This window comes from Sorex fumeus, unplaced genomic scaffold (assembly GCF_029834395.1).
Source record: "Sorex fumeus unplaced genomic scaffold, SorFum_2.1 ptg000137l, whole genome shotgun sequence".
NCBI lineage: Eukaryota > Metazoa > Chordata > Mammalia > Eulipotyphla > Soricidae > Sorex > Sorex fumeus.
Window position 1 is genome coordinate 691,579 of NW_026606194.1, and position 72,089 is coordinate 763,667.

Sequence of the window (72,089 nt, forward strand, 5' to 3'; positions counted from 1 at the left end):
TCCTCTACCCAGATCCTCCAAATTCCAGTAGGCTGGGTCACACCCACCACCTGGCGCCGTGTAATCCCATCAGCGGCCAAGACTCAGAGACTACAAAGTGCAGCTCCCGGACTAGACCAGTGCAGTCAGTCTCCTGCCCCTGCGCCTGGCTGTTCCTCTCTGGGGTCCTTTGGAGTGGAGCGGGTTGAGCTTTCCTCCACACCCCGACCAGGGCTCCGGCAGCCGAAGACCTCCAGGACCAGCCACCACCATGCTGAGACCACTCTCCGCACACATGAAGGTACTCTCAGAGGGACAAAGCCACGCGGGTTCCGGGGCCGAGATCTCCAAGCCTACTCGAATTGGAGTCGAGCATACTCCACCCAGATCCTCCCAATTCCAGTAGGCGTGGGTCACACCCACCACCTGTCCCCCTGGCGCCGTGTAATCCCATCAGCGGCCAAGACTCAGAGACTACAAAATGCAGCTCCCGGACGAGACCAGTCCTGTCAGTCTCCTGCCCCTGCGCCTGGCTGTTCCTCTCTGGGGTCCTTTGGAGGGGAGCGGGTTGAGCTTTCCTCCCCACCCCAACCAGGGCTCCGGCAGCCGAAGACCTCCAGGACCAGCCACCACCATGCTGAGACCACTCTCCGCACACATGAAAGTACTGGCAGAGGGACAAAGCCAAGCGGGTTCCGGGGCCGAGATCTCCAAGCCTACTCGAATTGGAGTCGAGAATCCTCCACCCAGATGCTCCAAATTCCAGTAGGCGGGGGTCACACCCACCACCTGGCCCCCAGGCGCCGTGTAATCCCATCAGCGGCCAAGACTCAGAGACTACAAAGTGCAGCTCCCGGACGAGACCAGTGCAGTCAGTCTCCTGGCCCTGTGCCTGGCTGTTCCTCTCTGGGGTCCTTTGGAGGGGAGCGGGTTGAGCTTTCCTCCCCACCCCGACCAGGGCTCCGGCAGCCGAAGACCTCCAGGACCAGCCACCACCATGCTGAGACCACTCTCCGCACAAATGAAGGTACTGGCAGAGGGACAAAGCCACGCGGGTTCCGGGGCCGAGATCTCCAAGCCTACTCGAATTGGAGTCGAGCATCCTCCACCCAGATCCTTCAAATTCCAGTAGGCGGGGGTCACACCCACCACCTGGCGCCCTGGCGCCGTGTAATCCCATCAGCGGCCATGACTCAGAGACTAAAAAGTGCAGCTCCCGGACGAGACCAGTGCAGTCAGTCTCCTGCCCCTGCGCCTGGCTGTTCCTCTCTGGGGTCCTTTGGAGGGGAGCGGGTTGAGCTTTCCTCCCCACCGCGCCCAGGGCTCCGGCAGCCGAAGACCTCCAGAACCAGCCACCACCATGCTGAGACCACTCTCCGCTCACATGAAGGTACTGACAGAGGGACAAATCCACGCGGGTTCCGGGGCCGAGATCTCCAAGCCTACTCGAATTGGAGTCGAGCATCCTCCACCCAGATGCTCCAAATTCCAGTAGGCGGGGGTCACACACACCACCTGGCCCCCAGGCGCCGTGTAATCCCATCAGCGTCCAAGACTCAGAGACTACAAAGTGCAGCTCCCGGACGAGACCAGTGCAGTCAGTCTCCTGCCACCGCGCCTGGCTGTTCCTCTCTGGGGTCCTTTGGAGGGGAGCGGGTTGAGCTTTCCTCCCCACCCCGCCCAGGGCTCCGGCAGCCGAAGACCTCCAGGACCAGCCACCACCATGCTGAGACCACTCTCCGCACACATGAAGGTACTGGCAGAGGGACAAAGCCACGCGGGTTCCGGGGCCGAGATCTCCAATCCTACTCGAATTGGAGTCGAGCATCCTCACCCAGATCCTCCAAATTCCAGTAGGCGGGGGTCACACCCAACACCTGGCCCCCTGGCGCCGTGTAATCCCATCAGCGGCCAAGACTCAGAGACTAAAAAGTGCAGCTCCCGGACGAGACCAGTGCAGTTAGTCTCCTGGCCCTGTGCCTGGCTGTTCCTCTCTGGGGTCCTTTGGAGGGGAGCGGGTTGAGCTTTCCTCCCCACCCAGACCAGGGCTCCGGCAGCCGAAGACCTCCAGGACCAGCCACCACCATGCTGAGACCACTCTCCGCACACATGAAGGTACTGGCAGAGGGACAAAGCCACGCGAGTTCCGGGGCCGAGATCTCCAAACCTACTCGAATTGGAGTCGAGCATCCTCCACCCAGATCCTTCAAATTCCAGTAGGCGGGGGTCACACCCACCACCTGGCGCCCTGGCGCCGTGTTATCCCATCAGCGGCCAAGACTCAGAGACTAAAAAGTGCAGCTCCCGGACGAGACCAGTGCAGTCAGTCTCCTGCCCCTGCGCCTGGCTGTTCCTCTCTGGGGTCCTTTGGAGGGGAGCGGGTTGAGCTTTCCTCCCCACCCCGCCCAGGGCTCCGGCAGCCGAAGACCTCCAGAACCAGCCACCACCATGCTGAGACCACTCTCCGCTCACATGAAGGTACTGGCAGAGGGACAAATCCACGCGGGTTCCGGGGCCGAGATCTCCAAGCCTACTCGAATTGGAGTCGAGCATCCTCCACCCAGATCCTCCAAATTCCAGTAGGCGGGGGTCACACCCACCACCTGGCCCCCAGGCGCCGTGTAATCCCATCAGCGTCCAAGACTCAGAGACTACAAAGTGCAGCTCCCGGACGAGACCAGTGCAGTCAGTCTCCTGCCACTGCGCCTGGCTGTTCCTCTCTGGGTTCCTTTGGAGGGGAGCGGGTTGAGCTTTCCTCCCCACCCCGACCAGGGCTCCGGCAGCCGAAGACCTCCAGGACCAGCCACCACCATGCTGAGACCACTCTCCGCACACATGAAGGTACTGGCAGAGGGACAAAGCCACGCGGGTTCCGGGGCCGAGATCTCCAATCCTACTCGAATTGGAGTCGAGCATCCTCACCCAGATCCTCCAAATTCCAGTAGGCGGGGGTCACACCCAACACCTGGCCCCCTGGCACCGTGTAATCCCATCAGCGGCCAAGACTCAGAGACTACAAAGTGCAGCTCCCGGACGAGACCAGTGCAGTCAGTCTCCTGCCCCTGCGCCTGGCTGTTCCTCTCTGGGGTCCTTTGGAGGGGAGCGGGTTGAGCTTTCCTCCATACCCCGACCAGGGATCCGGCAGCCGAAGACCTCTAGGACCAGCCACCACCATGCTGAGACCACTCTCCGCACACATGAAGGTACTCTCAGAGGGACAAAGCCACGCGGGTTCCGGTGCCGAGCTCTCCAAGCCTGCTCGAATTGGAGTCGAGCATCCTCCACCCAGATCCTCCAAATTCCCGTAGGTGGGGGTCACACCCACCACCTGGCCCCCTGGCGCAGTGTAATCCCATCAGCGGCCAAGACTCAGAGACCACAGAGTGCAGCTCCCGGACGAGACCAGTGCAGTCTGTCTCCTGCCACTGCGCCTGGCTGTTCCTCTCTGGGGTCCTTTGGAGGGGAGCGGGTTGAGCTTTCCTCCCCACCCCGCCCAGGGCTCCGGCAGCCGAAGACCTCCAGGACCAGCCACCACCATGCTGAGACCACTCTCCGCTCACATGAAGGTACTGGCAGAGGGACAAAGCCACGCGGGTTCCGGTGCCGAGATCTCCAAGCCTACTCGAATTGGAGTCGAGCATCCTCTACCCAGATCCTCCAAATTCCAGTAGGCGGGGTCACACCCACCACCTGGCGCCCTGGCGCCGTGTAATCCCATCAGCGGCCAAGACTCAGAGACTACAAAGTGCAGCTCCCGGAGTAGACCAGTGCAGTCAGTCTCCTGCCCCTGCGCCTGGCTGTTCCTCTCTGGGGTCCTTTGGAGGGGAGCGGGTTGAGCTTTCCTCCACACCCCGACCAGGGCTCCGGCAGCCGAAGACCTCCAGGACCAGCCACCACCATGCTGAGACCACTCTCCGCACACATGAAGGTACTCTCAGAGGGACAAAGCCACGCGGGTTCCGGGGCCGAGATCTCCAAGCCTACTCGAATTGGAGTCGAGCATACTCCACCCAGATCCTCCCAATTCCAGTAGGCGTGGGTCACACCCACCACCTGGCCCCCTGGCGCCGTGTAATCCCATCAGCGGCCAAGACTCAGAGACTACAAAATGCAGCTCCCGGACGAGACCAGTCCTGTCAGTCTCCTGCCCCTGCGCCTGGCTGTTCCTCTCTGGGGTCCTTTGGAGGGGAGTGGGTTGAGCTTTCCTCCCCACCCCAACCAGGGCTCCGGCAGCCGAAGACCTCCAGGACCAGCCACCACCATGCTGAGACCACTCTCCGCACACATGAAAGTACTGGTAGAGGGACAAAGCCAAGCGGGTTCCGGGGCCGAGATCTCCAAGCCTACTCGAATTGGAGTCGAGAATCCTCCACCCAGATGCTCCAAATTCCAGTAGGCGGGGGTCACACCCACCACCTGGCCCCCAGGCGCCGTGTAATCCCATCAGCGGCCAAGACTCAGAGACTACAAAGTGCAGCTCCCGGACGAGACCAGTGCAGTCAGTCTCCTGGCCCTGTGCCTGGCTGTTCCTCTCTGGGGTCCTTTGGAGGGGAGCGGGTTGAGCTTTCCTCCCCACCCCGACCAGGGCTCCGGCAGCCGAAGACCTCCAGTACCAGCCACCACCATGCTGAGACCACTCTCCGCACACATGAAGGTACTGGCAGAGGGACAAAGCCACGCGGGTTCCGGGGCCGAGATCTCCAAGCCTACTCGAATTGGAGTCGAGCATCCTCCACCCAGATCCTTCAAATTCCAGTAGGCGGGGGTCACACCCACCACCTGGCGCCCTGGCGCCGTGTAATCCCATCAGCGGCCAAGACTCAGAGACTAAAAAGTGCAGCTCCCGGACGAGACCAGTGCAGTCAGTCTCCTGCCCCTGCGCCTGGCTGTTCCTCTCTGGGGTCCTTTGGAGGGGAGCGGGTTGAGCTTTCCTCCCCACCCCGTCCAGGGCTCCGGCAGCCGAAGACCTCCAGGACCAGCCACCACCATGCTGAGACCACTCTCCGCTCACATGAAGGTACTGGCAGAGGGACAAAGCCACGCGGCTTCCGGGGCCGAGATCTCCAAGCCTACTCGAATTGGAGTCGAGCATCCTCCACCCAAATGCTCCAAATTCCAGTAGGCGGGGGTCACACCCACCACCTGGCCCCCAGGCGCCGTGTAATCCCATCAGCGTCCAAGACTCAGAGACTACAAAGTGCAGCTCCCGGACGAGACCAGTGCAGTCAGTCTCCTGCCACCGCGCCTGGCTGTTCCTCTCTGGGGTCCTTTGGAGGGGAGCGGGTTGAGCTTTCCTCCCCACCCCGACCAGGGCTCCGGCAGCCGAACACCTCCAGGACCAGCCACCACCATGCTGAGACCACTCTCCGCACACATGAAGGTACTGGCAGAGGGACAAAGCCACGCGGGTTCCGGGTCCGAGATCTTCAATCCTACTCGAATTGGAGTCGAGAATCCTCACCCAGATCCTCCAAATTCCAGTAGGCGGGGGTCACACCCAACACCTGGCCCCCTGGCGCCGTGTAATCCCATCAGCGGCCAAGACTCAGAGACTACAAAATGCAGCTCTCGGACGAGACCAGTGCAGTCAGTCTCCTTCCCCTGCGCCTGGCTGTTCCTCTCTGGGGTCCTTTGGAGGGGAGCGGGTTGAGCTTTCCTAGCCACCCGGACCAGGTCTCCGGCAGCCGAAGACCTCTAGGACCAGCCACCACCATGCTGAGACCACTCTCCGCACACATGAAGGTACTGGCAGAGGGACAAAGCCACGCGGGTTCCGGGGCCGAGATCTCCAAGCCTACTCGAATTGGAGTCGAGCATCCTCCACCCAGATCCTCCCAATTCCAGTAGGCGGGGGTCACACCCAACACCTGGCCCCCTGGCGCCGTGTAATCCCATCAGCGGCCAAGACTCAGAGACTGCAAAATGCAGCTCCCGGACGAGACCAGTGCAGTCAGTCTCCTACCCCTGCGCCTGGCTGTTCCTCTCTGGGGTCCTTTGGAGGGGAGCGGGTTGAGCTTTCCTCCCCACCCCGACCAGGGCTCCGGCAGCCGAAGACTTCCAGGACCAGCCACCACCATGCTGAGACCACTCTCCGCACACATGAAGGTACTGGCAGAGGGACAAAGCCACGCGGCTTCCGGGTCCGAGATCTCCAATCCTACTCGAATTGGAGTCGAGCATCCTCCACCCAGATCCTCCAAATTCCAGTAGGCGTGGGTCACACCCACCACCTGGCCCCCTGGCGCCGTGTAATCCCATCAGCGGCCAAGACTGAGAGACTACAAAGTGCAGCTCCCGGACGAGACCAGTGCAGTTAGTCTCCTGGCCCTGTGCCTGGCTGTTCCTCTCTGGGGTCCTTTGGAGGGAAGCGGGTTGAGCTTTCCTCCCCACCCGACCAGGGCTCCGGCAGCCGAAGACCTCCAGGACCAGCCACCACCATGCTGAGACCACTCTCCGCACACATGAAGGTACTGGCAGAGGGACAAAGCCACGCGAGTTCCGGGGCCGAGATCTCCAAGCCTACTCGAATTGGAGTCGAGCATCCTCCACCCAGATCCTTCAAATTCCAGTAGGCGGGGGTCACACCCACCACCTGGCGCCCTGGCGCCGTGTAATCCCATCAGCGGCCAAGACTCAGAGACCACAGAGTGCAGCTCCCGGACGAGACCAGTTCAGTCTGTCTCCTGCCACTGCGCCTGGCTGTTCCTCTCTGGGGTCCTTTGGAGGGGAGCGGGTTGAGCTTTCCTCCCCACCCCGCCCAGGGCTCCGGCAGCCGAAGACCTCCAGGACCAGCCACCACCATGCTGAGACCACTCTCCGCTCACATGAAGGTACTGGCAGAGGGACAAAGCCACGCGGGTTCCGGGGCCGAGATCTCCAAGCCTACTCGAATTGGAGTCGAGCATCCTCTACCCAGATCCTCCAAATTCCAGTAGGCGGGGTCACACCCACCACCTGGCGCCCTGGCGCCGTGTAATCCCATCAGCGGCCAAGACTCAGAGACTACAAAGTGCAGCTCCCGGACTAGACCAGTGCAGTCAGTCTCCTGCCCCTGCGCCTGGCTGTTCCTCTCTGGGGTCCTTTGGAGGGGAGCGGGTTGAGCTTTCCTCCACACCCCGACCAGGGCTCCGGCAGCCGAAGACCTCCAGGACCAGCCACCACCATGCTGAGACCACTCTCCGCACACATGAAGGTACTCTCAGAGGGACAAAGCCACGCGGGTTCCGGGGCCGAGATCTCCAAGCCTACTCGAATTGGAGTCGAGCATACTCCACCCAGATCCTCCCAATTCCAGTATGCGTGGGTCACACCCACCACCTGGCCCCCTGGCGCCGTGTAATCCCATCAGCGGCCAAGACTCAGAGACTACAAAATGCATCTCCCGGACGAGACCAGTCCTGTCAATCTCCTGCCCCTGCGCCTGGCTGTTCCTCTCTGGGGTCCTTTGGAGGGGAGCGGGTGGAGCTTTCCTCCCCACCCCAACCAGGGCTCCGGCAGCCGAAGATCTCCAGGACCAGCCACCACCATGCTGAGACCACTCTCCGCACACATGAAAGTACTGGCAGAGGGACAAAGCCAAGCGGGTTCCGGGGCCGAGATCTCCAAGCCTACTCGAATTGGAGTCGAGAATCCTCCACCCAGATGCTCCAAATTCCAGTAGGCGGGGGTCACACCCACCACCTGGCCCCCAGGCGCCGTGTAATCCCATCAGCGGCCAAGACTCAGAGACTACAAAGTGCAGCTCCCGGACGAGACCAGTGCAGTCAGTCTCCTGGCCCTGTGCCTGGCTGTTCCTCTCTGGGGTCCTTTGGAGGGGAGCGGGTTGAGCTTTCCTCCCCACCCCGACCAGGGCTCCGGCAGCCGAAGACCTCCAGTACCAGCCACCACCATGCTGAGACCACTCTCCGCACACATGAAGGTACTGGCAGAGGGACAAAGCCACGCGGGTTCCGGGGCCGAGATCTCCAAGCCTACTCGAATTGGAGTCGAGCATCCTCCACCCAGATCCTTCAAATTCCAGTAGGCGGGGGTCACACCCACCACCTGGCGCCCTGGCGCCGTGTAATCCCATCAGCGGCCAAGACTCAGAGACTAAAAAGTGCAGCTCCCGGACGAGACCAGTGCAGTCAGTCTCCTGCCCCTGCGCCTGGCTGTTCCTCTCTTGGGTCCTTTGGAGGGGAGCGGGTTGAGCTTTCCTCCCCACCCCGTCCAGGGCTCCGGCAGCCGAAGACCTCCAGGACCAGCCACCACCATGCTGAGACCACTCTCCGCTCACATGAAGGTACTGGCAGAGGGACAAATCCACGCGGGTTCCGGGGCCGAGATCTCCAAGCCTACTCGAATTGGAGTCGAGCATCCTCCACCCAGATGCTCCAAATTCCAGTAGGCGGGGGTCACACCCACCACCTGGCCCCCACGCGCCGTGTAATCCCATCAGCGTCCAAGACTCAGAGACTACAAAGTGCAGCTCCCGGACGAGACCAGTGCAGTCAGTCTCCTGCCACCGCGCCTGGCTGTTCCTCTCTGGGGTCCTTTGGAGGGGAGCGGGTTGAGCTTTCCTCCCCACCCCGACCAGGGCTCCGGCAGCCGAACACCTCCAGGACCAGCCACCACCATGCTGAGACCACTCTCCGCACACATGAAGGTACTGGCAGAGGGACAAAGCCACGCGGGTTCCGGGGCCGAGATCTCCAATCCTACTCGAATTGGAGTCGAGAATCCTCACCCAGATCCTCCAAATTCCAGTAGGCGTGGGTCACACCCACCACCTGGCCCCCTGGCGCCGTGTAATCCCATCAGCGGCCAAGACTCAGAGACTACAAAATGCAGCTCTCGGACGAGACCAGTGCAGTCAGTCTCCTTCCCCTGCGCCTGGCTGTTCCTCTCTGGGGTCCTTTGGAGGGGAGCGGGTTGAGCTTTCCTAGCCACCCGGACCAGGTCTCCGGCAGCCGAAGACCTCTAGGACCAGCCACCACCATGCTGAGACCACTCTCCGCACACATGAAGGTACTGGCAGAGGGACAAAGCCACGCGGGTTCCGGGGCCGAGATCTCCAAGCCTACTCGAATTGGAGTCGAGCATCCTCCACCCAGATCCTCCCAATTCCAGTAGGCGGGGGTCACACCCAACACCTGGCCCCCTGGCGCCGTGTAATCCCATCAGCGGCCAAGACTCAGAGACTGCAAAATGCAGCTCCCGGACGAGACCAGTGCAGTCAGTCTCCTACCCCTGCGCCTGGCTGTTCCTCTCTGGGGTCCTTTGGAGGGGAGCGGGTTGAGCTTTCCTCCCCACCCCGACCAGGGCTCCGGCAGCCGAAGACTTCCAGGACCAGCCACCACCATGCTGAGACCACTCTCCGCACACATGAAGGTACTGGCAGAGGGACAAAGCCACGCGGCTTCCGGGTCCGAGATCTCCAATCCTACTCGAATTGGAGTCGAGCATCCTCCACCCAGATCCTCCAAATTCCAGTAGGCGTGGGTCACACCCACCACCTGGCCCCCTGGCGCCGTGTAATCCCATCAGCGGCCAAGACTCAGAGACTACAAAATGCAGCTCTCGGACGAGACCAGTGCAGTCAGTCTCCTTCCCCTGCGCCTGGCTGTTCCTCTCTGGGGTCCTTTGGAGGGGAGCGGGTTGAGCTTTCCTAGCCACCCGGACCAGGTCTCCGGCAGCCGAAGACCTCTAGGACCAGCCACCACCATGCTGAGACCACTCTCCGCACACATGAAGGTACTGGCAGAGGGACAAAGCCACGCGGGTTCCGGGGCCGAGATCTCCAAGCCTACTCGAATTGGAGTCGAGCATCCTCCACCCAGATCCTCCCAATTCCAGTAGGCGGGGGTCACACCCAACACCTGGCCCCCTGGCGCCGTGTAATCCCATCAGCGGCCAAGACTCAGAGACTGCAAAATGCAGCTCCCGGACGAGACCAGTGCAGTCAGTCTCCTACCCCTGCGCCTGGCTGTTCCTCTCTGGGGTCCTTTGGAGGGGAGCGGGTTGAGCTTTCCTCCCCACCCCGACCAGGGCTCCGGCAGCCGAAGACTTCCAGGACCAGCCACCACCATGCTGAGACCACTCTCCGCACACATGAAGGTACTGGCAGAGGGACAAAGCCACGCGGCTTCCGGGTCCGAGATCTCCAATCCTACTCGAATTGGAGTCGAGCATCCTCCACCCAGATCCTCCAAATTCCAGTAGGCGTGGGTCACACCCACCACCTGGCCCCCTGGCGCCGTGTAATCCCATCAGCGGCCAAGACTCAGAGACTACAAAATGCAGCTCTCGGACGAGACCAGTGCAGTCAGTCTCCTTCCCCTGCGCCTGGCTGTTCCTCTCTGGGGTCCTTTGGAGGGGAGCGGGTTGAGCTTTCCTAGCCACCCGGACCAGGTCTCCGGCAGCCGAAGACCTCTAGGACCAGCCACCACCATGCTGAGACCACTCTCCGCACACATGAAGGTACTGGCAGAGGGACAAAGCCACGCGGGTTCCGGGGCCGAGATCTCCAAGCCTACTCGAATTGGAGTCGAGCATCCTCCACCCAGATCCTCCCAATTCCAGTAGGCGGGGGTCACACCCAACACCTGGCCCCCTGGCGCCGTGTAATCCCATCAGCGGCCAAGACTCAGAGACTGCAAAATGCAGCTCCCGGACGAGACCAGTGCAGTCAGTCTCCTACCCCTGCGCCTGGCTGTTCCTCTCTGGGGTCCTTTGGAGGGGAGCGGGTTGAGCTTTCCTCCCCACCCCGACCAGGGCTCCGGCAGCCGAAGACTTCCAGGACCAGCCACCACCATGCTGAGACCACTCTCCGCACACATGAAGGTACTGGCAGAGGGACAAAGCCACGCGGCTTCCGGGTCCGAGATCTCCAATCCTACTCGAATTGGAGTCGAGCATCCTCCACCCAGATCCTCCAAATTCCAGTAGGCGTGGGTCACACCCACCACCTGGCCCCCTGGCGCCGTGTAATCCCATCAGCGGCCAAGACTCAGAGACTACAAAATGCAGCTCCCGGAACCGCGCGGCCGCATTCGCGGCCGCGCGATATCTTATCTGAACATCTTTTTATGATATTTCATTATCTCATTCCTACTCTGGACAAACTTTCAGGCTATCGAATATAGTCTGCCCACAGGGCAGAGTCTGGCAAACTCCCCGTGGCGCACCAAATATGCCAAATACCAGTAACAATGATGGGTCTCATTCTCCTAAAAAGCCTTGAATATAATCTCAGGGCTAGGATGAAAGAGACGTTACTGGGGCCTGCTCGAGGCAATCGACGATTAACAGGATGATGAATGAATGAATGAATGAATGATTGGTTTGGGCTTCTATGACCGCTTCTGTCTCAACCGAATCAAAAGCCTTCTTTAAATCAATGAATGTTAGTCAGAGCAGCATCTTGAACTCCTGAGAAACCGCAATGAGCTTAGTAATCATGTGGATATGATAGACGGTACTGAATCCTTTTTGGAACCCGGCTTGTTCACATCGTTATTCTTCATCTATTGTTCTGCTAATCCTATTCAGGATGACTAGAGTGAACAATTTGCAGATGACAGACAATAGGCAGATTAGGCGATAGTTGCCAATGTCATGGATGTCTCCCTTCTTGTGTAGTAGTACAGTCTTGCTGGTTTTCCATTGGGATGGAACCTTGCATTCAGACAGGTAGCATGTGAAGAGCCAAGCCAGTGTATTGATGAGTACTGATGGTAAGTTCTTCAGGTGTTCAGGTCTGATCTTGTCTGGGCCAGGTGCTCTTTGTTTCTTTACCAACAAGACGGTGTGTTGAATTTTGTAAGGAAGAACACTGGGAACTATATGTCAATTGTGCAGAATGTGGTATGGGGGCAAGTGGACATGGCTATTAAAGAGATCTGAGTAGAAGTCATGAATAATCCTCTCCATTGCCCTTCTGGAAGATGTGATAGATCCATCAGGATGTCTGAGGGCAGTCATCTTGGTCTTGTAATTGGTGGACAGGCGGGCATTACAAATGCTTTTTCCCGGCTTCTGCCGCATCTACCAACCCTGCTGTTCTCCTGTCTTTGAGGTCATCCTTGATGGCTTCTCTGCATTGTTTTTGCCAGCTTGGACATTCGCTTGCGGTTGCCTGAGGTATGTGCCAAGCCACGTTGGTGAATAAGTTCAAGAGTGTTCAAAGAAAGGTGGTTTTTTTCGTGGTTATCTCTCTCGGCCCCAAGAGTCCCGGAAGCAGGAATCCCTGAGCATGCTGGTGTGAGCCTCTCCCCATCTAAGTAAATAGAACAAGATAACATAAAACTCATTGATCCTCTAGAGGAATCTGCTTCAGGTGAGATATTTTCAAAGGTCTGTCTCAGCTATGTGAGGATGCATCATTGTCTTCGCACGTGTATCCCACTAAACTATCCCACTAAGCTCCACACTAAGCTAGTACCAATCCCAGTCTCGGGCTCCTTTTATTTTTACTCTAAACTGGTGCTTCAATTTTCTGCAGAGGGAGTTATTTCCACTTACTTTGTCTGTTCTTTGAGTTGGAAAAAAATTACACAGCTATGTGACCTGCCGTCGGTCTATTTTGCTTGTTCATTTTGCTGAACCTTCAGGTCGTTGCCTGGAAAATCCATCCACGTGTCAGAATTGCAACCGAGTCAGGTAAATGTTAGAAACTAACCTGCAGGTCTAGAATTTTTTTGACGAGAAAACTATCAGGCACAGCACAGTAATTGGAATCCTTCTCTGCTTTTCTTCGGGTAGCAACAGCCCAGGTGGAATTCTTCTGGTCATGCACACCGTGACAAATTCTCGAGTGAGCAGTTATGCCTTCAGCCCCATGAGGATGCCAAGACAGGTGGGATGTCTTCTGTGGGTTACCAGTAGGTAGTGAGCGCCCACGCTGCAAACAAGCGCTCCCCCGGGACAAGCTACTCAGAGACTGTTCTGCTCAGTCCTTGGACACAAACCGCCCCAGGGGAGAAACCCCTGGACTGTGGGAGAGGAGCACTGTTTATAGTGAGTCCAGTTATGTACCAGTTATGTACTCCACAAGATATAAAGACTGGAATAGAACCCAGGTTACCCAAGTGAAAGAAAGCTCTCACACTCTTTGGCTCTCGATACAGCCGCACCATAATGCCCGAGTGCTTCCTGAGTGCATAGCCAGGAGAACCTCTGCGTGTTGCTGAATTTGTGGCCCCCAAACCATGAACAAATCAAATAAAACCAAAACAGCCTCAGTCCCTTATTGAAGGATTAACTCACCCCAACGTGGGTGTTCTGAGCTGTATCTTGCTGTATCCATGCTGCCTCTTCCTCGTAGAAGAGGGTTGGGTACCCTCAGAACATAGGGTGATGAGGTGTGAGTTGCCCATAGCAGGAAATATTTCTAAATGGTTTGGTCACAGACATAACAAAGTGACTTCAGATGTCTTTTAGCTCAGAGTGTCACAGTCACTGTCCTCCCATTGTTCATTGATTTGCTCAAGGAGAGCTGGGTAACATTGTGAGACTTATTACTGTGTTTGGCATATCAAATACATCACGGGTAGCTTGCCAGGCTTTGCCGTGTGGGCAAGATACTCTTGTTAGCTTTCCGAGATGGTGGAGGAATTGAACCCAGGTGGCCATGTCAGCCACATGCAAGGCAAATGCCCTACCCGCTGTGCTATCGCTCGAGCCTTGCAGCTTTGCCTTGCTCTGTCCACGTCAGGTTCAATCCTCTGCACCCCTCTTGGTCTAGAGGCAAAGATGGAGCATCCCACTCAACCCCCGAGGTGATTCAGCCATGTATCCCACAAGATCTGAAGGCGGTAATCGAATGCTGGTCACCCATGTGAGAGACTCGCAACCTCAAGGCTCTCTGACCACTGCCCCTTTGAAGCTCCGTGCTTCATCTTTAATTACCCCAAACTTAACACAGAAGCAAACCTAAGGGTGAAAATTCTTAGAGAAATGGGCCTGGAGAGGGACGGGATCACTCACAGCTCCATGTCATGGCTTTTCAGCATATCTTCTGCGGTCCAAGTTTTCCCACATTTAAGATTTTCAGCCCTTCTCTTTGCTTAAATGTTAAGTATGGGGTCATTAAGGATCCAGCATGCAGCTTGGGCAGCTGCAACGGGAGCAGAGAGGATCGGGCTTTTGCCTTGCATCCATAGGACCCGGGTATAGTCATAGATTTCCCCTATGGTTCTTCAGTCATGTCCATAGTGATTACTGAGTACAGAGGCAGGAGAAGACCCTGAGCATATCCGGGTGTGGCCACAACCATAAAGTAACAAACAAGAAAGAAAAGTAAAACACAGAGCTTCAGTTCCTTGATGGCGAATTCCATCACCCTGACTTGAGGGTGTCAGATCTGTATATTCTTCCATTCCCCACAACAGTGTAGAAGACAGAGTACCCTCATAATGTGGGGTGATGGGATGTCGGTTGCCCATAACAGGAAACATTCAAATGGCTCCGTCACAGGCATCACAAGGTGCATTCAGAACCTTTCTTGTACAGAGAGAAAAGAACAATTAATGTGAAAAAATAAACTTGCCTTGCTCATTAAATGTTCAGTTCAATCCTCTGCACCCCTCCAGGTTTAGAGAAAAAGCTAGGGCAACCCACTCGACCCCCAAGGCGATTCAGCTATCCACCCCACAAAGATCTGAAGGCTGGAATCAAACCCAGATTACTCAAGTGAAAGACAAGCAACCGCAGGCTTTCCTTCCTACTGATGCACTTGTGGAAGGGGCTTGCTTGATCCTTTATTACCCCATACTGAACACTGAAGCAAACCCAAGGGTGGAAAATTCTTAGAGAAACGAGCACATTTTGTTACTTTATGTTCCCCAGATGAAAGCAATCTTTCTATGTCTGTCCCTTTCTTTCAGACTAAGACCCAAGAATAGCCGAGACAAGTGACAGGAGGTTTACTCCGTCGCATGGATGTCAGCCGCACATGCTAGGGGAAAAGGCAGCTTAGATAGAGAAGGGAGCACCAAATAAAGGGTGCTGGGAGGATCCTCCCAGGATGAGAGATACATGCTGAAAGTTAAATAGAGACCGAACATGATTGCCACTCAATGCCTCATTTGCAAACCAAAACCCCCAAAAGGAGAGAGAGAACAAAAGGGAATGCCCTGCCACAGAGGCAGGGTGGGATGGGGGGGATGGGAATGGGAGGAACTAACTGGGGTCAGTGGTGGTGGAGGGATGGGTACTCAATAATTGTATAACTGAAACCCAAGCACAAAAATTTGTAAGTCTACAACTGTACCTCATGGTGATTCACTAATAAAAAAAATAAATAAATAAATAAAGAAACGATACCGGAGAGGGACAGAAACGCCCACAGCGCCATCTCATGGTGTATCGCCAGAACTGCTGCGGCGCACCTTTCCCACGCTTTAGATTTCCAGCCCATTTCTTTGCTTCAATGTTAGGAGTCACAGTGCAATATAGGATTAGGGGACTTCTTTCTCCAGATCCTCACATTGTGACTGAACACGCTAGCCACCACTTCTCCTTTATGTGAGCCCATTCCACTTGCAGAACACTTTTTTTCTTTTTTCTTTTTGGGTCACACCCAGCAGTGCTCAGGGGTTTCTCCTGGCTCTTCTGCACTCCTGGCCCTGCTTGGAGGACCATATAGAATCCAGATGATTGAACCTGGGTAAGCTGCGTAGAGGGCAAACACCCTATCCAGTGTGCTTTCGCTCCAGCCAACCAGCCTTACATATTTACCTTCATTTTCCTAGTTGTTCTCTACACAGCTGGTGTCTGGCCCTTTAAGGCTGCTTGCAGAAGTGGAAGTCAAGTCACAGCAGGGCATTTAGGTGTTTGCATACAAGAAGCTGGATCAGGCCTCCATTTGTTAAGCAGGTGAAGGGAGAAGAGGCTGTCCCGCGTGGAAGGTGTCTGTGAAGGCCGTTTTCGTGGCAGGACACTAGTGGCCTCTCGTGAGCGCCCCGCATCTCCTGGTCACCACACTGTGAGGGGCGGGGCCAAGCCAGCTCTAAGGACACTTTTAAGCTCCTTTTTTAACAGATATCCAGGTGGTTCCTGAGGCGCGCCAGGGTTTTGTGGGGGACGGAGCTTTGGTGAGTGCAGTGAGGGCGGTACCGGGGCGCAGGGGTCGCAGGTGTGAGTGCGTGGTTCTGGGGATCCCATGCAGCCACAGTCCCTTTCAGCTCCGCCCTGGGGCAGTGGCGGGTGGGTGCAGGGTGAGTCCAGGGGCTGCAGAACGTTGGACCGTCCTGACCCTCCCTGCACGGGACTGCGCTGGGCCCTGTCCTGGACGCTTTGGCCCTTACCTCACTGCTGTAGAACCTTCAGATTCTCTTAGAGGATGGAAGAGATAGCACAGCGTGTAGGGCATTTGCTTTGCATCTGGCCCACCAAGTTCAATCTCCAAGCTCCACAAGGACGGGTGCCTGAGCGCAGAGTCAGTAGTTTCTTATCTATATCACCTGTGGTGCCTCCAAAACTATAAAAGGACTGTTCATTTTAGAGGGGCAGGGGGCAGCTCCCCAATGGCTAATGTCACTGTAGCCCTCGGTCACTATTCATTAGTAGCCTTGATTTCCAGACCATCCTGTGGACGTGATTCTAGGGGTGGTTGCGGTTTGCAAATGAAACTTTACTTTGGGGTTATTTTAGTTGTATTGTGGGTGCTTCTGTGGAAGCTTGGAACTTCAGGAGCAGCACCCTGGAATTCTTATTTTTTTTTAAGTTCTTTAGGGGTCATGTGAGATTCCGAATATCAATCTGGGTCAGCATAGGAAGCGCCCCTCCCAGCTTACTGTCTCTGACTCCACATTGTTGTTTTTTTCTAAGGTAGAATTTCTGTATCCTAAAATCAACTTGAAAATTGCACCCCGACACTTCCTCTCTCCCTGATTAGGCAAAACTCGGCTATTACACTGAGTACTGAGAGTTGTGTTCAAATAATGTCTGGGCATGTGCTGTGTGCATTTGGTGGCCATGATTGGTCTCCCCACCCTGGCCTGTGAAGGGTGACAGAGGATCGAAGAAGGAAATAGGGACCAGGCTCTTGGTAATCTGCTGGATATTAACTTAACAGTGTTTTAGGCTTCATCTGTGAATTGCCCCTTTTGCTCCTCCCAGCAAAGCTTATAATGCCCTTGCTAACATCCCTAATTTAGTTCAAGTTTATCTTTAACCTTTTCTTTGTATTTTACCTCTCACTGTCTCAGTTCCCCAAGTCAGTCTTGATTACTTATAAGCCATAACTTTCTGGTAATTCTCAACTTTGTATCTGTATTGCTTTGTAGTTGAAGTGCTGTGTATTTGTACCTGCTTTTCTATTTCTCCTTTAGATTTTTTATGTTTTTACTATACAACAATGTGTTTGGTTAAACACAGAAAGACCATCAATGCTATACTCCTAAGATTTGGGAGTTGATTGACTCTGAAGTTATCTACTCCAGGGCATAATTGCTTGGTCATCATTACTTGACTCAGGCTTCAGTTACTGTAATTCCTAACACCCCAAAAGGGAGGTTCTGCTGTGGGACTTTGATGGGCCTGGGGCAAGTGGCAAAACTACCTGGGTTTCGAAATGGAACGTTCTAGAAAGCAGATATGCATCGTCTTGATGCAAACTGTAACAACATTAGACATAGGAGCCCCATGGGGAAGGACAAGCTGAACTGGCCTGAGGACTTAGTCTGGGATTTACAGTAAAACCTTGCTTGCTCTCAGAGCCCAGAGAATTAAGTGTTAAAATCCTTATTTGCTCTCAAAGCCCAGAGAACTAAGTGTTGGGATCTTTGTCTCTTATTGTGTTTATCCAAACAACTGCAAGTTTTGATAACTTAAACAACTAGATGAAAAGATAAAAGCAATGTAGATGTCCCTGGGAGACAGAGTATCTCTTTGAGTGAATCTCTCCCTGAGAATTTCCTCTGCCAAATGTTTATCTGCATAAATAAACTGTCACAACTATGTCCTTACCTCATGCCTCCTCAGACATTCTATAAGTATGGTAGCTGTTCTGCATTAAACAGGCCATTTTCATCATCAGGGTGTGGTTTTCAGTCTCCCTGTGTCTCTGTCTCAGTTGGGAAGGGACCCCCATTTTACTTTGTGGACTCACTGCACCCGCACATTTTACTTTGTGGACTCACAGTGATCAGTTGCTCTTTATTCCATTCTCCTGCACACCTATACCTATCTCCCACTGGTCTTTATCCCTCTCTTCACCCATCTCCCACAGGCTTTATTCCCCATCCCACAGAGTTAGGGGTACCAAATACTCAATGCTGTAATAACAATTTTTAATGTTATTTTAATGTCAAAACAGGCCCCTTTGGTAAAATCTGTTTTCTTTGTACCATGGGATGCTGTGCTACAAAAGTGCAGCCAGAAAGGAAATAATCGCTTAGTGTGTAACAAAGTTTTTGTGATGTCAATCTATAAAGGAAAGTCTATGCCAGGGTTCCACAATTTAAACTTGATGTGGATGTTAACATGTACTTTTTAGATTTTCTGGTGAAAGCCAGGAGGAATGTGAATTAAAAGGCAAAAATAAATACCCTTTCGCTCAGGACTGTCAAGGCTCACCCCTGCCTTATTCTTTGTTGTGACTCTGTCTAGACATTTTTTTTTTTTGCTTTTTGGTTCACAACCACTGATGCTCAGGGGTTACTCCTGCCTCCACAATCAGTAATTACTCCTGGCAGTGCCTGTGGACCATATGGGATGGCAGGGATTTAAACTGGGCTGGCTCCATGCAAGGAAAAAGCCCTCCCCCTGGACTATCGCTCCGGCCCCTGTGACTTGGTTTTGAGGCCATGGGTTTGGGGGATTATGGAATAGAAACAGTCACACCTTCGTTCTTCAGGGCCTCCTGATTCATGTTCTTTGGAGCCACACCCAGCTGAGTCCTAGTCCTCGCTCTCAGCTCAGTCATCCATACCTGGGGTACTCAGGATCATTATGGGTTACCGTGATTGGAGTCTCGGTGGGCTGTGTGTGACCCGCTCCTTCCCCCATGCCATCTCTGCCTCCCATGTGTTCAGGTACTGGTTAGTGTTGTGTAAGTACAAAGGATAAATGTTTCAGAAAGTGTTATCTTAGTTAAATGGCCCTGGCAAGGTTCTTTAATGGAGTGCCGTGAAGACAGTTCATTTTTCTATTTTAAACTTTGTGTTTCCCATCTTTTTGGGTCATATCCTTAAATACTCAGAGATTACTCCTAGTGGTACTCCAGGAACCCTATTAAACCTGGTACAAGGCAAATGTCCTATCTGTTGTACCTACTCTTTGGCCCCTATTGGAAACAGTTTAAATGAACATTTCTGTGTTTAGAAAGACAGGAAAGGATAGAATGGGCCCCTTGAGTCAAATGTCTGACAAATGCCGGGAATATGGTTCAGCTCTCCACATTCCAGCAGTCTGTTCCATTTACCTATGATTACTTACAACGTTGGTCACGTTCCTGGATCCCACCCGAAGTTCAATAATATTACAGAAAAAATAAGTGTTATATTTAGAATTAGCTAAGTCCCCTCAATGTAGTAGTCACCAGAATGATAAAAAGGATTCAGATCTGCTTAAAGGACAAAAACGGCTCCACGGTGACCAAAATGGCTTGCTGCCCATTAGCCTCCATTTTTAGGGTCGGAATATATGATTTTTGTGCAGCCTGCCAGTGCTCAGGACCTACTCCTGGCTTTCCACTTTGATGGTGCTCAGGGGACCATTTGGAATTCTGAGGGTTGAACCCAAATTGACCACATGCAAGGCAAGCACCCAAGCCACTGTACTAACCTCTTGCCCCATGGTCTGGATTTAAAATTGTGCTTCTGATTCTTTCCTTGTAGGTAAGAGTGCCCTGGTTCGGTGTTTTCAAGGGGTAGTGCGTTGACCATACAGTGCTCTCTGATGTTCTTACCAGCCTCTGCTCCTCTTCCAGTGTCTGTCCAGCTCTCTGGGCTGCTGCTAGGCCAGTCCCTCTCTGCATCTCCAGGGCTGGCTTGCAGTCACTGTTTTCAACCCATCTTGATTACTTCCCAAAGAAACTCAGCACCCGGTGAATTGTACCAACCTTCCTGTTTTACCTTGAATCAACCCAGCTGCGTTTTTCCTGATGGACTTTGTGTGAGAGCATTGGGTCATTGTTTGACTGACCAGTACAGGATCAGGGGTCTTCTTATCCCCACCCCCCACTGTGTGACCCACCACTCTCCACAGCCACCTCTCTACACCTTTATCCAGTCCATCTCCTTTGAAGCACAGATTCATCTGGGTGGGCAAAAAGGGTCTCTGCATCTGGACCAGGGCCCTTTAAGGCTCAGGTTCCGGCAGCAGTGGAAGTGGCGTCCCAGGCCAGGGACTTTCAGATGTTTTTTCTCTTCCCATTGTGGTTGCCTGATCAGGCCACCATTGGTTTGGTGGTAGAGGAGGAAATGGCGGCACTTCATGGAAGGGGATTATGAAGACCTATTTTTTGTCAGGACGCGAGTGGCGGTCCGTAAGCACCCAGTGCCTCCCATTCTCCTCCCTGTAAGCACCGGGGCCGCTCCAGCTTGGGGGGCCCTTTTGTGCTTGTTTTTCTCTCATTTCTGATATCAGCCATTTCCTGAGGCATGAGGGATGCTTTAGGGGAACCCAGAGGCTTTACGGGGTGCAGGGGTTGCAGTGTGTGTAGGTGATCATGGGGTCCCCTTTGGCCATCATCACCTCCAGCTCCATGAATGGTCAGCATCAGGTACGCGTGGGGCTCAGTGCAGGGGCTGAGCTCGGGACCTACGGGACCTCCAGAGGGCAGGGCTTGGCTGTCCCGACCCTCCCAGCATGGGACTTTGCTCTGCCCTGTTCCAGAACATTTGGACCTGCCATCACTCACTTGTGTAGAACCTTCAGATTCATTTCAAACAGCAGGGCCCCAGTCCCCCCCGCCCCCGTTGTTGTCTGTTCTTTGACTGGCTTTTACTAAGGCATGCGGGTCCCGGGGCTGAGTGCCCACCCCACTGTAATATCCCTCTTGTCCATACACTGGATTTGAAAGTGTGTTTCTGAAATTGCCTCCTGTGGTTTTTCTTGTAGGCAAGAGTCTACTGGTCAGGCATTTTCAAGACGTAGCATGTTGGCTGGACAATACTCTCTTATGGTCTTACCAGGCTTTTCCCCTTTCCAGTGTCTGTCCAGCTCTCTGGGCTGGTACTGGGCCAGTTCCTCTCTGCATCTCCAGGGCTGGCTTTAGAGTCACTGCTTTCACCCCATCTTGATTACTAACTCATGAAACTCAATGTCAGGTGCCTTGTACCAACCTGCCTGTTTGACCTTGAATCAACCCACAATTTTTTTCCTGATGGACTGTTTGTGAGAGCATTATTTCAATGGTTGACTGACCAGTACAGGATCAGGGCTCTTGTCCTTACCTCAGCCCACCACTCCAGCAGCTGCCTCTCCACTACTTTACCCAGTCCAGCCCCTTAAAGCACCAATTTACCTAGATGGAAACAGAGGGTCTCTCTGCATCTGGACCATGGCCCTTTATAGATCCTGTCGGGTGCGGAAGTGATGTCACAGAGCTAGTACTTTCAGGATCCTTTCTATTCTAGTTGTGGTTGCCTGGCTCAGGCCGCCACAGGTCTTGTGGGTAGAGGAGGATTTGGCGGCTCTTTATACAGGGGGACTGTGGAGGCCGATTTTGTGGCAGGATACTAGCGGCCTCCCAGTCGCCTGCACTGTGAGTGGCAGAGGTGGGCCAGCTTGGGGGCGCTTTCACCTTTGTTTTTCACCCTCTCCTGATATCCAGGTGGTTCCTTAGGAATGGCAAAGGCTTTAGGGGGACCCAGAGGTTTTGGGCAGTGAAGTGGAGCCTGTGCCAGGTGCAGGGTTCGCACGTGTGAGCAAGTGATTGTGGGAGGGTTCCCTTAGCCAGTATCGCCTCCAGCTCCAGGAAGGCTCAGAGGTGGGTGGGTGCTTGGCTGAGGGACATGCACAGGGCGGGGCCTAGCCCTCTCAAACCTGCCAGCACCGGGCTGAGCTTGGCTGTTTCCAGAGCCTTTGGCCCTGGCATCACTAGTGTAGAACCTTCAGATTCACTTCAAAGGGCAGGGCCCCAGCCCCCTTGCAGCAGGAAATCCAATTCTCCTCAGTGCTTTGATTGGCAGTTGTGATGGGAAAAGGCCACCCAGTGGCTCATTCCCTGTGGGTGGGTGAGGTTTGCAAGTGGAAATTTTTCTTTTCTTTTTTCTTACTTTTTATTTATTTATTTATTTATTTATTTATTTTTGGGTCACACCCGGCGATGCACAGGGGTTACTCCTGGCTCTGCACTCAAGAATCACTCATGGCGATGCTCAGGGGACCAGGTGGGATGCTGGGAATCAAATCTGGGTCGGCCGCATGCAAGGCCAATGCTGTGCCGGCTCTGCTCCAGCCCCTTCATTATTTTTTTGGTTTGGCTTGTGTACCATATCTGGAGATGCTCAGGGTTTACTTTTGGCTCTGCAGTTGGGAATTCCTGTTGATGGTACTCGGGAATCATATGGGATGCCAGGAATTGATTTGGGTTGCCAATGTGCAAGGCAAATTCCCTTACCCGCTTTTCTGTCTCTTGTCCCAACTTTTTGTCTTTTATCTAGGTCAAGAATTTCTGCTTCCTAAGGGTCAGTTGCAAAGCACTATGAGCACTGTTTCATGTGACACTGTCCCAACATATAAACGTAAACAACAACAAAAAAAATCCTCATTGATCCTGACATTGATTCAATTAGGTTAGATGATTTCAATGGCCCCTGCATTCTCAGCTTTGTGGGGACGCAGCCTTGCCTTCATATATGCATCCCGAGCTCTGTACTGAGCTACAACCGAACCCAAACTCGGGTGTATTTTTACGTGCTTGAAACTGATGCTTCCTTTTTCTGTATAGAAATTATTTCCACTTAATATGTTCTTCAGGTGAATGAGAAGAAGACCTGGGCCCTACGCAAACAAGATGAGAACGCTATTCAGGTCTCCCAAAGAAGAATAGAAAGAGCTATGCTTGGAATATCACGTTTCACTCAAATGAGAGAACGAATCTGGAGTTCTAACATCCGTCGACGATCAAGGATCAGGGACGCTGCCTCATTTGCCAAGGTGTCAAAAATCAGATGGGCTGGACACGTAATGAGATTTAAAGACGACCGTTGGACTAAAGCTGTTACTGATTGGATTCCACGGCATGTCAAAAGACCGCGTGGCCGCCCACCTACCAGATGGTCAGACTTCTTCGTCAAGATCATGAACGATCGGTTTGAGGCCCTTCATGTTCCCGGAGCGAACAGATGCCATTGGGCTACACTAGCACGTGACAGGGACAAATGGAGACGTTACTGGTGCCCGCTTGAGCAAATCGACGACTAACGGGAAGTTAAGTGATTAAGTGATTTAATATGTTCTTCATTGAGTTGAAAAAAATGGGCAGACGTTATTGACAACACTTCTGTCAGTTTTGCATGTCCTTCTTCCAAAACTATTTGGTCATTCCAAGAAAATCCATATATGTGTCGATAACTGTATTTGCATGGTGGAAACGTTGGTCATTAAACCTGCAGGGTTCGACATTTTTTTTGACATGGAGACTCTCATGAAATCAAGACGTAATTGGAATCCTCTTCTGCTGTTCTATAGGGAAGCAACCAGCCTCAGTGGAAAGTCTCTGACCCTTGGCACTGTGACAGTCTTGAGTGAGCAGTGGTGCCTGTATCACCGTGGGGATTCTGAGACAGGACAGAAGTCTTCAGATGGGAAAAGTTCCAAGACTGTTAGCAGCACGGACACAATTTGAGTCAGCCGCCAGGCAAGTGTGATCATCTGAATATCCACACAGGAGAGAAACTGTAGACATGTAAAGAATGTGGGAAGGCTTAGATCGATCCTCATACCTGATTATAAATAGGAGAATTCATGCAGGAGAGAAACACTATTCATCCAAGGAATATGGGAAGACCTCAAGACTTAGTATGCATAGGAAAATTCATTTAGAGAAACCTTATTCATGTAAGGATAAGGAACATATGAAGACCTTTATTTCCTTCTCAGGGGTTTCTATACATAGGAAAATTCATGCATGAGAGAAACCTTACTCATGGATGGACTGTGGGAAGACATTTACTTTGTACTCAGAACTTACTAAGCACAGGAAAACGCACACTGCAGAGAAGCGTTATATATGTAAGGACTGTTGGAAGGCATTCACTTACCTCTCACTCCTTATTACACATACGAACATTCATACTGGAAAGAAACCTTATGTATGTAAGGCAAGCAGGAAGGCCTGCATTATGTCCTCAAGCCTTAGTGATCACAGAAAAATTTTTATGGCAGACAGCTTAAGTATGGAATGGCTGTGGGAAGGCCTTCATTCAAAGTTGATGTCTTACTAAACAGAAAATTTCATACCACAGAGAAACCCCATACATGTTTAAAAGGCCTTTGCTCTGAATCCAAGCCTTCGTATGCATAGGAAAATTCATAGTGGAGAGAAGTCTTACATATGTCAGGAATGTGCAAAGGCCTTCACTCAACCCTCAACTCTTACCGTCCATAGGAAAATACATACTGGAGGGAAAACTCATGTTTCTCAATGTAGGAAGGCCTTTGTGTGCCTCTCTAGCCTTTGTAGTCATTGTAAAATGCACATGGGATGAGTTGACCCTGAAGAACTATCCCCAAGTTCAGAACACTCCCCCTAGGGAAGACAAGTTTTGTTTAGACCAAGAGGGTTAGGGGGGGCTACAAAAGTGCAGCCAAGAAGCTAAGAATCCAGTATGACAAGCTTCCTGTGACATCATCCTATAAGGGGAAGGTACTTGGTGATTATCACCAGAGCTATAGTTATGCCAGTGTCCCCGCGTTTGCACTTCACATGTATGTTAACTTGTAAATAACAGTCTTGGTGATAGAAGCCAGGAGGAAAGTGACTAAATAAGTACCAAATATAAATAGAAAAAACCTCTTGGAGCTACAAAGCTATTAAAAATTAAAGAGACAATCTTACCAACCCTACAACCAGATATAACAACGTTCATATGAATTTGTTGTCTCCACCTATTGATATTAATATTGCAAATTTGTTATCTCAAATTTTATTTTATATTTTTTGACCTTTTGGGTCACATCTTGCGATGCACATAGTTTACTTCTGGCTATGCACCGAGGAATTATTCCTAGCGGTGCTTGGGGGACCATATGGGATGTTGGGAATCGAACCTTCTTTGGCCGCATTCAGGGCAATTGCCCTACCCGCTGAACTGTAATTCCAACCCTGTCTAATCAATTTTAATATAGAATTGTATCAACAATTGGTGTTTTCTTTATCTTTAGTCACTTAAAAAATAAAAATAAATAACTACCCCTCACTCTGGACCATTCTTTGCTTTGATCCTGGCATGGCCCAAAAATCCTGTTTTCTCGGGGTTTTTGCAGAGACCAATTGCAGTGCTGCAGGGAATCGTCTTCAATCAAAAATCAGCCAAATCTTCATTCTTCAGGCCTTTCTGTGTTATATTGTAGGGCGCTGTGCTCAAGCCCTACAGCTGGCTCTCAGCTCAGAGCTCCATACCTGGGAGAATTCTCATATGTTTTGGAGCACTGAGGTTAGAATACAGGTTGGTGTATCTGATAAGCACCTTTTCCACTGTTGCATCATTGCATATCTTGTATTCTGGGATTTTTGTTTTTTGAAGACTCAACTCAGTATTGAGAATGTGTATTTCCAAAAACTACCATCCAAAGAAAAAGTTCCCGAAAATCTTCTTTCATAGGGTGGATGGGAGACAGTTTAAATACATTTATTGTGCATAGAAGAACTTGTGCCAGTTTTTTGAAACGGTGGAAGCAGTCCCTGGAGTGAAATATTTTACAAATGGTGGGGCCATGGGAGAGACCTCAAGCTTTCCCCCATCTGAGCAAGCAAATCCATTCAGCTGTTTTTACTGACAGTACAGGGTGGTCACATTCCTGGATCACACTCCTTTCTCATTTCAGTACTATTAGAGATAAGGAAACCAGAAACATTTACTTTTGGAAGCACTAAAATCCCAACAATATAGTGGCCAGTCGAATGCTAAAAGCTGCTTAGATAGCAAGGCTATAAAATGATCAGTAAGATTTGCTAACGCTGAACTCTGTGTATACCTCCATTCTGGGATTGGTCCATATGCTGGGTTTTATTTTTTTAGATAATATTTTTTATTTGGGGGTCACACCTGGCACTTCTTAGGGGTCACTCTTTCACTCTTAGTCAACATTTGGGATGCCAGGGATGGAGATCAAGTTGACCAAGTCCAGTGCAATGTCTGTTCCCACCTGATCCATACTTTGCATTTGAAAATGTGTGGGCCTGGGACCTACCCGAGCCCAGAAGTGACTTTGGTCCCTGGAATAGAGTGCCCAGGTCCATGTCCCATCCACTCTGCAGGAGGGCAATTGAAGGTTTGTCCACCCTGAGTCCCTGTGGCTGGCCCCACGGCAGAGCCAATAATGGCGCTATGGTCACTGGGGCCTGCAGGGGCTGCGGCTACGCGGGAGCTCCTAGCCTCAGAGGTAGTCTCTGGCCTTAGCGACCTTCCTGTGTGGTTCCCAGGGTAGATTCCCGGGGCTCGGGCAGCGCTGTGGTTTCCTCCCCTGTAGGCCTCAACCACTCCTGTCCTGACAGCAGCTGGATCACAAACCATTTCTCTCTCCCTGAGAGACAGGAACATCTGGCAGTGTCTCCCCGTGAATGATTCTGTGAGTCAGTGTCCAAACATCCGGCTGGTCACTACCTTTCTGGCTACAATGCAGGGACTTTTGGTCAGGTGGGGGCCAGGGCTGGTTGTGCGCCTCTCTGGTGCCCGCGACTCAGGTCCTTGCACGGAGCCTCCTCTTGGTCCACAGGAAAAACAGGCAGGAGATTGTGAGATGGCCTCTGCCGCACCATCTTCAGGCAGGAGAGTAACAAGATGACACAGTGCAGTGACATGTAGCACAGGCTCCCCAGGCTGATAGTCTCTGATTGTTTCAGAAAGGAGGCGGGGGATCCAGCTCCTAGCCTGATTGATCAGCTCTCTGTTTGAGGTCACTGTTTTATTTTGTTGATTTGAATGGGCCATATTAATGGTGCTCAAGGATCATTCCTTTCAGGACTTGGGGACCGGCTGTATAGGGTGCCAGTGCTCCAATGCTGATTAGACTTATTTGTTTGTTTATTTATTTGTTTGAAAATTGTTGAAGGGGAGGGGCCATACCCAGTGATTCTTAGGTAATTTCTGGTTCTGTACGAAGGATTTCCATCTGCCAGTTCTTGAGGAACTATATGGGATGGTGGTATTACCAGCCCTAACCGCTGTCCACAGACCCACTGTCCTGTTTATTCCCTCCTGCTGCTTTGTTTTCTTTCATGTTTATTTTTGTGCTACAGTGGAGGTACATAGGCCTTCCTCTTGGCTCTGTGCTCCAGATTCACCCCTGACAGGCATCAGGGGAACCCGGTTGTGCTACTTATGTATGTACCCTGATGGCTACAAATGTCTCAGGCCCCAGGACATATGTTTCTCCTATTTTGTCCTTCCTCCTCTGAGAGCCTCGCCTGCTCAGTCACACAGTCTCATGTTCAGACAATGCTGTGTGTGCAGTTCTGGGCATGTGCCTGTCCCAGGGATTTGGAGCAGGAACCTTAGGATCGAATTACTTTTACCATCTTTGAGATGAATTCAGGGAATCGCTTATATATGTAAGGACTTTGGGAATGCGTTCACTTACTCCTCCTTATTACACATAGTAATATTCATAATGGAAAGAATACATGAATCAGCAATGTGGAAAGGCCTACATTATGCCCTCAATCCTTAGAATCACAGGAAATTTGGTCTTGAGGACAGATTATATATATATATATATATATATATATAGAGAGAGAGAGAGAGAGAGAGAGACAGACAGACAGACAGACAGAGAGAAAGAGAGAGAGAGAGAGAGAGAGAGACTGTGGGAAGGCTTTCACTCAAACTTGGTGTTTTACTAAACACAGAAAAAAAATAACACTGGAAAGAAACCACATAAGTGTCTGATATGTGAGAAGGTGTTTAGTCTATCCTGTAGCCTTACTATTCATTTTAAGTCATAGTGGAGAGGTCTTAAGTAAGAAAAATGCAAGATCTTCACTCAACCTATAACCCTGACTAGGCATATGAAAACATATACTGGAGAGAAATCTTATGTTTGTCAATGTGGGAAGGCCTTTGCATACCTCTCAAGCCTTTTAGACATCATAAAATGCAGACTGGATGAGTCGATCCCTAATAACTAACCCCACATTCAGAGGAGTGCCCCTAGGGAAGACAAGTTTTGTTTGGACCAGGAGTGTTAGGGAGTTGCAGGAGTGCAGCCAAGAAGGAAGTAATCCTGGTAGCAGGTGACAAGCTTCCAGTGACATCAGTAATATAAGGGAAAGGTACTTGCTGATTATCACCCGGGCTTCGGCTTTAGCAGTGTCCCAGCATTTGGACTCACATGTATGTTAACTTGTAAGTAATTGGTTTCGGTGATGAAAGTCAAGAGGAAGTTGACTAAGTAAAAATTAAAAATCAATATGTAAAAACCTCTTGAAGCAACAAAAAGCTTCAAAGATTCTTAGAGTCTTAAAAGTCCTGCAATCAAATATAACAATGTTCACATAAATTGATTTTCTACATCTCTTGATATTGCAAGTTTGTTTTCTCATCAATTTTAATCCTAAAATTTTATTAGCAGTTGGGGATTTTTCTCTTTAGTAAATTAAATACATATATAACCACCCCTTACTCTGTACTGCCAAGGTTCACCATTGTCTCAGTCTTTGCTCTGATTTTGGCTTGGCCCAGAAGCCCTGTTTTGGAGGAGTTTATGCCAGAGATCAATCATAATATTGCCGAGAATCATTGTATATCAAAAATGAGGCAAATCTTGATTCTTCCAGCCTTCCTGTCTTATGCCTGAGGGAGCTGTGGTCATCCCTGCAGCATAGTATGGGGTGGGATGGCCAAGCGTGTGCAAGTTACAGGTGAGCCCCGACTTGCTGGAGTATCTCCCGAGTTGTGAGATACTGAAAGTTGTGAGTTTCTTATGCGTCCAACTTTATTTTTTTGCTTTGTTTGTTTCATTTTGGGGTCCAGCTGGTGATGCACATGGTGACTCCATGTTCTGCACTCAGGAATCACTGCTGGTTTGATGCTCGACATCCAATATGGTCCCCATGCATGGCCAGGTGTATTTCCTCAGCCATGAATAAATCCTATATATTGCTGCGTGTGATTCAGAACAAACCAAATAAATTTACTTCTCTTTCCACACTTAACCTGTTTTGCTTTTGCTCTTGGTATTGTTTCGAGGACACACTTGGAATTTTTATTTTCTTTCATTTGTAACTTTTAAATTCCATTCATTTACTTTTTGGCTATTGGGCCACACTCAGTGGTGTTCAGGGTTACTCCTGGCTCACTTAATCACTTAACTTCCTGTTAGTTGTCGATTTGCTCGAGTGGGCGCCAGTAACGTCTCCATTTGTCCCTGTCGCGAGCTAGTGTAGCCCAATGGCATCTGTTCGCTCTGGGAACATGAAGATCCTCAAACCGATCGTTCATGATCTTCACGAAGAAGTCTGACCATCTGGTAGGTGGGTGGTCACGTGGTCTTTTGACATGCCGTGGAACCCAGTCAGTAACAGCTCTAGTCCAGCGGTCGTCTTTAAATCTCATTACGTGACCAGCCCATCTGATTTTTGACACCTTGGCAAATGAGACAGCGTCCCTGATTCTTGATCGTCGACGGATGTCGGAACTCCGGATTTTTTCTCTCATTTGAGTGAAATGTGATATTCCAAGCATAGCTCTTTCTATTCTTCTTTGGTAGACCTGAATAGCGTTCTCATCCTGTTTGCGTAGGGCCCAGGTCTCTGAGGCATATGTTAATGCAGGAAGAACAGTGGAATCAAAGAGATGTGCCCGGAGCCGGAGGTTCTTCGTCCTCTTAGCTATTTCTTCGACGTTCTTGAAGGCCTTCCAAGCCACTCTCTTCCTCCTGCGCAGCTCGGGTGCCAGATCATTTGTCATGTTGACTTCTCGACCTAGGTACACATAGCTGTTGCATTCGGAGATGGTCATTCCGTTGGGAGCGAATGGGGCATCAGGAACGAGGCTGTTTCTCATAAACATTGTCTTTGTAAGATTAAGCTGTAGTCCTACCTTTCCACACTCACGGTCAAAGTCGGCCAGCATTTGTGCTGCTTGGCTGATGTTTGGTGTTATTAAAACAATGTCATCAGCAAAGCAGAGGTGGTGTAATTGCCGACCATCTATCTTCACTCCCATTCCTTCCCATTCCAGTCATCGCATGATGTTCTCGAGGGTGGCACTGAAGAGTTTTGGTGAAATGGTATCACCCTGCCGAACCCCTCTCTTGACATCAATGATCACTTCTTTGTAGAATGGTTAGATCCTGGTAGTGAATCCGCAATACAGCTCACGGAGGATCTTGATGTATTGGGCTTGAATGCCCTGATTGGCTAGGGCTTCAATGACTGCTTCCATCTCTACAGAATCAAAGGCCTTCTTTAAATCAATGAACGTTAAACAGAGCGGCATCTTGAACTCCCGAGAAACCTCAATGAGTTTGGTTATTGTGTGGATATGGTCGATGGTGCTGAATCCTTTGCGGAACCCGGCTTGCTCGCATGGTTGTCCTTCATCTAGTGTTCTGTCAATCCTATTTAGGATGACTCAAGTGAACAACTTGTAGATGACAGCCAATAGGCAGATCGGGCGATAGTTGCCAATGTCATGGATGGCTCCCTTCTTGAACAGTAGTACAGTCCTGCTGGTTTTCCATTGGGATGAAACCTTGCATTCAGACAGGTAGCGAGTGAAGACCCGAGCCAGTGTATTGATGAGTACTGATGGCAGGTTCTTCAGGTGTTCAGGTCTGACCTTGTCTGGGCCGGGTGCTGTTTGTTTCTTTACCGACGAAATGGCGTGTCGGATTTCGGAAGGGAGAACATTGGGAACGACATATCCATCCTGTGGAATTTGGTATGTTGGCAAGTGGACATGGCTATCGAAGAGATTTGAGTAGAAGTCATGGATAATCTTCTCCATTACCGTTCTGGAGGATGTGATGGATCCATCAGGATGTCGGAGGGCAGTCATCTTGGTCTTGTAGTTGGCGAAGGACAGGCGGGCGTAACGAATACTTTTCCCAGCTTCTGCCGCATCTACCAGTACTTCTGCTCTTCTCTCTTTGAGGTCTTCCTTGATCGCATCTCTGCACTGCTTTGGGAGCTCAGATGTTAGCTTGCGGTTGCCTGAGGCATGTGCCAAACCACGCTGGCAAATTAGCTCAAGAGTTTTTGAAGACAGGCGTTTTTTTGTGGCTATCTCTCTTGGCGTTCCTCGCACATTCGTGGAGGTGCTGAACCAGTCGATCGTATTCCTCGTCAATGTTGTCAACAATGGCATCTTCCCATGTTGCCGCAATAGTGCCAAAGAGTTCCCAGTTGGTGGTCTTTCTGGTAGTTCTCTTTTTGAACTTTGCAGCCCTTTCTCCCTGCTCTGTGAAGTAGAATTTTGCATGAAGGAGACGGTAGTCTGATCCCGTTAGAAATTTTGGGACAACAGCGATATCAGTCAGGCAAAACCGTCTATTGAATATGATGTGGTCTATTTCGTTGTGGAATCGTCCACTGGGAGACTCCCATGTCCAATGTTTAGATTCTGCCTTCTGGACACTACCTCCACTACCCAGCTGTCGCTACACTCCAGGATGCTTTCCAGACCCGCGTGGCAGCTCCGGCCAAGACTCACGCATGACTGAAGACCCACAGAACAAGATAAGCGGAACTCTCTGAGACCTTGGACTCCAGCTCAGCAGACCCAGGGACAGATTTTCTCCGCTTGCTCCCACGAACCACAGGTGACAAAGGGATTCTAAATCAGGAGCCCCACCCTACCCTGCCCTGTCTGCTTCCATCAACCACCCAGGGATCAAATTGCGCACAGAAGACCCACCCTTCCCCGATAAATACCCCACTGGCAGACTTCCACTATCGACACTACCTCCACTACACAGCCGTCGCCACACTCCAGGACGCTTTCCAGACCCGCGTGGCAGCTCCGGCCGAGACTCACGCACGACTGAAGACCCACAGAACAAGATAAGCGGAACTCTCTGAGACCTTGGACTCCAGCTCGGCGGACCCAGGGACAGAGTTTCTCTGCTTGCTCCCACCAACCGCAGGTGACAAAGGGATTCTAATCAGGAGCCCCACCCTACCCTGCCCTGTCTGCTTCCATCAACCACCCAGGGATCAAATTGCGCACAGAAGACCCACCCTTCCCCGATAAATACCCCACTGGCAGACTTCCACTATCGACACTACCTCCACTATCCAGCCGTCGCCACACTCCAGGATGCTTTCTGGCGGCCGCACGACACATCATAAGACACTAAATACCCATCTTCCGGAATTGTCTTACCATATTTGATAGGGTTCAAATATGGTAACACCTACAAGGGCGATTAGAGGTCGCCCCAAAAGCCTCTATCTCTCTCGGAAAGACTGGCAAGCTTCCGAGAGTATTCCGCCCGTACGGAAGAGCCTGGCAAGCTATCCGTTGTGTATTCGATATGCCAAAACCAGTAACTACAACTGGTCTCATTCACCTGACCCTGAAGGCTTCACCGACATGGCAGCACTGAGAAGGATGAGAAAGGAGAGGACGAAAAAATCTCAAGGCCGAACTAGGTTGCCACAACGAAGGAAGACAAAAATGATCGTCTGTAGTTTCAATGCACGTATGCTAGCATCAGATGCATCCATCGAGGACCTGATGGTACAAGCGCGGATGATCAAGTATGACATCATTGGTCTGACTGAGACAAGAAGGCACGAATCTCACCATGCCGTTTTCGACACTGGAGAAGAATTGTTCCTCGGAACATGCGATAAAAGAGGTGTCGGAGGCATCGGTGTCCTTGTCAACACAAACTTGGCCAAGAGCATTGATTCATTCGAATGCCTAACAACCCGAATCGGACGTTTACATTTGAATAGATGTGGCTCACTGCCTGCAGTTTCTATCTTCGTTGTCTACGCACCAACATCTCATTATGATGAAAGAGAAATCGAGAAGTTCTACATGGAGCTGGGAAAGTTCTATAAAGAAGATTACACCTTCTACAAGATCATTGTGGGTGATTTTAATGCCACGATAGGACCGAGAAGATCAGCTGAAGAACTTCACATCGGGACCCATGGCCTAGAATGGAACAAACAGGGTGAGAGACTGTCTGAGTTCATCATGTCGACCAAGACCATCCATGGTAACTCACTCCTGGCTCATCCCTCATATTTACTCGTGGCAGTGCTCAGAGACCATATAGGATGCTGAGATTCGAACTCTGGTGGTGTGAATGCAAGCCCTGTCCGCTATGCTGTCATTACAGCCCCTACCATCATTCATTTCTTACAGTCTCACCCCATCATCCCAGAATCCCATCAGTGCTTGGGGTCACTTCAAGTCATCTTGGGGGATCAGGTGGTGCCTAGCATCAAATCACAAGTTCCTGCATGGAAAACATGTATCCGAATCCTGTGCATTGTCACCCTGCCTTCATTGGACTCTTTTAGGTTTTTAAATTTTTTTTGGGGGGGGCAAACCAGCCGGACTCAGGGTTTGTTCCTGGTCTCTGCACTCAGTGATCATGCTCAGCTGGTGGTGGATAGTATGGGGTTGTCGGGGATCAAACCTGGTCTGACCATTGGCAAGACCATTGCCCCACCTGTTTTAATACCTGCTACCCTCCGTCTTCCCCTTTGTTTTTAGCTTACTATAAATTTGGGGGGATTTCCATCCTTGTCCTTGCTTGAATGCTTGGGTTTACTCTTGACTCTGCACTAAGTGAGAGTGAACTCAGGGCCTCCAGTTGCTGGTATCCTGGACACAGGTCCCAGCAGTCATTGTTCTCGTGGATAAAGGACAAACTAGGGTCTCTTCTTGGAAAGCTGACTTCGAAGGCCAATTTTGTGGCAGGAGACGAGGCCTCCTGTGAGTACCCCATACTTCCCTGTCTCTGCAGTATAAGTGGGATAGCTGTACCAGCTTGGGGGGCGCTTTCATACTGTTTTTTCACTTGATCCCTGATATCCAGGTGGTTCCTGAGGAGCAGTGGAGGCTTTTGGGGGGCACAGCTTTGCGGGGTATTATGGGGGCTGTACCAGGGTTCAGGGTGTATGGGTGTGAGTGCATGATCTTAGGGGGGCCCTGCAGCCACGATCGCCTCCATGTCAGCACTAGGCAGAGGCGGGTGGGAGCGGGGCTGAGAATGGGGACTGTAGGTATTGGGGTGAGAGACCTTTATCAAAGAACTTAAAGTCTTTGTTTTTCACGTTGCAGACTCAGGTTCCCTCCTACTAGTACGACCTGGACTGATTTCTGAGTGCAAAGCCAGGAATAACCACTTAGCATCAGCTGTGTGGCCTCCAAAATATAAAATAGAAGAAAGATTTATTTTGACATGGCTGGAGCAATAGCATAGCAGGCAGGGCATTTGCCTTGCATGCAGCTGACCCGGGTTCAATTCCCAGCATCCCATATGGTCCCCTGAGTACCGCCAGGAGTAATTCCTGAGTGCGTGAGCCAGGAGTAACCTCTATGCATCACTGGGTGTGACCCAAAAAGTAAAAAAAAAAAAGAATCCTTCTGGGGCAGTAGTGATAATACGGCAGGTAGGACATTTTTCTTGCACATGGCCAGCCCAAGTTTGATCCTGGCATACCATATGGTCCCCTGAGCAACTGCAGGAGTAATTTCTGAATGCAGAGCCAGGAGGAAACCCTGAGCATCACCAGATGTGACCCAAAAAGAAAAAAAGAGTATATAGGTATACGTGCTTCTTAAAGTCAAGGAGCAAACCACCTTCCTCGTTTTATCTCTCCCTTAGTAGGCTACCCCCACTGTGGTTTTGAGTAGTGCTGGCAAAGTAAGATATTTGAAGGAATATATTTTATTTTTGGAGGCGTTGATGGTGAATAGGAGCTTCTCCTTGAGTTCATTGCTGTTATGCTGGAAATAATTTATTTAGAAAGGGCCAGAGTACAGCAAGTAGGGTGCTTGACTTGCAAGCGTCCAACCCAGGTTCTATGTATGTGTGGCATTGCATATGGTCCCCGAACCACACCATGACTGATCCCTCATCCCAGAGTAGGAATAATCCTTGAGCACTGTTGATTATTGCCCAAATACTAAACACATACAAACACACACACAAACACACACAATTTATGAGAGAAGAGAAAAAAGAATGAGTATTCAGGGCAAATCATGGTCTTCTTCACCATAAAATTAGTAAAAAAAGTGATTTAAGAACCCACTGTTCAATCCTTTAAGTATTTCACTGTAGAATTTGTCTTTGCACATGAATTTATTTTTTATTTTGTTTTCTTCGTTAGTTACTGTATGTTGTTGTTGCAGTTTTGGGAGCTACACCATGCAGTATTCATGGCTAACTCCTGTTTCTGAGCTCAGGGACCATTTCTCCCAAGGGTCAGGAGCTCATCTGCGGTGCTCCGGTATTGAATCTGGGTCAGTGAAGTTCAAAGCTAGCACCTTCTCTACTGTATCGCCACTTTGGCTCCGAAGTATAATATTCATCTTTTAAAAGTAAAATCACGAAGCTGGAATGATAGCACAGTGGGTAGGCTGTTTGCTTTGCATGCGGCCGACCCAGGTTCAATTACAAGCATCCCATATGGTCCCCTGAATACTGCCAGGAGTAATTCCTGAGTGCAGAGCCAGGACTAACCTCTGTGCATCACCAGGTATTTCCCCCTCCAAAAAGTAGAGTTACTCCAGATGCTCAGACTGGGAGACACAGTTAACATCCCGGTGTATAGTAAACACCCTGAATACTGGAAAATTGTCCTATACAGAAAACTTGTTGCACTGTTTTCAAGTATATTCCTGCACATCAAGAGCAAGTACTAGATGCAGGTTCATGCAGATGTGTCTGTGTGGTTTAGGGCATTCCTTGGTGAAACCTGTTGTGACCTGGCTAGAAGGAGTAGCCCTGAGGCCTAGGGAAGAAAGGTATATGTGCAGGTGAGCTCTATAAGTTCACAGCATAAGTAAGTCAGCTAGACTGGCAGTGGCGTGATGCTTCTCATCCACCACATGCTTTCGGTGGCCATGAGCTGCTACTCCCACCCCGACCGGCAGCCACCTCCAACAGATGCATTAAGGAGGGAAAGGGCTGCCAGGATGGTTGGTGATCAGTTGCCATTTTTTCATCCTCCACACAGAGCTGTTCCAGTTCAGCTTTAGCGGTTGGTGTCTTACCCCCAGTACAATTGCACCTTGCGGTCAAGTTCAAGAATTTTGTTTTGTTTTCTTTTGATTTGGTTTCAGGATTGCACGTGGCAATGCTCAGGTTTTATTCCTGGATTTATTCCTGACTATGCACTGTAGCACTATCCTCCCATTGTTCATCGATTTGCTGAAGTGGGCTCCAGTAACGTCTACATTGTAAGACTTTTTGTTACTGTTTTTGGCATATCGCATATGCCACGGGGAGCTTGCCAGGCTCTGTCGTGTGGGCAGGATACTCTTGGTAGCTTGTTGGGCTCTCCACGAGGGGTGGAGGAATCCACCCAGGGTTGGCCGCGTGCAAGGCAAACAACCTATCTGCCCCCCAACCAAAAAAAAAACCTGTCTTTTCTAAAAGTGAAAGGGCCTCATTGGTCTAAAACAGTAACACATAGACAATCCCGTGTGAGAAGACTTAGGGGGAAGCAGGTGCACAAGATTCCAACAGGATGCCATGAGGACATAAGCTGAGGACTCACCTGGTGGAAAACTCACAGGAGTGGTTCTGACCTAAGTCATCAATAATCTTATTTTTTTCTTTTTTATGTAGGAGTACTGCTATTTTTTCAGCCACTGATTAGCTGATTGAATTGGGCATGAACTCCACCTTACTTTTTTTTCCATAGTTTTATTTATTTATTTTTCTTCTTATATTTATTTGGGCTGGAGCGATAGCACAGCGGTAGGGCATTTGCCTTGAACGCAGCCAACATGGCCGACCCGAGTTCGATTCCTCTGCCCCTATTGGAGAGCCCGGCAAGCTACCGAGAGTATCTCACCCTCACGGCAGAGCCTGGCAAGCTGCCCGTGATGTATTCGATATGCCAAACACAGTAACAACAAAGTCTCCAATGGAGACGTTACTGGGTCCGCTTGAGCAAATCGATGAACAATGGGAGGACAGTGATGTCTAACTGATGATTTATTTGGGCTGGAGCGATAGCACAGCGGGTAGGGCATTTGCCTTGAATGCAGCCAACATGGCCGACCCGAGTTCGATTCCTCCGCCCCTCTCAGAGAGCCCGGCAAGCTACCGAGAGTATCTCGCCCGCACCGCAGAACCTGGCAATCTTCCCGTGACGTACTCAATATGCCAAACACAGTAACAACAAGTCTCACGATGGAGAAGTTACTGGGCCCACTCGAGCAAATCGATGAATAACAGGAGGACCGTGATACTGTGATATTTATTTATTGAATCACTGTGGGAGAAGTTACTAAGGTTTCAGGTTTAAGTCTCAGTCATACAATGATCAAACACCTCTACCTTCACTATTACTCCTTTTTCCCCACCAAGAACCCCAGTATACATTCCTCCCACCCCTCCCAATGCCTGTGAGGCAGAGGTCCAGACGCATTTCTGCCACAGGCCACTGGGTTTCAAGATCTGTTTCTGAGTCTCTGGGATCATGGCTTGTTCCATTCTTCTTCATTAGTCATGTGTTCATGAGATTCAGGGTCCTTTGTACGCCTTTCCCTTACCAGCCTGGCTGCACCGCCTGTATTGTTGGGGTGCCCTTTTCAGGAGCAGCAGCAGCAGAACCACCTCGCACCCCACCCTCTTTGTCACTAAGCTTGTATTTGCCCTCAGATCATTTGCATGTTTTTTGAGTATACGAAGACATTTTGTTTTGTTTCGGTTTGGGATCTGATGTTGTCAAGGGGTTTATTCCTGGTGGTCCTCAGGGGTTCCTTTGGGCAGTGCTCAGAATTCTGCCCCTGTCAGCCTTATGCAAGGCAGATGGCCTACCGAATATTCTCTGTCTGACCCACTCTGAAATATTCTTTCGCTTTCATGTTAAAAAGTCATTGAGTGAGCCCATAATAAAGCTAGTTTGTGCTGAAGTCATAGTATAGTGGGGAGGGTGCTTGCCTTGCACTGGGTTTGAGTGGTAGTATCCCATAGGATCCTCAAATATCTCTGGGTCTAGTCAAATAGAAAAGCCAAAAGGCTAGTGTGTGATTGCCAGGCCCCTCCCAGCGATACTCCCAAAGGATCTTCCCTTCACTCTGGGCCTGTTTGGACTGTGAGAACCACAGAGATGTCATCCACCTGCTCAGCCTGTTCACCCAGGGGTCATTCTACTAATTCTTACCTGACCTGCTGTGATTTATTTCAGAACTCAAACCACAGCTTCAGGATTTGGCATTGCTGCAATCTGACTTGGGAATAGAGTCACTGAATATGCGTGAGCTGGGAAGATTCACACATTTAAAAATGAATATTATTATATCCAGCGGGATAACTTAGTGGAGCAAGCATGTGACTTGAAAGGTGGGGGTTCGGACTCTTTCCCTGCCATTACATCTGTGATCTCTGGACACTGCAAGGAGGAAATCCAGAGTCTTACCCTGGGAGTAAAGGGCACTTAGCCTTACTGGGTACTGAAACTGAAAAAAATTCTATTATTTTTTATATCAATAAAATACTTTAATTTTTTCTTCTATTGAAAGCAAACACAAGTGGTAATAGTTTCAAAGAACTGGTTTGTCAGTTCATGTTGTGTATTCAAAAAATGAATATGAAGCCCCCTCTCTCTCCTCTCTCTCTTCTCCCCACCCCCGCCACCGCCTGAATTTGATGGTCTCAGACTGCTTCCCCAACCCCAACCCTTGGCCAGCCAATGGCCATGGGTGGATGACGGAGAGAATGAGGGCCAGGCTGTTTGGTATTAATTGCAGTTTCTTCCAATCTTGTCTCAATTCTCCTCTGATTCTCCTTCCATGAATCTCCTTCATTCTTCTTGGACATTCCCTCTCGGATTCTCTCTTGATTTTTTTCCCTTGCCGACTCTTACAGCCTTAGTTATTCCCCAAATCATGAGGGAGTTGGGGTAGCAATAACACATAGGCGAAGTCATACAATCAATGGATGTATGGGCTCTCTCTAGGGGGAACCTTCTTCTAGGAAAATAGTGAGGCAAGCATAGTTACCGAAGCAAAGAAAAGAGAATACACAAAGAAATCAGCTATTGATGTTTACCATCTCACTTTGGGGAAACCCTAACCTATTGTTCCTATTTGCCTTCTGTGGATCTGGCACCCTAGAGGAATGGTTACAAGAAATTGAGTATGTTTATGGAATAACTCCGCTAAGAAGTAAACTTGTAAACTAAATAAATTTCATATTCTCACTGTAACAAACACCAAATCATCATAGCCAAACAATAGATCAATAGATCAACATGTCTGAAAAAGAGGCTTTCTCCTGCACAACTGCTGTACAGTTATTCTTGCCCACTGGTTCAAATTTTGAAGAATTATAGCTTAATAAATCGTCAAGTACTAAAATATTGAAAGATTATTTAGCTGCACAACAGTTAAGAGACTTTCTGTTCATTTGTCTGAGTCATGTAGAATCACGGCTATGTAGACCTTGTGCACTGTTTGAAGAGTTGCTGCGCATAGCTCTCAAGGAATAAGTGGAGAGCACCATTTGCTCTGAACACACACAGAAAGAGACACAGGAATTTTTGCTTACACAAATATGTTCCCAGTCATCACCAATCCCTGAGTCCCCTCTGGGTTACACCCGACCCCTTTCTGATCCACGTGATTCACTTAGTTTCTAGCTCTCTTCTATCATTGTGAAAATAAACAGTTGAAGCTACTCAAGACCTGGACTTTCAGTGCGATACAAATGAACTTGGTGACTCAGGGAGATGGTCTGGGTGGCTGTTCGCAAAGTATCTTTGTGAATTTTAGTTCCTTTGTCAAAACAAAGACTTCTGATCGACATGCTCTCTGTCCATTTGGTCACTCTCCATTTATCCCAGACCTGGCAAACAGCAGATGTCCTGATCATCTGATCCTATCCCAGAAAAGGGAAAAAATGAACCTTCTGACCAGGCAAGTACCTGGTCAGGAATATTTGAAGCCTGGCCCTTTAAGGCTCTTGGCAAACGTGCCGATGACGTCACGGACTCAGGATTCGATTTCCCTGGGGGTCCAGGCGGTTGGGGTTGGGGCGGAAGTGCTGGAGGGCCACCATTGCTGTGGAAGGTGAGGAGCGGATGAGGGGGCACCCAGGGGGCAGGGGTGTCCAGCAAGGTCGGTTTCCCGCCGTCCGCCAAAGTGGTCGCTCTGAGCGCCCGAACCTCTGCGGTCTCCTCCTTGTGGGCGGCAGGGTCGCTCCGTGGCGGTGACCCTGGGTGGGCCCCTCACCCGGAACGCTTGAAGCGCTCCTGCCGAAAGCTTTATCTTGCATATAAATTGATCTTGAGGGAAACAAGGTCGTTGTTACTAAGGAGAATTTATTTAGAAAGATGCTTAAGAGGGGGGGGGGGGAACGCGGCAGACCGCTTTCGATCCCGGCACCCCACAGCGTCCAGGTAGCAGCCTGGAGTGAGCCCAGAGCCCGGATCCAGTGATGGGGTGGTTGGGGGGAGGAGCAGGGCACATGTATGTGCTTGGGGCTCAAAAGCATTTGGCAGAGCCTTTGCTTTTCACTTGTTCCTTGTGCATTCAGTGGGTTCTGGGAGTACAGGGAGGTGGGGAGCTTCTCTTTACTTTTTCTTTCTTTTTTTAAAATTTCGCTTTTTGGGTCACACCCTGCCATGCACGTGGGTTCCTCCTGGCTCTCCATTCAGCAAGCACTCCTAGTGGTGCCAGGAACTATAAGGGATGCCCAGAATTAAACCCAGGTTGGCTGCCTTCAAAACAAATGCTCATTTGTCTATGCTATCACTCAGCCCCCAAGATGTGGAGCTTTAATACAACTCAGTGTTGGGGGTTGTTCCAGAGGGGTGCGTCAGGGTTGTGCCATGCTGTAGTGGGTCTTGCAACCTAATGGTCAATCTCAGCAGGAAGTAGCTCGGAGACTTCTAGAGTGTGCCCTAAACCCTCTAATAATGCAATTTCGGATCAGTATTGGCCACACCCCTTTATTCATTTAAATGAATTAATTATTTAATCTGGAGGAGTAAAACTGCAAGACTCAGTTACTTCTCCTCCCTTTGCACTCAAGGATCATTTCTGGCTGGGCTCAGGGAACCATATGGGATGCCAGGATTCAAACTTGGTTTGGCCGATTGGAAGACAGGCACCTCACCTGCTATATGATCTCTCCAATTCCTTTATAATCTTTTTTATTGTAGTTTTTTTGGGCCACAGCACCACTCAGAGCTCAGGGGTTACTCTTGTTTCTGAGCTCAGGCATCATTTTTAAAAGTTCTGGGGTGGGTGAGCATATGCAGTGTTACATATTGACCCCGGCTTAGCTGCTTGAAAGAAAAGCACCCTATCAACTTACTATCTTTTTTAACCCTATATGATTATATTTCCTCAGGAAAAAGAATTCCTGCCTCACCTGTCAAGATTTCAAGCGTCCCTCGCTGTCCATCTCTCCCAGACCAGGGTTGTACCCTGCTGTTGAAGTGAGTACTTGCAGAAAGGGGTTTTCCGTGGACCAGCTGCAATAGGTGTTAAATGTCTCACTCTTAGGGGCTGGTCAGTAGTATAGTCAGGAGGGCATTTGTCTTTCTTGCAGTCACCAGGGTTATCCCTGACACACCATAGGGTCCACTGAGCATCAGTACGTATGACCGCAACCCTCCCACTCCAGAATTTGTTTTGACACACAAGCATTCTTTGAACTTCTTTTTGGGTGTTGGAGCATTTCTCCTGTCTTTCCCACCCCCCCCCCGTTTGCTACAAACTTGGAGATAGTCAGAGACTCTCCCCCCTCAGTGTCTGTGTGTCTGGGATGCAGGGGGAGCCATGCCATGTTCCCCAAAAGTAAAGCACGTGCTCAGCCCTCTGAGCTCCTCTCTCTGGGTCTATCTCACTGCTTGGGGAGCAGATGAGATGAGATTTGGGACCACACCTGGCAGTGTTTGAGGTCTGTGCCCTGCTCAGGGGACTAGTGGGTAAGGGGTACCAGGGAAGGCCCTCTGGCTTTCAGTTGGCCAGTATCTGCTTCAATCTGGTGTATTCTCTCCTACTCCTCTATTTATAGCTTAATTGGAAATTCTTAGATATGAACATTCTTGAGTCCTTTGAACAAGAGGCTGTTAGGAGGAAAGGAAGGACTTGGAGGCTCTGAGCTAATTATGGACTTTAAGCTTTCATTTGGAATAAGTGCATTTTTTTCTCCGCTTTTTGGGTCACACTGGCGTTCCTCAGTGCTTATTCCTGGCTCTGCACTCCATCTCTGTACTCAGGAATAACTCATGGCAGTGCTCGGTGAACCATATGTGATGCCAGGGACCAAACCTAGGTCAGCTGTGTGCAAGTCAAACGCCCTGCCCACTGTACCGTCACTCTGGCCCCAAGTGTAATTTTTTATCCCCTTTTTCTTTTATAAAAGCATGTACTCATAGGAGTACATGCATGCGGCCAACTCGGGTTCAATTCCCAGCATCCCATATGGTCCCCTAAGCACCGTCAGGAGTAACTCCTGACTGCATGAACCAGGAGTAACCCCTGTGCATTGCCAGGTGTGACCCAAAAATTAAAAAAAAGTATAGAAGAGCACTTCTCACTTCACTAATATTAGAGGGGGAAAAAAACTAAAGCTTTTGGGAAGTAGTAAAAATCCCAATAATCTAGTAGTCATATGATACTATAAATCATTTAGGTTGTTGAAAAGGCTAAGTAGCGCCTTTTTACCAGGAAAGTTTGCTAACTCTAAGCTCAGTATATACCTCCATTCTAGGATGGGTCCTTATACTCTTTCAGTAATATTTTTGATTTTGGAAGCACACCTGACACTTCTGGTGGTGCTCAGGCAACCATTTGGAATGCCAGGAATGGAACTCAAGTTGACCAAATTCAGTGCAAGTGCTAACCCACTGTACTCGTCACTCCTGGTCCATACTCTGGGTTTGAAAATGTATTTCTGAAGCCTCCCCATCGAACTTTCCTTGCCAGTGACTTTCCATTGCTCCTGTGTTGTCAGAGGTAGAGCATTAACGCGTAAAGTGCTCTCAGATGTCCTTAGCAGCCTTTCTTCCTGTTTTAGTATCTGTCCAGCTCTCAGGTGGCTGCTCTCTGTCTGGGTTGTTCCAGTTCCTCTCCAGTGCTGGTTTCCCAGTCACTGCTTCAACCCCATCTTGATTTGTTACTTCCCTGAGAAACTCACTGTCCTGTGCCCCACCGTCCTGTGCCCCACTCACTCCCTACCTGCCTGTTTTACCCGGATCAACCCTGTTGCAGTTTTCCTGATGGCTTTGTGTATGAAGGCATTGACTCCACACTTGACTGACCAGTAAAGCATCAGGGGACTTCTTCTTACCGAGCTCCCACGCTGACCAGCTACTCCAGCAGCTGCCTCTCCACCCCTTTATGGGAATCCATCCAGCTCCCGCCACTGATTCACCTGGGTGGGGATAAATGTTTTCTGCTCATCTCGAGTCTGGTCCATTAAGGCTGCTTGCAGCACCGGAAGTAACATCACAACAGGGCCTTCCTGGTGCTGATCTTCCTGGAAACTGGGTCAGAGAGTCCTTGTTCAAGTGACTAAAGGACAAAGTGGGGTCCCAGCGAGGAAGCGGGACTCTGAATGCCGATTTTGTCTTGCTGCAGGACGGGGGTGGCCTCTGGTGAGCAGCCGTGCCTCCCCAAGTCCACACTGTGAGCCTGTGGGACCGTGCCAGCTCTAGGGGCCTCTTGCGCTTGTTTTTCTTGTGTTCCCCGATATCCAGGCGGTTCCTGAGGTATGATGGAGCCTTTGGGGGAGGGGGCGCGGAGCTTTGGGAAGTTCGTTGGGGGCTGTAGTGGGATGCGGGGGTCGCGAGTGTGAGTGCGTGATTCAGGGGGGCCGCTGTGGCCACAGTCACCTTCAGCTCCGCGTTGGAGCAGCCGTGGGTTGGCGCGGGTCTGAGCACGGGGGGCTGCAGGCCTAGGGGTGCAGGACCTACCGAGGACAGGGTCTTGTGCGTCTGGACCCTCCGAGCTGACCCATGTTGTGTCCTTGCCCCAGTTTCGCTGCTGCAGTATCTCCAGATTCACTTTGAGGGGCACAGCCGCAGCCCCCCACCAAAGGCTTGAGACCCTGTTGCAGTCCAGCTTTTTCATCGTCTGCAGTCGTGGGTCAGGCCAGGACGGTGGATCTGCAGGTGGCCGGGGTTTGCCAATGATAATTTCCTTTTGGGGCTACTTTTGGCGTGGGGAATGGGGGTTCTGCATTCCCGGAGATACCCTGAGGGCTTTCTCTGGCTCTGGCCTCAGATATTATTCCTGGCAGTGCTCTGAGGGCCGTGGGGATGCAGAGGATTGATTCGTGTCAGAAACGCAAGCATCCTAACAGGTTTAGTGTATGTTGGAATAGGAATATCTGCCTCCTCACATCAAGTTGCAAAGTTCTACCCAGATTGCTGGCTATCGAGGTGAGTACTGGGGGTAAAGACTGTGTGTGTTCGTGTGTTTGTGTACTGCTGGTAAAAGTCTATGTCTGTACAAAGTTTTTATTTATTTATTTTTTGCTTTTTGGGTCTCACCCAGCCGATGCTCAGGGGTTACTACTGGCTTTGTACTCAGGAAGAACTCCTGGCGGTGCTTGGGGGACCATGTGGGATACTGGGAATTGAATCCGGGTTGGCTGCGTGCAAGGCAAACACCCTACCCACTGTGCTATTGCTCCAGCCCCTGTAGAAATTTTAAAAAAAATTTTATTTATTTGCTTTTTGGTTCACACCCGGCGATGCAAGGGATTACTCCTGGTTCTGTCTCAAGAATTAATCCTGTGGTGCTCAGGGGACCCTATGGGATGCTGGGAATCGAACCCAAGTCGACCACTTGCAAAGCAAATCGCCCTACCCACTGTTCGACCACTCCAGCCCCTGATTTTTCTTATTTTTTTTAAGAAGAGAGGGGCTCCCCCATGCAATCATAGCCCAAACTGTGGCTCTCTCATGGGGCCAGAAGGGGGCGCTGATGCACGGGATTTCCTGGCCTCAGAGGCCTTCCTGGCTGGGCCTGTGAGCACCTTCTGTGGGATCCGGGAGGAGTCCCCAGACCAAGGGAGGGCCGACTTTTCTTTCTTGTAGCCACGCCCAGAACTTGTGTCGCAAAAGGCAGCACAGATGCCAACCCATTTTGCTTATGCTGGGGAGAAAAAAACATCTGACAAGTGTCCTCCAGGCAGGTCTATGAGCCAGTGCCCGAGGGTGTGGCTGGGCAGAACTTGGGGGTTTTGCTCCTGTCCAGTGCTCACAATTCTGACTTCTCCTCTAGTTCTGATCCTCGGGAAAAACAGAGGCAGGAAAAGATGGTGAGATGCCGTCGAACACACCAACCCCAGGTAGGAGTGACAAAATGAGGTGATGCAATGACAGGAGCTTCAGGTTTCTCAGGCTGTCTGTCTCTGACTTCCTTCAGGAAAGATCTTGCCGCCTTCTTGAAGCGCCCATCTCTCTATTTTCTGAGGCCACATCTGTTAGTTTCATTGTATTTGGCTTTTGGATCACAACAGCTCAAAGATTACTGATGCTCAGGGATGACTCCTGACATGTCTCAGGGACCATATGGGGTTCTGGGCATCAAAGGCTGGTGTCTGGGTATTTTGTTTTGTTTTCGGAGACACACGCAGTGATTCTGGGGATTATACTCTTGGCTCTGCACTCTGGCATTGCACCTGGCAGTGCTTAGAGGACCCTATGGGACAGCGGGTATCACCAGCCCTACCCATTATCCCCACCCCACTGTCATGTTACACAGTCATGCTGCTTTGTTTCTTTTCGTATTTTTTATTTTTGTGCCATAGGGGAGATGCTCAGGGCTTCCTCCTGGCTCTGTGCTCCGGATTTCCACCATCAGGGAAATCCTGCATCATGGGTCCCTGGGTACGCTGGCCCTGTTTGTGCTCTGGCAGCTACAGTAACTCAGGCCCCAGGATATGTGTTTCCATTATTTTGTCCTCCTCGCTCTAAAGAGCTTCTCCTGCTCTATCACACAGTCCAGAATTCATTGGCTGCTCGGTTTGCAGTTCTGGGCATATGCTGGTCCCAGGGAGACAGAGCAAAGGATCTCTGGGGCCAACAGAGCTGTTGGGCTTAAGACACTTTGAGAGGCATTTGGGGTGGCCCTGAACCATGATCAGATTCCTACAGCCTCATATGTGCATACACAGCTTTCAGTCGGTGGCTGGACAATGAGTGTCCCCTTCTCCCTAGAACATGGGCTGTGGAATGCAGGGGGTGTATGTTTAGAGTTTTGAGCTGAAAGCAGGGTCACTCATTTGGGTCCCACTGATTGTGTGCTCAGTTGTTACTCTCTGCAGTGCTAATAGTAGCAGTGGTGGAATTCCCTGGGATCAGGAGCGAGACCACCACCTTCAGGAACCTTCTAGTAGAGCATTCTCACATTTTCATAGATGCAGCTGTCTTAGAAAGAAGTTGAGGCCCGACTGTCAGGAGTTCAGGTGAAAGCTGGTTCCTCCCGAGGGGACAGACCCTGAGCCCCTCTAGGGCCCTGGGGTCCTGACCTCACAGCCCAGGGAACAGCGTGGGGACAGACCCTGACTCCTGCCCCCTTTGTATACCGGCTCAGGACACGGTGACCTTCCTCGACGTGGCCGTGAGCTTCACCCCAGAAGAGTGGATGTGCTTGGATGCCTCTCAAAGAAAGCTCTACAAGGACATTATGCTGGAGACCTACCAGCACCTGTGGGCCATTGGTGAGAGCAGTACGGGGTCAACCTTGCCATGCGGGTTCCCTGTGCCGGGCCATGACTGTGTGTCCAACAGTAGCTTTGACTGTCGTGGTGACAACAGCGATTCAATAGCTGTTTCTCTAGTTCCTTCCCTGGTTTTCTTGTTGGTGCTCACCTGGCGATGCTCGGGGCTTACTGTAAGCTCTGTCCATAGGAATCATTTTCTGTGGGTTTGCATGAATCTGGAGAGTTGGGGATTGACCCAGATTAGCCCCGTGCATGGCAAGCTCCCCATGCGCTAAGCCATCACTTAGGTCCCTCTAAATAGTTCCTGGTCCCTGCCATTGCTGAGTTCTCTGATTACTTCTTGTACTACATATAATTTCTTTGTATTTGTTTTGGTTTTACCTTTATTTGGGGCACAACCTGAATATTCTTGTCTCTGTGCTGAGGGATCACTCCTAGGGGTGTTCATGAGCCATGGGGTGCTGAGGATTGAACACACTTGGCAGCTTAAAAAGTTGCTGTCTTAATCCTGGTACTATTGCACCAGGCCCACAATTTCAGTTAATTTATTTTTATTTATTTTATTTTATTTTTTAAAATTTTTGTTAGTGAATCACCATGAGGTACAGTTGTAGACTTACAAATTTTTGTGCTTGGGTTTCAGTTATACAGTGATTGAGTGTCCATTCCTCCACTGTGCCCATTCTCCACCACCACTAATCCCAATATCCCTCCCACCCCCCATCCCCTCAGCCCACCTTGCCTCTGTGGCAGGGCATTCCCTTTTATTTTGTTTTGATTTGGTTTTTGGGTTATACTTACAAATACAGGGATTATTTCTGGCTGAGTATTCAGTTATTCATCCTGGTTGTGGTCCGGGACATTGTGTGCTGCTGGGAATCAATTCTGTATGTGTGTGCAGTGTTAGGGTCCTGCCTCCTGTAAATATCACTCCCTACACAGTTCATTTATTTCTTAGGGCCTCACTCCATAAGATGCTGCTCTGTATCAGTGCTCGTGGTCCCTTTCAGTGGTTCTAGGTTCATAAGGACTCAGGTTTCCTCTGGACTATACAGTCAGGGATCACAGCTGATGGCTTGAGAGACCCTACTGAATGTCAGGATCAAACTTTTATTGACCCTGAGCAAGGCCCTTGCATGACCTGTGCTGTCTGTCTGTATCCTTTTATGTTCGTTTTTAAAACCAACTGGGGGCTTTGATCATCTTTGGCTATCTTTGGATTTGTTAAGCTTTGGGGTTGACTGCACTCAGGTATCAGTTCACACAGGCTCAGTACATTACATGCTGAGCCTAGATTGACAGTACAGCGGGCATGGTGATTGTCTTGCAAGTTATGGACATGCGTTCTGTCCTCGCCATCACATGTGATCCTCAGGCACCACCAAAGATGATTTCTGAATACACAGTCAGGGAGAAGCCTTGAGCATCCCCAGGTGAAGATCCCAAACTAGAGAAAAAAATACTATGTACTGTGCTGTGATCAGATCCCTGTTGGCCCTTTAAGACCTGGGATATTCTTTTTGTGGTGTTTTCTGGGGCCCCATATTTCACTCTTAAATTAAGACCTGAATCTTAGCTCTTGGATAACTCCAAATCTGGAGCATTTTAAAAGTGCAGATTCTGTTCATGACTTTCCAGTAATTGACTCCATTTTTATAGGGACACATGGGGTTTACTTGTCACGTTTTCCTTGTCACTAATCCATGCTCCATCTCTGTTAGGTTCAGGGCATTCTGGTGTGAAGCCTGCGGTGATCTCCTGGCTGGAAGGAGGAACCGGAGAGGAGAGCCATGCATGCATGTGAGTGTCTGAGAACCCTCCCTGGCTCAGGCCATGGGCAGTGGGAGGCTGGGAATCAATTCTGTATGTGTGTGCAGTGCTAGTGTCCTGCCTCCTGTAATATCGCTTCCTACACTTCACTTAATCACTTAATCACTTAACTTCCCGTTAGTTGTCGATTTGCTCGAGCGGGCGCCAGTAACATCTCCATTTGTCCCTGTCGCGTGCTAGTGTAGCCCAATGGTATCTCTTCGCTCCAGGAACATGAAGGGCCTCAAACCGATCGTTCATGATCTTCAGGAAGAAGTCTGACCATCTGGTAGGTGGGCGGCCACGCGGTCTCTTGACATCCCGTGGAATCCAATCAGTAACAGCTCTAGTCCAACGGTCGTCTTTAAATCTCATTACGTGACCAGCCCATCTGATTTTCGACACCTTGGCGTATGAGACAGCGTCCCTGATCCTTGATCGTCGACGGATGTCAGAACTCCGGATTCGTTCTCTCATTTGAGTGAAACGTGATATTCCAAGCATAGCTCTTTCTATTCTTCTTTGGGAGACCTGAATGGCGTTCTCATCTTGTTTGCGTAGGGCCCAGGTCTCTGAGGCATATGTTAATGCAGAAAGAACAGTGGAATCAAAGAGATGTGCCCGGAGCCGGAGGTTCTTCGTCCTCTTAGCTATTTCTTCGACGTTCTTGAAGGCGTTCCAAGCCGCTCTCTTCCTCCTGCTCAGCTCGGGTGCCAGGTCATTTCTCATGTTGACTTCTCGACCTAGGTACACATAGCTGTTGCATTCGGAGATGGTCGTTCCATTGAGAGCGAATGGGGCATCAGGAACAAGGCTGTTTCTCATAAACATTGTCTTCGTAAGATTCAGCTGTAGTCCTACCTTTCCACACTCACGGTCAAAGTCGGCCAGCATTTGTGCCGCTTGGCTGATGTTTGGTGTTATTAAAACAATGTCATCAGCAAAGCGGATGACACAGTTCATTTATTTCTTAGGGCCTCACTCCATAAGATGCTGCTCTGTTTCAGTGCTCGTGGTCCCTTTCAGTGGTTCTAGGTTTCAGTGGCCCTGAGTACGTGTTGCCATGCTGACCCTGATACCATTGGGCTCCTGGATCTAGGCATCTGTGCTGTATTACGCTGCCCTTCGCTCCCACGGAATTATCTGTCATGGAATAATCTTGCGCTTTACTTTCTTGGCTTTGATATTATTTTTCCTCTTCTGCCAGACCATGAAATTCTCACTCCTTGGTCCCCCGTCTTTTCCTTTACAGCCTGTCTGTACAGCCTATAATGTCGCTGTACCTTCAAAAATGTTTTTCCTTTTTATTTAGTTAATAAGTAAGTAAATAATAAAGCTATTTTGGCTCTAAGTGATAATAATGCAGGAAATGTGCTTGTCCTGCACACTGTCCACCTAGTTCAATAACTAGCATCCCATATAGTTCCCTGAGCATCACTGTGAATGTTCAAAAGACAAAACCCCCAAAAATGTCTTTTAGATTTGTCAAGCTTTTCACAGCAATCCAACCCAGGGACCTTCCCTTTTCTTTGAGATTCTTTGGACTGTAGGACCATAGAGATGTCCTCAAGCTGTACTGCCTGGTTAAGGATGTTACATTCGAAGAATTCTTACATTGTGTATTGTGTTTGGTTTCAGAATTCAAAGCATGGCTTCAGGATTTTGGAACTCAGTCACCAAGTATGAGTGAGCCAGTAAGATTTGCAAGTTTGGAATCAATATTATAATACTAATGGAAAATGTCAGTGGACCAGCATGTTATTTTTAAAGTGCAGGGCCGGGAATGGCTGGAAGGAAATTCAGAGTATGATGCTTGAGGTCGAGGACCCTTATCTTCACTGGGTGCTGACATCTCTGCTCAAAACCTAAAGTAAATTGTAATATGTTTCATGTAAATGCCGTGGTTTTTCATTTGATTGAAAGTATTTACAAATGGCAATCGTGAAAAGAGCTGGTCTTTTAAACTGGTCCATCCACATTGCTCCATGTGTTTCCCAGAGACCTACCTGGAATAATCCCTGAGCACTGCATGGTGTATCCCCGCCCCCAAATGAAAACAAAATACAAAACAGAAAACATCATTGATCCTGAAAAGAATCTGCCTGTGGTGAGCTGTTTTCAGTGGCCCCAGTGGTCAGTCTCAGCAGTGTGGGATGCAACATTTCTTCACAAATGCTTTCCGGGCTCTACTCCACAGTGAGCTAGAACTGAACCCAGAGTTTAGTGTGTTTTATTTTTCTCTTGAATCTGGTTCATCAGTTTTCTGTGGAGGAGCTATTTATGCCTATTCATTGAGTTGAAAAAAATATTTAATAAATGAATGGCCCCTCATTCATCAATTTTCCATGTGTGTCTTACAGAAACATTAGGTTAGTCCATGGTAATGCCATCCAACTGTCGGTAATTGCATTGGTGTGTTGCAAATATTAGAAATCAATCTGCAGGTATCAATTTCTTTTGACGTGGGGACTCTTAAGGCATAGAATGATAATTGGAATCCTCTGTTATTATACAGGAAAGCAGCCAGCCTGAGTGGAATGTCTCTGACCCTTCACACTGTGCAAAAGTTTCGAGTGTGCATTTGTGCCCTCAGCCACACGGGGATGCCAAGGCAAGCAGGATGGCCTCTGAGGGTGATCAGAATGGAGAGAGCAACCTCACTCTTTCGAATCCCTCCCCGGGGAAAAGTTTCACACAGTCTCTTGTTCTCAGTCTATGGACACAAACCCCAACATTGGGGCAGAACCTTGAATGTGGGAGAGGACCACTGTTTACAGTGAGTCCTTCACACCGAAAGGCCCACAAGCAAAGTCACCATGGGTTCACCCTGTCCAAGAGTAAGAAATGTGGGGGAGCTTCACCATGTTCCCAGGACCGTGATGTTCCTTAGAAACCCACAGTGGAAAGAATCCCCAAGAGTGTCAGCAGCAAGGTCGTGGATTGAATCCGGCATCACCCCAATGTGATGACATAAACATCCACAAAAGAGGGAAACCACATACATGTAAGGACTGTGCAAAGGCCTTCACTCGACCCTCAGACCTCTTAAAACATTGTAGAATCCATACTGGAAAGAAAGCATATGTGTGTGAGCAATGTGGGAAGGTCTTTGGTTATTCCTCACATCTTTCTAGACACACGAAAATTCATACTGGAGAGAAACCTCATAAATATAAGACACTGTGGAAAGGCCTTCACTCGTCCCTCAACCCTTACTGGGCATATGAAAACTCATACTGAAGAGAGGCCTTATATATGTAAGGAATGTGGGAAGGCCTTTAGTTATTCCTCAACCCTTTCTCGGCATAGGAGAATTCACAATGGAGTGAAGCCTTATGGATGTAAGGTATGTGGAAAGGCCTTTGTTAATTCCTCAAGACTTACCTGCCATATGAGAATTCACACTGGAGAGAGACCATATGTTTGTAAGGAATGTGGGAAGGCCTTTGTTGTATCTTCAGGCCTTACTCGACATATGAGAATTCATAGTGGAGAGAAGCCTTATGGATGTAAGGTATGTGGAAAGGCATATGTTTATTCCTCAAGGCTTAATATGCATATGAGAATTCACAATGGAGAAAAGCCTTATGGATGTAAGGTATGTGGAAAGACCTTTGTGGAATCCACAACCCTTATTCGGCATATTTGAAAGCACACTGGAGAGAGACCTTATGTTTGTGAGGAGTGTGGGAAGGCCTTTGTTTCTGCCTCAAACCATAATTGTCATGTGAGAATTCACACTGGAGAGAGACCATTTATTTGTAAGGAATGTGGGAGGGCCTTCCGTCTGGCCTCCAGCTTATATGTACATAGGGCAGTTCACACTGGGGTGAAATCTTATATATGTAAAGAATGTCGCCCGCTCCTCTCTGGAAAGAAAGATGGCGGCCGCACAGGAGCCTTGTGGACAGCAGGTTTGAGCCGGGGGCGGGGGGCGGCAGGGGCCTCATGGGAAGGGGGGCGTTCTGGGCCGTCCTTCACCGACCGAGGTCACCAGCTGCCCCCCACGAGCAGCTCTCCGGCACGGCCACGGCCCCGGAGGCACAAGGACTTAGCACAGAGAGCCACCCGCTTGGAGCAGAAAAGCAAATGGTCTATGTGTTAAACCGCGCCACCATGCCTGCCCGGAGGGGAAAGGGTGTTGTCCCACTTGCCCGCTCCTCTCTGGAAAGAAAGATGGCGGCCGCACAGGAGCCTTGTGGACAGCAGGTTTGAGCCGGGGGCAGGGGGCGGCAGGGGCCTCATGGGAAGGGGGGCATTTTGGGCCGTCCTTCATGCCCGACCGAGGTCACCAGCTGCCCCCCACGAGCAGCTCTCCGGCACGGCCACGGCCCCGGAGGCACAAGGACTTAGCACAGAGAGCCACCCGCTTGGAGCAGAAAAGCAAATGGTCTATGTGTTAAACCGCGCCACCATGCCTGCCCGGAGGGGAAAGGGTGTTGTCCCACTCGCCCGCTCCTCTCTGGAAAGAAAGATGGCGGCCGCAGAGGAGCCTTGTGGACAGCAGGTTTGAGCCGGGGGCGGGGGGCGGCAGGGGCCTCATGGGAAGGGGGGCGTTCTGGGCCGTCCTTCACGCCCGACCGAGGTCACCAGCTGCCCCCCACGAGTGGCTCTCCGGCACGGCCACGACTCCAGAGCACAGAAACCAATCTCTTAACTATCTAACTTTTAATAGAAATACTTCCAGGGTTAATAAGTATAACAGCAGAAATCCAAAACCACACGGCTGCTATTGCAGCCGCACGACATCATTTTATTCTTAAACCAAGCTATAGAAAGCAAATCATTTCACAACGCTGTTTCAGCATATCTGACTGGGGGGGTCGTTAAACTCTAAACAATAATTGTGCATCTTCTATCGAAACAATGTATCTTGTCAAAGTAGATAGAGTATTAACTAGAACTCATCTGCTTCACAGGAATTGGGAGGGGTGGGAGGTGGGGTTCTATTGGGGTTGACGGTTAAAAATAAGTATTGGTAAAGGGAAATGTGTTTGATACTTACATGACTGAGACCTAAACCCGAAAGCTCTGTAACTTTTCCCACAGTGTTTCAATAAAGAAATAAATTATTAAAAAAAAAGAATGTGGGAAGGCCTTTGTGTTTCTTTCTGGTCTTAGGAAACATCGTATAATTCATATTAAATAATTCAATGCCGTAATAACAATTTTTAATGTCAAAACAGGCCCCTTTGGGAAAGTCTGTTTTCTTTGTACCATGGGATCCTGTGCTACAAAAGTGAAGCCAGGGAGGTAATAATCCTGTCTATGTGTGACAAACTTTCTGTGATGTCAGTCTATAAGGGAAAGTCTGTGCCAGGGTCCCCAAATTTGAACTTGATGTGTATGTTAACATGTACTTTTCAGATTTCTCGTGAAAGCTAAGAGGAATGTGAATAAAAATGCAAAAAATATCCCCTTTGCTCAGGGCTGTCAAGGTCAAGAGTGGCCGAGATTAGTACCAGGAATTTTGCTGCATGGCTTGGAGGCCAGCCACACATGCTAGGGGAAAAGGCAGCCCAGGTATATAAGGGAGCACCAAATAAAGGGTGTTGGGAGGATCCTTCCAGGATGGGAGAAGCATGCTGAAAGTAGACTATAGACAAAACATGATTGCCACTCAATGCGTCTTTTGCAAACCACAACACCCAAAAGGAGAGAGAGAACAAAGGGGAATTCCCATACACAGAGGCAGGGTAGGATGAGGGGATGGGGGTTGGGAGGAATACAGGGATCCGTGGTGGTGGGAAATTGGCACTGGTTGAGGTATGGATATTTGGTCATTGTATACTTGAAACTCAAGCACAAAAATTTGTAAGTCTCCAACTGTACCTCATGGTGTCTCACTAATTAAAATTTAAAAAAAAAGAATGATCAAAAAGGCAAAATAAAATCACTTCGCTCAGGGCTGTCAAGGCTCACCACTGTCTTATTCTTTGTTGTGACTCTGGCTTGACATTTTTTTTGCTTTTTAGTTCACACCCAGCGATGCTCTAGGGTTACTCCTACCTCCACAATCAGTAGTTACTCCTGGCGGTTCCTGATGACCATATAGGATAGCAGGAATTGAAACTGAGCTGCCCCGTGCAAGGAAAAAACCCTCGCCTCTGGAATATTACTCCAGACCTTGTGACTTGGCTTTGAGGCCCTAGGTTTGGGGGATTATGGCAGAAAACCAGCCACGCCTTCGTTCTTCAGGGCCTTTTGATTCATGTTCTTTGAAGCCACACCCAGCTGAGTCATACTCCTCGCTCTCAGCTCAGTCATCCATACCTGGGTGACTCAGGATCATTATGGACTACTGTGGTTTGAATCCAGGTGGGCTGTGTGACCAGCTTCTTCCCCCATGTCATCTCTGCCTCCCAGGTATTCAGGTACTAGTTAGCGTTGTGTCAATATAAAGGATAAATGTTTCAGAAAGTGTTATCTTAGTTAAATGGCCCTGGCAAGGTTCTTTAGTGGAGTGCCGTGAAGGCAGGTTTTTTTTTTTAATTTAAACTTTGTTTTTCCCATCTTTTGGGGTCATACCCGAAATACTCAGGGATTAGTCCTGGTGGTGCTCCGGGAACCCTGTTAAACCTGGTACAAGCCAAAGTCCTATCTGTTGTACCTTTTCTTTGGCCCCTATTGGAAACAGTTTAAATCAACATTACTGTGTTTAGAAAGACATCTGAAAGGATGAAAGGGGCCTCTTGAATCAAATGTCTGACAAATGCCGGGAATATGGGTCAGCTCCCCACAACCCAAAAGGCCGATCTGTTTACTTGTGATTTTTCACAAGGTTGGTCATGTTCCCCATGAGTTCAATAATAATACAGAAAAAATGTAAGTGTTATATTTAGAATTAGCAATTAGTCACTGCTATCACCGCATCTTGATTACTTCCCCATGATACTCAGTATCCGGTGAATTGTACCAACTTTCCTGTTTTATCTTGAATCAACCCAGCTGTGTTTTCCCTGATGGACTGTGTGTCAGAGCATTGGGTCATTGTTTGACCAGTACAGGATCAAGGGTCTTCGTATCCCCAGCCTCTCCACTGTGTTGCCCACTACTCTCCACAGCTGACTCTCCACACCTTTGTTCCGTCCATCCCCCTTGAAGCACACATTCACCTGGGTGAGCAAAAAGGGTCTCTGCATCTGGCCCATGGCCCTTTAAGGCTCAGGTTCCGGCAGCAGTGGATGTGTCGTCCCAGGCCAGGCACCTTCGGATATTTTTTCTCTTTCCATTTTGGTTGCCTGACTCAGGCCGCCATTGGTCTCATGGTAGAGGAGGAAATGGCGGCCCTTCTTGGAAAGTGGACTGTGAAGACCTATTTTTTGTCAGGACGCGAGTGACGGTTCGTGAGAACCCAATGCTTCCCATTCTCTGCCCTGAAAGAGCCGGGGCCGCTCCAGCTTGGGGGGCGGGCCCTTTTGTGTTTGTCCACTGCTCGCATGTTGTCAATCATAGACCGTTGACTGGACAGTGTTCTCTGATGTTCCTACGAGCGTTTGCTCCTGTTCCACCATTTCTCCAGCACTCTGGACTGCTGCTAGGCCAATTCCTCTCTGCTCTTGTGCTGGCTTTGAGTCACTGCTTTCATCCTACCTTGATTGATTATTTCCTGGAGAAACTCATTGTCCCATGCACCACCTGCTCCCTATTGCCTGTTTTACTTTGCGATTTTCCTGATGCACTGTGTGTGAGAGCATTGGCTCACTGTTTGCCCAGTATGAGACCAGGGGATTCTTACCCATCGCTAGCCCTCCACTGTGTGACCGGCAAGTACAGCAGCTGCCTCTCCACCCCTTTGTGTGTGAGTCCGTCCCCCTTGCACGACAGATTCTTCTGGTTTGGCTTAATGGTTCTCTCCACATCTGGAGTCTGGCTCTTTAAGGCTGCTTGTGGAAACAGAGTGACATCACAGGAAGCCCTCCCTGGTGCTTCCATTCCTGGAAACTGGGTCAGTGTCATTGTTCACGTGGGTAAAGGACAGAATCAGGCCCCTGTGAGGAAGTGGGACTCTGAAGGCCGACTTTTTGGCAGAACAGGGGTGATCTCTTGTGAGCGGCTGGCGGTTCACCGTCTCCACACTGAGCTGCAGCTCCTTGTCAGCTGGGGGCACTTTTACAATTGTTTTTCACTTGTCCCTGATATCAGGCGATTTCTGAGGCGAGGCGGATCTTTGACGGGGTGCAGGGGAGGAGGATGTGAGTGAGTGATCCTGGGCCAGGATCGCGTACAGCTCTGCGATGGAGCATTGGAGGGTGGGTACTGGGCTGAGCACGGGGGCTGTGGGTATTGGGGTGAGGGACCTGCCGACAGCAAGGGCTTGGCCATCCTGATCTTCAGCTGACTTACAATGGGACCTTGGCCCCAATCTCGCTGCTGTAAAATCTCCAGATTCACTTTGGGCAGAGTCGCAGCTCCTGCAATTGTAAGAGACCCTATTACCATCCGGCTTTTTCAATGGCTTCAGAGGTATGATGGGGCCATCCAGAGTAGTGGATCTGTAGGTGACTGGGGTTTTAGTTTCCTTTTGGGGTTATTTTTGGTGTGGGAAATTGGGGGTTCTACATGTCTGAATATACCCTGAGGGCTTACTCTGACTCCTGGCTCAAGTATTTTGCCTGGAGTACTCTGGGGGCCATAGGGATGCATAGGGATGCAGGGAATTGACTGGTGTCAACGGGCAAACATCCTATTAGTTTTAGAGTCTGTCGGAACAGGAATTTCTGCTTCCTCGCATCAAGTTGCAAAGCCCTGTCTAGACCTATGTCTATTGAGGTGAGTACCTGGGGTAAAGGGTGTGTGTGTTTGTGTGTGTGTGTGTGTGTGTGTGTGTAGAAAGTGGGGTTTTTTAAGAGAAGAAGGGCTGTCTCCGTGATAGAGCCACTATTCTAGGCTATGGTTCTGCGGGGCAGCCCTGCTGCCAGTCTGCAGGGGGCGCTGAGTCACGTGATCTGGCCTCCGAGTCAGCACCTGGCTGTGCCTGTGAGAGCCTTCTGTGGGACCCAGGGAGGAGTCCTCAGGCCAAGGCAGGACTGAGTTGTCTCCCTTGTAACCAAGCCCAGAGCTTGTGTTGCAAAAGGCAGCACAGATGCCAACCCATTTTGCCTCCCCTGGTAGACAGAAGCATTAAGCAGTGTCCTCTAGGTGTGTCTGTGAGCCAGTGCCCGAAGGTGTGCCTGGTCATGTCTGGGGGTTGTGCTCCTCTCCGGTGCTCACTGCTCTGACTCTTCTTCCAAGTCTCTGATCTTCAGAAAAATCAGAGTCAGGAGAAGATGGTGACATGCCATCAGATATCCCATCCCTAGGTAGGAATAGAGTGACAAGATAAGGTGATGCAGTGACAAGAGCGCTCAGTCTTCTTGGGCCAAATGTCTCTGAGTTGTTCCAGGAAGGATACTGCATTGTTCCTGCTTGTCAGAGGGCCTGACTCTCTCTGTATGAGGCCATGTTTGTTTCAGTTTTGTTGTATTTGGCTTTTGAACCACACCCAGCTTAAAGAGTACTCATACCTTAGTGCTTAAGGATGACTCCTGACATGTCTTAGGGACCATATGGGATGCTGGGGGACGAAGGCTTGCATCTGGGTATTTTGTTTTCTTTGGAGAGCTACACCCAGTGATTCTGGGGATTATTCTTATTTCTTAACTGTGGCGTTGCACCTGGCAGTCTTTGGAGGACCATATGGGAAGATTGGGTTCACAGCCCGACCTTCTGTTCTATTACTCCATACTGCTGCTTTATTTTCTTTCCTGTTTATTTTTGAGCCACAGTGGAGGTGCCCAGACCTTCTTTTCTCTGTGCTCTGGATTCCCACCTGATGCACATCACGGGTCCCCCAAGTGTGCTGGCCCGTTTTTGCCCTGTCAGCTGCGGTGACTCAGATCCCAGGACATGTGTTTCCTGTATTTTGTCCTTTCTGCTCTGGAGAGTCTTGCCTGCTTGGTCACACAGTCCTGCATTCACGTGCTTCTCTGTTTGCAGTTCTGGGCATGCGCCGTCTTTTTGGGTCACACCCATAAATACTCAGGGATTACTTGTGGTGGTTCTCCGGGACCCTGTTAAATGAAAAGCAAGAGGAATGTCCTCCCTGCTGTCTATCTCTTTGGCCCCTACTGGAAACAGTTTAAATGAACTTTATTGTGTGTAGACAGACATGTGAGAGGATGGAAGGGATCCTTGATTCAAATGTCTGACAAATATTGGGAATATGGGTCAGTTCCCCACATCCCAGCACTCCCCGGGCTCCCCACATCCCAGCCCGCCCTTCCATTTACCTGTGATTACTCACAAGGTTCGTCAAGTTCTTGGATTCCACCATGAGTTCAATAATATCAGAGAAAAAAATAAGCATTGTATTTGGAATTAGCAAAGTTCCATCAATCTCGCAGTCACCCGAATGATAAAAAGGATTCAGATATGTTTAAAGGCCAAAAAAGGCTCCAAAGTAGGTCAGAAAATAATACTCTAGTTTTTTATGTGTACATACATGTATGTACATATAAATTTGATATATATTTATATGATTTTATTATGTATAATACAAATACTTCGAATATTATTTATATATATATACATGTATATTTTAAAAAAACTGTCCCCCCATTGTTCATCCATTTTGCTAGAGCGGGTCCAGTAACATCTCCATTTTGAGACTTCTTGTTACTGTGTTTGGCATATCGAATATGCCACGGGTAGCTGGCCAGGTCTTGTTGTTGCAGGCGAGATACTCACGGTAGCTTGCAGGGCTCTCCGAGAGGCGCAGAGGAATCGAACCTGGCTTGGCCAGGCTGGCTGCGTGCAAGACAAATGCCCTACCACTGTGCTATCACTCTATATATATATGTATGTATGTTTGTTGGTGGTACACATCTGGCAGTGCGCAGGGATTACTCTTGGATTTCACTTTGATGGTGCTCAGGGGACCATTTGAAATTCTGAGGATTGAACTCAGATTGACTATATACAAGGCAAACGCCCATCCCACTGTACTACCCTACTCTTGTTCATTCTCTGGATTTGAAATTGGGTTTCTCAAACTGCCCCCTGTGTTTTTCCTTGTAGGCAAGAGTCCACTGGTCAGGCGTTTTCAAGAGGTAGCGTGTTGGCTGGACAGTGCTCTCTGATGGTCTTACCAGGCTTTTCCCCTTTCCAGTGTCTGTTCAACTCTCTGGGCTGGTGCTAGGCCAGTTCCTCTCTGCATCTCCAGGGCTGGCTTCAGAGTCACTACTTCACCCATTCTTGATTACTTTCTCATGAAACTCAATGTCAGGTGCTGTGTACCAACTTGCCTGTTTGACCTTGAATCAACCCACATGTGTTTTTTCGGATGGACTCTGTGTGAGAGCATTGTTTCAATGGTTGAGTGACCAGTACAGGATCAGGACTCTTGTCCTTACCCCCAGCCTCCCACTGTGTGATCCACCACTCCAGCAGCTGCCTTTCCACTACTTTATCTAGTCCAGCCACCTAAAAGCACCAATTCACCTGGATGGGCACAGATGGTTTCTCTGCATCTGAACCATGGCCCTTTAAGGATCCTGGCAGGTGCGGAAGTGATATCACAGTGGTGGCACTTTCAGCATCCTTTCTATTCTAGTTGTGGTTGCCTGGCTCAGGCCGCCATTGGTTTCGTGGGAAGAGGAGGAATTGACGGCTCTTTTGACAGGGGGACTGTGGAGGCGCATTTTGTGGCAGGACACCTGCGGCTTCCCAGTCTCCTGCACTGTGAGTGGCAGAGCTGGGGTAACTGCGGGCGCGAGTTCGCACTTCTTTTTTGCTTGTTCCTGATATCCAGGCGGTTCCTGATGTGTGGCGAAGGCTTTAGTGGGATCCACAGGCTTTGAGCAGTGGAGTGGGGTCTATGCTGGGGTGCAGGGTTTGCACATCTGAGCAAGTGATCATGGGAGGTTCCCCGTAGCTAGGATCGCCTCCAGGTCCGGGAAGGGTCTGAAGTGTTTGAGTCCAGGGCTGAGAGACCTGCACAGGGCGGGACTTAGCCCTCTCAAACCTGATAGCACTGGCCTGTGCTTGGCTGTTTCCAGAGCCTTTGGCCCTGGCATCACCAGTGTAGAACCTTCATATTTACTTCAAAGGGCAGGGCCTCAGCCCCCCTGCAGCAGGAAACCCAGTTCTTCTCTGTGCTTTGATTGACTGTTGCAATGGGAAAAGGCCACCCAGTGGCTCATTCCCTGTGGGTGGGTAAAGTTCGCAAGTGAAACACTTTTTTTTTGCTTTTTGGGTCACACCCGGCAATGCACAGGGGTTACTCCTGGCTCTTCACTCAGGAGTTACTGCTGGCGGTGCTCAGGGGACTATATGGGATGCTGGGAATCGAATCCGGGTCGCCCCCGACTAAGGCAAATGCCCTACCCGCCGTGCTATCTCTCCATCCCCTATGTGTCTTTTTAAAAAGATAAATAGTTGACTTCTGGGGTGTGTGGTGTTGTTGTGGTGTTGCTCAGGGTCACTCCTGATGCGGTGGAAATAATTAACTTAAAAAGGGCCAGAGCAATAGCACAGCCAGCACGGTGCTTGCCTTATAAGCGGCCAACCTAGCTTCTATCTACGTCTAGTATTTCACATAGTCCCTGAGCCCCAGTAGGACTGAGCCCTGATCCCAGAGCTGCAATAACCCCTGAGCACTGCCAGTTGTGGTCCAAAATTGAAACACATGGACACACACAGACATACACACACATACGATGTGAGAACAATGAAAGAGATTACTAGTATTTAAGAGAAAATATGGATTTCTGCAGCATAGAAAAAAACAGAAAAGGGGGCTTAAGGACCTGCTTTAAATGTTTCACTCTAGAATTTGTCTTTACACATGAGTGTTGGATATTAGCCCTAAGTGTTTTAGGGTTGATCAGTATATTGCCAACTTTTTTCCCCTCAGAGAGGGTTACAGTACTCCTATGAGCACCCCCAATCCCCCGAGTTTATCTTTAACTCATAAAGTCAAACATTCTAGTGACTATGGTTTTGTATCTGTAGTCATTTATTTGCATTTCTCTTTCCCCTCTCACCTATATAATCTATAATCTATTACTATAGAGCAACGTTCTTTGCTTCAAAAAGGAAAAAAGTTAATATGAAGTGCTGAATATTTAAGGGTTAATTGACTTTAAAATATATTTACTCCTGGGAATTCATCATAATTACTTGACTCAGGCTTCAGTTGCCGTATTTTCTAACTGCATAAAACTGGATCCCACTGAGAATCTCTGGTTTGACCTGTGGCAAGCATGAAAGCTAATTTGGCTTCAATATGGGACAGTCTAGAAATCATAACGCATGGTCTTGTTTCCAAGCCTTTGTGACCTAAAAGATCAGACCCCATGAGGTAACTGGGCCAAGGACTCCGTGTGGAATTTATGGAAAAGGCACAGTCATCTTTTAACATTAGTTCCTGAACCTAGAGAAGTAAGTTTTGAAATGTTTCTTACTGTGTGTATCCAGATAACTGCACATATTAATAAGAAGTGAACTTAATTCTTTAATACGTACAAACAGAGAAAGAGCAAAGCAATACAGATCTTATAACCCCTGAGTGAATTTCTTAGACAGAACGTCTTCTTGAGTTAATTCCCCCTCAAAGAATTGCCTCTGTTGAGAAGCTTGACCTCTGTAAATGGTAAATCACAATACATGCAGCCGTGTGCCTTGATCACCCTCATGTGTTCTATAAGAATGCTATTCGGTTCTTAATTAAAGGTTCACTGTGCACTGGCCATCAATTGTTGTGGTCCCTGTGTCTGTTTTTTTGAGAGATGGAACACCAAACGCCTCGTACCATGGGATCTACCGACTCACTATTCTCAATATCAGGCAACCTGGGAAGGGCGCCTCAGAATTCACACTTGAGTATTTGTTGTTGTTTCGTTTCATTAGAGTTACCTTTTGAAGCTGCAGTATTTTTGGTAAACACCCTGCTTTGTCTATACCTTATTCCTGCCTCTGAGCTCAGGTATCACTTCTGTCAGGGATCAGGGGCCCATATATATATGCTCGTGTATTAACCTTGGGTCAGCCAAGTGCAAGATGAAAGTTTTACCGCTGTATTACCATACCAATCCACAAGATATAATATTCATGGTTTAAAAGTAGACTCACTCCAGAAATTCCAGTTGTCAGACACATATAAAATCATGGTTCATAGTAAACACCCTGGATATCTGGATAATTTTGTGATACAAGACAATGGTTTTCAGAGTTATTCCTGCAAAATAGGAGCAAGGGATGGATGAGTCTCATGTGTAGATTTGGGATTACAGTAAATCATTACCAGGATGGCCTAGGTCCAGCAGATCAGACATGGACTGCCTGGTGCTCACCGAAGCAGAGAAGTGACCTTGTTCCCTGGAAGAGAGTTCACAAGCACATGTCCCCGACCATTCTGCAAGAGGCAGCTGAATGTTTGTCCACGCTGAGTTTCTGGCTGCCCCCACAGTAGAGCCACTCATGGACCTATTGTCAATGTCACCTGCAGGGGCCATCTCTGCCTGGGACCTCTTGGCCTCAGATTTAGTCCCTGGCCTTAAGGACCTTCCTGTAGGGCCCAGAGTGGACTCTTGGGGCTCGGGCAGGGCTGTAGTTTCCTCCCCTGTAGGCTGAGACTAGCCCTCCTGTCCCAACAGGCAGACTGGTCACAACCCACTTCTCTGTCCCTACAGAGGCAGGAGCATCTGGCAGTGTATTCCTTCGGATGGGTCTGTGATCCAGTGTCCAAGTGTCTGGCAAGTCACCAAATTGCTGGCTCCAAAGCAGGGCCTTCTGGTCAGATGGGGTGTGGGGCTGGTTGTGCTCCTCTCTGGTGCTCACGGCTCAGGTTTTCTATGGAGCCTCCTGTTGATGCGCAGGAAAAACAAAGGCAAGAGATGGTGTTGTGCCATCTGCCATACCCACCATCCTCAGGCATGAGAACAAGATGACCCAGTGCAATGACAGGAGCGCACAGGCTTCTCGGGTTTTGGGTTGTTTCAGGAAGGAGACTTGGGATGTGGCTCCGAGCCTGAGTGCCCGGATCTCTGCTCTTTGAGGCCGTAGGGCTTCAAGCTCCTGGATCCAGGCATCTGTGCCGAGTTCATGCTGCCCTTCGTCCCCCTGGACTGTACATCATGGAATGGTCTGCGGTTTAATTTCCTGGCTTTGTCGTTAGTCTTCCTTATCTATCAGGTGTGTAGAATAGTCCATGGGAATCTCGGCCTTTAGTCTTCTTGTATGTGTCTCACCAGGGTGGCTGTTAAGCCTGAAACTCCAGTTCCCCTTTGTGCAAAATTCTACCTTACAGAAAGAGGAAAAAAGAATGCAAAGTTTAAGAAGAGAACTCCCAGAACGACCACCAACTGGGAGCTCTTTGGCTCTGTTGCGGCAACATGGGAAGATGCCGTCATTGACAACATTGATGAGGAATACAATCAAATGATTCAGCACCTCCATGATTGTGCGAGGAATGCCAAGAGAGAGATAACCACAAAAAACCGCCTTTCTTCGAACACTTTTGAACTTATTCGCCAATGTGGCTTGGCACATGCCTCAGGCAACCACAAGCGAACGTCCGAGCTGGCAAAACAATGCAGAGAAGCCATCAAGGATGACCTCAAAGACAGGGAGCAACGGTGCTGATAGATGCGGCAGAAGCTGGGAAAAGCATTCGTAATGCCCACCTGGCCTTCACAAACTACAAGACCAAGATGATTGCCCTCCGACATCCTGATGGATCTATCACATCTTCCAGAAGGGCAATGGAGAAAATTATTCATGACTTCTACTCAGATCTCTTTAATAGCCATGTCCACTTGCCCACATACCACATTCTGCATGATGGATATGTTGTTCCCAATGTTCTTCCTTCCAAAATCCAACATGCCATCTCCTTGGTAGAGAAACAAAGAGCACCTCGCCCAGACAAGAGCAAACCTGAACACCTGAAGAACTTACAATCAGTACTCATCAATACAGTGTCTTGGCTCTTCACACGCTACCTGTCTGAATGCAAGGTTCTGTCCCAATGAAAACCAGCAGATCTGTACTACTATACAAGAAGGGAGACACCCACGACATTGGCAACTATCGCCCAATCTGTCTATTGTTTGTCATCTACAAACTGTTCACTCGAGTCGTCATGAATAGGATTAGCAGAACACTAGATGAAGGACAACCATGGAACAAGCCGGGTTCCGAAAAGGATTCAGTACCATTGACCATATCCACACGATTACTAAGCTCATTGAGGTTTCTCAGGAGTTCAAGATGCTGTTCTGTCTAACGTTCATTGATTTAAAGAAGGCCTTTGATTCTGTTGAGACAGAAGCGGTCATAGAAGCCCTAGCCAATCAGGGCGTACAAACTCAATACATCAGGATCCTTTGTGAGCTCTATTATGGATTCACTACCAGGATCTCACCATTCTACAAAGAAGTAATCATCCATGTGGTAGATGCGACAGAAGCCGGGAAAGGCATTCTTAATGCCCGCCTATACTTCACCAACTACAAGACCAAGATGACTGCCCATCTGGCTTCTGCCACATCTATCTCCATTGCCCTTCTGTCCAAGAGGGGTTTTCACCAAAACTCTTCAGTGCCACCCTTGAGAACATCATGCAAAGACTGGAATGGGAAAGTATGAGAGTGAAGATAGAGGGTCGGCAACTACACCACAACCGCTTTGCTGATGACATCGTTCTAATAACACCAAACATCAGCCAAGCGGCACAAATGCTGGCCGACTTTGACCATGAGTGTGGAAAGGACGGACTACAGCTGAATCTTATGAAGAAAATGTTTATGAGAAACAGCCTCATTCCTAATGCTACATTCGCTCTCAACGGAACCACCATCTCCGAATGCAACTGTTGTATATACCTAGGTCGAGAAATCAACATGATGAATGACCTGGCACCTGAGTTAAGCAGGAGGAAGAGAGCGGCTTGGAATGCCTTCAAGAGCGTTGAAGAAATAACTAAGAGGACAAAGAACCTCCAGCTCCGAGCACATCTCTTCGATTTCACTGTTCTTCCTGCATTAACATATGCCTCAGAGACCTGGGCCCTATGAAAACAGGATGAGAACGCTATTCAGGTCTCTCAAAGAGGAATCGAAAGAGCTATTCTTGGAATATCACAATTCACTCAAATGAGAGATAGAATTCGGAGTTCTGATCTACATCAACCCTCAAGAATCATGGACGCTGTCTCATTTGTCAAGGTATCAAAAAAAAGATGGGCTGAACACGTAATGAGGTTTACAGACAACTACTGGACTAGAGCCATTACTGACTGGATTCCACGGGACGTCAAAAGATCGCGTGGACACCCACCTACAAGATGGTCAGATTTCTTCGTCAAGACCCTGAATGATCGGTTTGAGGCTCTGCATGTTCCTTGAACGAACAGATGCCATTGCGCTATGCTAGCTCTCAACAGGGATGAATGGAGATGTTACTGGCACCCACTCAAGTAAATCGATGAATAACGGGGGATCAAGTGATCAAGTGATTTAGATTGATTATTTTGATTTATTTTGATTGGGCACAGCAGGTAGGGCATTTGCCTTACATGCAGCGTACCCGGGTTTGATTCCCAGCATCCCATATGGTCCCCCAAGCACTGCCAGGAGTAATTCCTGAGTGCATGAGCCAGGAGTAACCTCTGTGCATCACTGGGTGTGACACAAAAAGCAAAAAAAAAAAAAAGAATCCTTCAGGGGGCAGTAGTGATAATACAGCAAGTAGGACATTTTTCTTGCACGTTGCCAGCCCAGGTTCGATCCCTGGCATAACCTATGGTCCCCTGAGCAACTGCAGGAGTATTTTCTGAGTACAGAACCAGGAGGAAACCCTGAGCATCGCCAGATGTGACTCAAAAAGAAAAAAAGTATGTAGGAATATATTTAGGAGCAAAGCACCTTCCTCATTTCATCTCTCCATTAGCAGGCTACCCTCGCTGTTGTTTTGTGTAGTGCTGGTAAAGTAAGATATTTAAAGGAATATATTTGATTTTTTGGTAAATAGGAGCTTCGCCTCAGACTCACTGCTGGTGTGCTGGAATTATTTAGAAAGGGCCAGTCTACAGCATATACTAGGTATGCTTGCCTTGCAAGCATCCAACCCAGGTTCTGTGTATGTGTGGCATTGCCTTTGGTCCCTGAAGCGCACCGTGACTTATCCCTCATCCCAGACTAGGAATAATCCCCGAGCACTTTTGGTTATTGCCCCAAAACTAAACATATACAAATACACACACAAACACGCAAACACACACACAGGATGTAAGAGAAGAGAAAAAAGAATTAAGTATTCAGGATAAATCATGGACTTCTTGAGCATACAATAAGTAAAAAAGTGATCTAACAGGACTGGAGCGATACCACAGAGGGTAGGGCATTTGCCTTGCATGCAGCCAACCCGGCTTCGATTCTCAGCATCCCATATGGTCCCCTGAGCACTGCCAAGAGTAATTCCTGAGTGCAGAGCCAGGAGTAACCCCTGAGCATCACCGAGTATGACCTTCCCAAAAAATGTAGAGTCACTCCAGATTCTTGGAGTGGGAAACACAGTTCACATTCTGGTGTATAGTAAACACCCTGAATATTAGAATAATTTTTCTATACAGCAAATGTTTTGCACAATTTTCAAGTATATTTCTGTACAACAAAAGTGAGTGCTAGATCAGGTTCATGCAGATGTATCTGTGTGGTTTAGGGCATTCCTGGGTGAAACCTGTGGTGATCTGGCTGGAAGGAGTATCCCTGAGGCCTAGAGAAGAGAGGTATTTGTGCAGATGAGTTCTGTAAGTTCACAGAATAAGTAAGTCAGCTAGACTGGCAGTGGCGTGGTGTTTTTAGTCCACCACATGCTTACGGTGGCCATGAGCTGCTACTCCCACCCCGACCGGCAGCCACCTCCAACAGATGCATTAAGGAGGGAAAGGGCCGCCAGGATAATTGGTGATCAGTTGCCATTTATTCCATTCTCCACACACAACTGTTCCAGTGCAGCTTTAGCGGTTGGTGTCTTACCCCCAGTACAATTGCGCCCTGCGGTCAAGTTCAAGAATTTTTTTGTTACCTTTTGATTTGGTTTCAGGATTGCATGCGGCAATGCTCAGGTTTTATTCCTGACTATGCACTGTAGTACTATCCTCCCGTTGTTTATCGATTTGCTGAAGTGGGCTCCAGTAACGTCTACATTGTGAGACTTGTTACTGTTTTTGGCATATCGAATATGCCACGGGGAGCTTGCCAGGCTCGGCTGTGTGGGCAGTATACTCTTGGTTGCTTGTTGGGCTCTCCAAGAGGGGTGGAGGAATCCACCCAGGGTTGGCCGTGTGCAAGGCAAAAAACCTATCTGACCCCAACCAAAAAAAAAAAAACTTTCTTTTCTAAAAGTAAAAGGGCCTCATTGATTTAATACAGTCACTTGATCACTTGATCCCCAGTTATTCATTGGTTTACTCGAGCGGGTGCCAAAAACGTCTCCATTCATCCCTGTTGCATGCTAGCATAGCCCAACGGCATTTGTTCATTCTAGAAACATGCAGAGCCTGAAACCAATCATTCAGGGTCTTGACGAAGACGTCTGACCATCTTGTTGGTGGGCATCCACGCAATCTTTTGACGCTCCGTGGAATCCAGTTAGTAATGGCTCTAGTCCAGTGGTTGTCTGTAAACCTCATTACGTGTCCAGCCCATCTGATTTTTGGTACCTTGGCAAATGAGACAGCATCCCTGATTCTTGAGGGTTGACGGAGATCAGAACTTCAGATTCTATCTCTCATTTGAGTGAAGCATGATATTCCAAGCATAGCTCTTTCGATTCCTCTTTGAGACACCCGAATAACATTCTCATCCTGTTTTCATAGGGCCCAGGTCTCTGAGGCATATGTTAATGCAGGAAGAACAGTGGAATCGAAGAGATGTGCTCAGACCTGGAGGTTCTTGTCCTCTTATTTATTTCTTCAATGCTCTTGAAGGCATTCCAAGCCGCTCTCTTCCTCCTGCATAACTCAGGTGCCAGGTCATTCATCATGTTGATTTCTCGAACTAGGTATATATAACTGTTGCATTCAGAGATGGTGGTTCCATTGAGAGTGAATGTAGCGTCAGGAACGAGGCTGTTTCACATAAACATTGTCTTCGTAAGATTCAGCTGTAGTCCGAACTTTCCACACTCACGGTCGAAGTAGGTAGCATTTGTGCCGCTTGGCTGATGTTTGGTGTTATTTGAACGATGTCATCAGCAAAGTGGAGATGGTGTAGTTGCCGACGATCTATCTTTACTCCCATTTCTTCCCATTCCGGTCATCGCATGATGTTCTCGAGGGTGATACTGAAGAGTTTTGTGAAATGGTATCACCCTGCCGAACCCCTCTCGACATGGATGATTACTTCTTTGTAGAATGGTGAGATCCTGGTAGTGAATCCGTAATAGAGCTCACGAAGGATCCTGATGTATTGCGTTTGTACACCCTGATTGGTTAGGGCTTCTATGACCACTTCCGGCTCAACAGAATCAAAGGCCTTCTTTAAATCAATGAACGTTAGAGCAGCATCTTGAACTCCTGAGAAACCTCAATGAACTTAGTAATCGTGTGAATATGTCTGATGGTACTGAATCCTTTTTGGAACTCGGCTTGTTCACATGGTTGTCCATCTAATGTTTTGCTAATCCTATTCAGGATGACTTGAGTGAACAGTTTGTAGATGACAGAAAATAGGCAGATTGGGCGATAGTTTCCAATGTGGTAGATGTCTCCCTTCTTGTACAGTAGTACAGTCTTGCTGGTTTTCCATTGGGATGGAACTTTGCATTCAGACAGGTAGCCTGTGAAGAGCCAAGCCAGTGTATTGATGAGTACTGATGGTAAGTTCTTCAGGTGTTCAGGTCTGATCTTGTCTGGGCCAGGTGCTCTTTGTTTCTTTACCAATGAGATGGCGTGTTGAATTTCAGAAGGGAGAACATTAGGAACGACATATCCATCATGTGGAATGTGGTATGTGAGCAAGTGGACATGGCTATTAAAGAGATCTGAGTAGAAGTCATGAAAATCTTCTCCATTGCCCTTCTGGAAGATGTGATAGATCCATCAGGATGTCAGAGGGCATCCTGATTGATCTTGTAGTTTGTGAAGGCCAGACGGACATTACAAAAGCTTTTCCCGACTTCTGCCGCATCTACCAGAATCGCTGTTCTCCTGTCTTTGAGGTCATCCTTGATGGCTTCTCTGCATTGTTTTGCCAGCTCGGACGTTCGCCTGTGGTTGCCTGAGGCCTGTGCCAAGACACGTTGGCAAATAAGTTCAAGGGTGTTCGAAGAAAGGTGGTTTTTTGTGGTTATCTCTCTCTTGGCATTCCTCACACAATCATGGAGGTGCTGAATCATTCTATCATATTCCTCATCAATGTTGTCAATGACGGCATCTTCCCATGTTGCCGCAACAGAGCCAAAGAGCTCCCAGTTGGTGGTCGTTCTGGGAGTTCTCTTCTTAAACTTTGCATTCTTTTCTCCCCGTTCTGTGAGGTAGAATTTTAAACGAAGTAAATCGTGGTCCAATCCCGTTTGGAATTTTGGGATGACAGCAACATCGGTTAGGCAAAACCGCCAATTGAATATGATGTGGTATATTTCATTGTGGAACCGTCCACCGGGAGACTCCCATGTCCAACTTTTAGATTCAGCCTTTTGTAACTGTGAGTTACCATGGATGTTCTTGGTTGACTTGATGAACTCAGACAGTCTGTCACCCTGTTCGTTCCATTCTATGTCATGGGTCCCGATGTGGAGTTCATCGGCTGATCTTCTTGGTCCTATCTTGGCATTAAAATCACCGGTAATGATCTAGTAGAAGGTGTGATCTTCTTTAGAGTACTTCTCAGCTCCATGTAGAACTTCTCAATTTCTCTTTCACCATAATTGGATGCTGGTGCATAGACAACAAAGATAGAAACTGCCAGCAGTGAGCCTCATCTTTTCAAGTGTAATTGTCCTATTCAGGTTGTTAGGCATTCGGATGAATCAATGCTCATGGCTAAGTTTGTGTTGACAAGGATACCAACACCACCGACGCCTCTTTTGTCACGTGTTTCAAGGAACAGTTCTTCTCCTGTGTCGAAAATGGCGTGATGTGATTGATGTCTTCTCGTTTCGGTCAGACCAATGATGCCGTACCTGATCTTTTGTGCTTGTAGCATCTGGTCCTCCATGGATGCATCAGATACCAGCATACGTGCATTGAAAGTACAATCATTTTTGTCTTTCTTCGTTTTGGCAACCTATTTCTGCCTTGGGATTTAATCAGCCTCTCCTTCCACATCCTTTTAGACTCTGCCGTATTCAGGGTCAGGGGAATGAGATCCATTTTTTTTACTGGATTTGGCCTATCGAATAGACCATGGATAGCTTGGCAGGCTCTGCCGTGTGGGTGGGATATTTAAGGTACCCTGAAAAATTAAATAAATGTAAATAAAAAGTTTAAAACAGTAACACATAAAAAAGTAACACATAGACAATCCAGTGTGAGAAGCCTTCGGGGGAAATGGGTACACAAGATCCCAACATGATGCTTTGAGAACATGAGCTGAGGACTCACCTGTTGGAAAATTCCTGAGAGTGGTTCTGACCTGAGTCATCAATAATGTTTTTATTTATTTATTTATTTATTGCTTTTTTTGGGTCACACCCGGCGATGCTCAGGGGTTACTCCTGACTCATGAACTCAGGAATCACTCCTGGCGGTGCTCAGGGGACCATATGGGATGCTGGGAATCGAACCTGTATTGGCTGTGTGCAAGGCAAACGACCTACCCGCTGTGCTATCACTCCAGCCCCCTCAATAATCTTTTGAAAGAAAGTTTTTTCTGGAAAATAATTTTTTCCTTACATGATCTCTAATCATTAACTGTAAGGTGGGAGAATAGCAACTTTTTGTGATTTATATACTTCAGTACGCAGAAATCTCTTACTTCCTAGAATTTGTTATGGATTCCAAAGACTATATATTTAGGAAATGGCCTGGTCATGCCCTTGAACCATATGGGCTGCCTGGGGTCAACCTGTATGTGTGGGCAGCACATTTGTCTTCCCTGTTGTAATCTCTCCCACCACAGTTCATTATTTTTTTGGTCTCATCCCATTAGATGCTGCCCTGTTTCAATGCTCAGGGTCAGATGAATGGATCTTGGGAGACTTCCTCAGGACTCAGGGTTTTCTCCTGGGCTTTGCACTCAGGGATCATTCCTGGATGGCTCTAGGGACTCTAGGGAATGTTAGGAAATGAACCTGGATTAGCCAGGAGCAAGGCAAGTGCAACATTTCTG